The following is a 72,089-nucleotide window of genomic DNA, read 5'->3' on the forward strand; positions in this document are numbered from 1 at the left end:
GGTTCAGGACTAAATAGCACCATTTAGAGAGCAAATATTGAGCCAAAGAACTTCAAAGCTGCAACATTCACTTATTCAGCTTTCATGTATTTAAAATAGCAACTAAAATAAAACAAAAAGAAAACTAAATGAAAAAACATGATTTATTCATTTGAAAATAGGCTTTAATTAATATCCTCAAGTTTAGACTTATTTCTTCTGCTCTCTTCCAAAGTACAGCATAAAAAAAATTGCCAAACCTTTTTCAACTCTTGCCTTACTATACTGAGCTAATGCCCTCTGGAGCAGAAACTATTGGACTGTGTAAACCTGAAGTTTATTAGGGAATGCATTGCAACAGACAGTCATTGCTTTCCTCTCCTATAGAGTAAAAACTCTTTCTGCTGCCCTGGCCATAAAGATAGCTTTGCTGTAAGAATCACAGATATGAACAGTGAAACTATTTAACGGTCTCCCTGATATTTTCCCCTAATATTTTTGCAGAAAGGGAAGCGCTACATCTCACAGAAATAGAATAGAAAAGAACAAAGGTTTTGTGAAGACTCGGCCTCCTGTAGACACTTGGCCTGGCTATCAACTGACACAATGCTATGTGGAAACAGTTGCCTGAAGACACTGTGGAAAGTAGAGCGCAGATTGTAAATACACCAACCTTTGACGCCTAATATCTCATGTGTCTCTGGTGTAGTCACATAACTTTGGGGAAACTGTCTTTAAGATACTACCACTACTAGCACAGGTATGGAGACAACAAGACCTTCCATATGCTACTCTATCAAAACACAGATAAGAAGTTGAGTAAGTTGCAGTTCTCACCTTGGTGGACAAGACATTAATCTCCCAACTGTCTCAGGCAGGAACACAGAGCTCATTTTTGCTGTTGTGTTTTTTGGGGGCATTTCTGTGTTTGTTTTGTTTGTAGTGTGTGTTTTTTTTGTTTTGCCTTTGCAAAAGAAGTGGAAGATTCCCATGGCTATTTCCACACGTGCTTATCACCTGCCCCTCAAAGCCAAGTACATTCATTTAACTCCTCATGACAAAGAAAGTTTTTGGATCAAATTGTCCTGAATTCTTCAATTCTCAAGAGGAAATATTAGGTATCAGTTGTGATAACAAAGATGTCTGATGTGACCCATTTATGTAGAACTCATCTGGGAGAAAAATTTCATCGGTTCTTGTTATACTAACCCTGCCAAGGATACACTGATGGAGGTATCAATTTTTAACCACTAAATTGTTTTGAAGTCCAGGGATCAGAGAAATTCCTACCTCTTATTAACTGGTGATCAATGGTCCATGAGTAAGATAAATTACCCTCTCTCTCTTTCTGAAAAGAAAGCAAAGTAACTAAAATAAAAAAAATCAACTGTGCTAGATGTTACTCTGCCTATTTACATATACAGAAGTTTCCCCCATGCTACAGGGGATTATTCTATTTTAATGAAAGAGCATACAAAGCATACATCCCAACTTTAAAACAGAGAACAGAGAGACAGAACAATCAATCAATCTACCATTACAGGTAGATGAATTCGTGAACACAAGGAAAATCTCCCTGACTGAATTTCCCATTATAACAAAAGAAAGGCTGAAAACCCCCCAACTACTGCTAACATGTTAAAAAGTGAACAATGTTTCTTACTATTAACCTGTCAAAAAATAAATCTAGTGTAATTTCAAAACCTCTGCAAGACAAGCTTTATATTTTTATTTAGTCAAATACTTTAATAGGTTGACTCTCTTACTAGCTATTAGCCTTTATCACTGCCGCTCTTACACTAAATAAAAAAGAAACTTGCTACCCTCTCAGTATGCATCCACAGCAAGTATCATTGTTTTTCTTAATAGACTGCTGTTATCAAGAATGACAAAGGCAGCTTTAGACTGCTGCTTTCACCCATCAGCTTTTTAACAGCAGAACACAGAACATTTGAACAAATATTCTAACTCCTCAGTAAATGAATGACACCACATGACCGGTTGGTAGGTGCATCCTAGCACATATACCTCCTACTTGGCAATGGTTTGAGCATTTCCTTGGGAGAGGATCCAGTAGAATACACTTTTTTCTGTAGAAGGTTTACACTAGACAGGTCAAGCTCATGTTGCCTCTTTCAAATCATCATTTCCTCACTCTGGTAAGCTGTCACTACATGAAAAGAACAAGCTGGCTGAAACCTTTTTTTAAAAGGTGACAGTTTTCTGCCTAGATGGCCATGAAATTATTGATGGGTTTTCACAGCCACCAGCAGGAAAAATGCATTTGGAAGTCCACAATGTGTCGCAGCTGCTCTCTGCAGCAAAAATGCTTGTGTGTGCAGCAGGCAGCTCTGCGTTGACACAGGCCTCTGCTTCACAGCAAAACTCCAGTTCAATAGAGCAGCATTTCTCAGTCCAAATGACTGAGGAGCAACAGACACCTAAGCGTTTCTGAAAAAAAAAAAAATTAAAAAATAAAAAAATTCATAGAGCATGTTACATCTATCATTTCAGAGCAGTAAAGCAATAAACATCTTCAGCATAAACACACGAAAGCATTACAGAACACTAAGTCAAAATATTAATGACAAGAAAGGCCAACAAGTTTCAGTCATTGGGATCATGGATTATATATCAACAAAGGCACACAGAAGTCTTATTAAAATACCAAATGCTTGGGAAAACAGGCTGGTCTGCTGAACACAAAAACTGAACGTAGCACCTTTCTTTGCCTTATCACTTCAACAACTACTGTCCTTCCCCCCGCCCCGCCCCGTCTGAAGCTCAGGTGTTTATGAACTTAGCTGAACTGTTATTGAAAAGTGTTTTGGCTCCAATGGAAATTGTGAAGAAAAGAGCTCAAAATAGAAAATGGTCTATGAAAAACTACTCAGTCACTATGGATCTTATTTTTGTATCCTTCACTTCCCTGCCTTGTTTGTTGGTGCAAAATTCCAAAACACTGCAAAGCCTACTCCAGCTCCTCTCTGGCTTCTAGGTCTGTCTTTTTACTGTTCTGCATTACAGCTTAACTTTTAAATCCTGGTCTTTACTATAGTGTTTTGTCTAGTTAATTAAAATAAGATGTCTGTTGCTGACTCATCCTGCTATTAAAATGTCTAATCTTGGAGGGGTGCATTTGCAGAGGTATATTTTGAATTATACCATATCACAAGTAACAAGAAAATTGGAGTCACAAGGCCAACTACACTGTAAAAAGCAGTAAAACCACAACACACATGATGCCTTCTATTTCTGCCAGCAGCACGATGTATTAACCATCAACAGTTCAGTACTTAAAGTACCTTGCAGGTTTAAGAAAGTTACCTTGCTCCAAAGCTTGAACCAAAATAGTCATTTACATACTTCCTACCAACCCGTAGCATTAGAGAGAAGCAGTCAAAAGGGTGTCAAGAACTCAAACAATGTGCAGGTTAAAACACTTGTGTTGCATCCACATTACTTCAGGGTAGCACCAAGGATCTCTGTGGCACCACTGATATTACTGTATTTTGCAACCACTTTGTCTTCCAGTAGCTTTCAGGAGAAAAAAAACAAGGAGAAAGTAAATAGTATTAGTCCAATCTTACAACTACTCCAGGTACATTTGATGTAAAGAAAATCAGTAAAGAGATAAAGCAGCTGACAAAAAAAAGAAATAGGACATACTACTGTAATATTTAAAGCGGAGAACAACCCTGGTAGTAGCAAGGAGATAGGATGGAAAAAGTCTTTCTTTTACTTAATTTCTCTTCAGTCTTTCCTCCTGTGATTTTAATTCCTCCTTTCCTGTTATAGATGACAGACAGCCTTAGATGGAGTATTTTGTAGTAACATCAACAAACAAGTTTTCTGCCTACTTTCTAGCCACCTATTAAAAGAGAAAGCTGTGATGGGGTAAAGTACAGGTTTTGAAAGCTGTGCATTCAGGAAGGGCAGATAAAATGAGAGAATGGGAGCACGTGTCACAGGTCAGCTCTGGCATGTGAAGAACAAATGCAGCTGACAGAATGTGATCTTTAGAAACCACTCAGGGAGATTTTGACATTAATTTATAGTACATTTCACACACTGTACATCTCTGTAGATCTCACCTCTGACAGTAAAAAAACCTTCAATCCCAACCTCTGAGCTTTGCAAATTGGGAACAAGGGAATTCTCTTTTCCCCAAAGCAACCATCTGCTAAGTAAGTGCCAATTTCCTTTTTTTTTTTTTTTTTTTTAAACAGATAAAAGAGAATGGCCAATATATATTCAGCTGTTTATAGTGAGAACACAGCCTTAAAAGCACCTCCTTATTAAGTATACAGGCTATGCAGCTTTACTGCTGTAGGCTGGGTCTTGTTTCTTTCAAGTTATTGTTTAATATGGCTTTGTAAATATTTAAGTTTATAGCTATCTTCAGAAATTTCATTCATTTATAAGCTTCTGTTTTGTTCTTACATTTTAAACCTCTAAAACTAGAAATCGGTGTGCTTCCCATCTGCTTCACCTCTCTTTTTAAATACACTCTTCTGTGCTTTTGAGGTTATTGATACTGACTGCAAAACACACACACAAAAAACCCTTCAAGGTGTGTCAGGTCCTGAGAGATAATCCCTCAATCAGCTTACCGGCTAAGTGCACAAAAAAAGAAGGAATGAAATTACGTTTTCCTATTGAGAAGTGAAACACAGAGAGGTTTGTGCATAGTCACAAAACAAATCTGTAGCTGTTGTATTGATCCCAGTTCTAATGATACCTCATCTAATGCTTCAAAAACTTAACCATTTCCTGCCATATACTATTTATTCCTACCGTTCAGGAGTTGTCTACATGTAGATGTTGGTATCAGGTGTAGGACTAGCTTTTCACAGCAGTTTGTCAAAAGTATATTTAGGAAGTATCCTTCAGCACAACTGTTCTTATATAATAGATAAGAACACACAAACATTGGCTACATTTTTTATTTCAAAATAATGTAAAATACATTTCTGTTGTAGAAGGTAAAGTTACACCTTTGCTTTATGCAAAGGAGCAATGAAAGAAAACTCAGAAGCATTCTTGTTTTAGAAAGCTTCTTAAAGCACATGGAAGACAAAAAAAACCCCAAACAAATAAAATAGGTACGGGTAACAAGAATAAACTTCTGGAAAGACTTTTGGAACCTAAAATTAGAATTTACTTGCTCTTTCTAGAAGGCTACCATGTTATGATGGCCATAGCTCTTCCACTATAATGACCAATTACTGTTTAACAGTCTTTAACAATGGCAGCTATCCTCACTCTCCCCATGCTAAGAGACAGATACTGGGAAGTCTTCTGCTTTGCAGAAAATGAATTAGGTAATAACAACCCCATTCAGATATCTGTATTTATCTTAGTCCTAATTAAACATTTACAACTGCCCTGTGCTACAGTGGACTGTAGCATGAAACTCAACTAGGAGACACTACAAAAGTCTAGGGCATCATGCAGCTCTCCCAGGGATATCACCACTCTAAACACAAACCAAGTTGAATCATTACATAGAGACATACAAATACTCTTTTAAAGTTTGGTGGCTGCACTGAGAAGTTGGCCAAAAAAAAAAAGAAAAATTGTGTCAACCTGGAACATAGCTGTTGGCTTTCCACTGAAAATAAATAAAAAAGTGGGTGGTTTGGATTTTTTTGTCACAATATGCTTCCAATCTTAATAGGATACATTTCTTAATTAAGTGTATGCCAAAAAAAGAAAGAGGAAGTATAACTTCATTTCCATGAGAAGCTACATACTTTTCAGGACTTCCCACCTCCAGACACTTTTGAGGCAAAATAGTTAAACATTGCTCCAAATTCGAAAATGGTTTCTTTTACTTTGAAACAAAAGCTTTGGTAAACAAAAGCTTTGGTAAACAAACTGAAGCATCTTTTGAATATGCTGAAGAATTAATTTCAGTTAGAGGAAAACGATAAGGAACACATACAAAGGAATGTTTCAAAGCTAAATAATTTTATATATGTACCAAACTTGAGTTTATTGTAGGTCAAGAAATTATTTTTGAGATTGAGTTTTAGATCCTTCACATTTATGCTTAGCTTGAGACAAATGAAAGAAGTTTTCCTTTAATGAATTTTAAGTTTGATAGATGAATTGAGACATGAAGTCTATTGTGGTTTTGGCACACTGTCCTGCCTCTCAACTTTAATGGCCCTGAGATGAACCTCAGAGCATGAAAAGGAAAGCCTCTATTCTTAATTTTGAAAAGTTGCAAAATGATGTTGAAAACAAGAACTCACTGAAAAGTACAAAACCATCCTTTATTCTGTAGCAGCCTGCAGTATCCTGAAAACAGAGACATTCTCCATGACACAGGAGAATGGAGACATGCACACAGGTGCTTTCCAAATGCAATTTGAAGAGTGAAAACTCAAGAGATTCCAGGACTTCCATTTGAAGGAAGGCTCTCCAAATGAACATTAGATCACAATAGCAAGCAATGGTATCTAAATGCAACTTTTCCTAGTTTAAAATTATTAGAAACATTGTTTTGATTCCTAAAGGCAGGGAGAGAGGAGCGCTGCTCCCAGGAAAAAAATGCTCATTCACTTCCTGAGCAGGCAACACTATATGCTTTTGAAGCCTTTCAAGGCACTACATGACACAAAGTGCTTTCCAAAAAACTCATCTAGTAAGTTCATGGCATAACTTAGTTGAAAGCTGTCAGATTATGAATAAAACAAAAATATTTTGAGGAACAGCTTTCCTAATATAATTTTCTCAAAACTGAGAGAAACGATCAAGTGATGTAATTGAAAAAAAATGCTTTCTTGGGCCAACTTCCTTTTGGAAGGGAGATTAGAAATTCATTTCTTCCAAAATATCAGCCATAGACAAATATTAGGAAGAGTCTTTACATGTATAGATGAATTTGGTTAGCCAGTCACTGAGGAATGTGAAAGGAACTGCATTCTGAACTTTAGCTTGTATTTCCTCCTAAAGAAAAGCTGTCCATTAAAAAAAAACGAACAAAAAACCAATAAGATGAACACAGGAACTGAAGCACACACATCTGTGATGGCCAGTGGCAACTATTTGAACTGTTTTGGTATTTGATGAACATGCCCTTTTCTCCAATATTTGGCTGAAAGGTTATGCATACAGCATTAGAAGTCCCTGTTTTCAAAGTTTAGCACAGAAAAATGAAGGGTTTTTTTTAAGCTTTTTTCCATATTTATAGCTTTCCCACTTTGACACACCTGCACTTTTAAAGAAAAAATGTATATTTTAAAATAAATCATATGAAACAATTCAAGCAATTGGAGCTAAATGTCTCTTGACAAGCAGTTATAAAAGGAAGTTCTGACAAAGTCACCATAAAGATGCAACAAGAATAATGAATACACATTTCTGTATAACTTTATTTATACTTCAGCTGTGCTTTCTGTAAGTAATTATTTCAGTTTCTTTGATGAAGAAGAGAATAAATTACTTTAGTCTTCACAGGTAATGGGGAGGCACATCCCTCTATCTACAGACTGTCTCTTAGACTTTAACATGAGGAAGAGACCTTCAACATTATGCATTACCATTTAAGCAGGAAATGCAGAGAAGATGACCACAGAATTAATCAAACCCTCTTTTAAATGGATGTAATTAAGAAAAAAACACACACAGAAAAACAACTTCATATATTTAGTTCTCAAAGCAGCTTCCATTTCACATTTAAATCTTCTAAGTACCCGAACATTTCAATCACTGTACATGTGAGCTGGAGCTTAGATGCCTTCAAGGCAAAAAAAAAAAGTTGTAGCCAGAGATTAATAAAACACAGGAGTAGAAAGGGAAATAAAACTCTACATTCTCATATCGCACAATTCAAGTTTATTCCATTCATTCTTGCAACACAAACTTAAAAATACAGTATCATTTAGCATTCTGATGTCTATGAACCATGATAATGATGAACCCAACTGTGTCAAAACAGTTAACAATGGTGAAAAGAGGAAGTCAAATATCAAAATGCACAGAGCACTAATTTTCTTCCATCACTGCGTAGAAAGATGATTGTTTATCCATTTACAAAATATAATTAAGACAAGTTCATTTTGAAATTTTGCATGCAACACTGCAATTGCTTGGCCTAGGACACTCCATTCTTACCAGCCTCTTCTACAAATAATTCAATGTTGTGTTCAAGGATAAAGCTCCATTTAACTACCATTCTCCTTTTCCCATTTGCTCCCCCTCAAGAAAAAGAAACAGAAGGTACAAAATCCAAAATATACTTAAGGTTATAACTTATTCAACACAAATTTCAAAAGGAAAAGGTTTAACAAGAGTGGATTTCCAAGTATATGTGATTCCAGTCTGACAAAGTATGTAAATTCTGTTTACAGAATGTAAAATAAGTTACAGTTTGGTATTTTCACCTAGTTAGGACCTACTCAAAGATAGAGGCAGCCACCCATTATTTTTTTCCACAGTATAGCTAACAAGAAGGGTACAAATGCACTAGCCCAGTTTCTAGACAATTACAAAAGCTTAAGCTTTTATTATGACTTTTTTTTTTTAAATCCTGGGCAAAATGATCAGTCACCTCTTATGTAGTAAAAAAAGCAAAAAAGTATTTCTTCTTTATGAGCCAAACATTAAATGCCATCTTTTAACTATCTCGAAAGGCATCTCGGGTATATATTACAGCCAAATTGACACTTGTCTCACTGAAGTTTGTTTACGTTCCACCACCCCACCCCATCCCACCCCCCGCCTCAAGTGAAGTAAGAAAAAATAAGGTGTCCACGTAATTGTAGAAAAAGGGAGGCAAAATTGCCTCGGTGAATCACCAGAAGAGTTAGTACAAAGATGATATTTCTTTACTACAATAATGCTCACTTAAATGAGAGTTGAGGGGCAGGGCAGGAAAGAATACAGAGGAAAAAAAAACCCAAAACACAACTATGGCCAACTTGACACTAATCAACACAAAATACTTGAATAATCAAGTTTCCCACATAAAAACAGATTGCAGTTTTCTAGACTAGTATTTTAATAGCTAAGTATTTAATAGCATACTATGGAGGCAGATTTATGCCAAAGATGGTTACTTTCATAGCTGAATAAAGAGTTAAACCTATAGTCTGTGTTCACACTATTACAATGACATGACAATCCAGCACTGATCAGAGATAAAAGAGTTCTCTTTAAATAGTCATTAAAAGCACTGTTCAAACATACTTCTTTCATCAGCAGCTCACCAATTGATTTATCACTGATTTCCAACCCTTCTGTTCTTCCTTGCCACCCATCTCCAAGAAGCAAAGAGTAATTGCACTGTACAGTTTATGGCCAGAGTTGATTGTTTTCTCTATCGCTTTTCTTACAGGATGTATACACGTAAATCTGTTTCTGCCCTCATTTTACAGTCTAAATGCAAGGCCTTTTATAGCTGAGACATTCAATCATAACATGCAACATGATTCAAGTAAAACTAAGTCTCTGTTAAATAGGAGTGGTAGTCACCAGCCTACTTCTACATATCCTCTCAATTTCAACAGTGATACCAAAATAATATCAGCTACTTTCATGGAAGAATTCAGCATGAGACATTATATATATACACATTTGTTTTCTGTATTGTGTATGTTATCAGAAAGTTTGAAATCTGTATTCCAAAAAAGAGGAAGGTGTACAGTCTGCAGTATACACTTTTCTGTTATAAAACCTGTTCAGTTTTGGGTGAACCAGCAGTCTAATGAAAATTTTCAAGATGAAAGCCAAAAGCTCAGACATTCCTGAGGACCATAAGATGTGACAGGAATCCCTACATCATCATTAAATTCCTTCGCACAAATTATCAAGGCTGTCATAGTACTGTCACACTTACTGGTATAGCAAATCTTATCTAAAAGTCAAGGGTTAAATGTGGTATGGTTGCACTGGGAACTTTCAGAATAAGTCCCATGCCTTAGCAAAATTTAAGAGGTTCATTCAGCCAACAATGAAACACCAATTCAAAGATATGCACAATTAAAAGCTTTCCCCCCCCCCCCCCCTCCAGTAGTTAGAGCAAGTTAAGACTTCTACTTGTACATCTTCCTGGTCCTAACACCTGAACTTAGAAAGCTTACATGTATTTTAAAAATTTACCAGAAGAGTTTAGCAACAATATTCACCTGATATGAATGTCTAAATAATTACTGTTCGTTTTCCACATTTGACTTGATTATCCTTGCATACCAAACAGCCTGTAGCTTTTGCGTGTGTCTATAAATTTTATGCTGACATGGTGAGTAAAGAAATTCCATCTTACAATCCTTTTGGAAATAACTACAGTGACATTTTGAACTCTCTCAAAACCAGTTGCTTAAAATGTCTGTCCTGGACTAGAACAAACATGGGAAAGAAAAACCTCAAATTCAAGCATCCAAAAGTACCTTGGCAGATATTCTGGAGTGTAATGTCACCATGCCTCAACTGATCTTTCCTGGTTTACTCAAGAGTCAGAAAAACATTAGTGTGATATCCAATTAGTCAAGATAAAGAACAGCTCCAATAACTAGTATCAAAAGTCCTCAAAACTGCAACGTAAGCTTTAGGCAGAAGAAGAATAAAGCTACCCACTGAGAGAAAAGAGAGAAAAGCAACTCAGCCACCTACATAACTACACTTCAGATTATGGCAGATACTAATAGCATTGGACTATTGTCTCCTTCACAATTAGATTCAGGTACATAGCACAGTACTTCCATCTAAAGGAATCTTTCAACAAAAATCTTAGTACTAACCTAGGAGGTTTACAAGCCAAAAATTCAAGATCATGGTCTGTCTTCCTTCTTCCATTTTCACTAGAAATGGGAAGAGATTGTGCACTGAAAAGAAGTCCTAGAGGGAGACTGTTCATAATAGTTTTCAACGCTCTCCAGATTATCTTTGACACAAGCCCCTAACTAGTCTGATTCATAAAGAATTTCCCTCCCCCCCGAAGTATTTAGCTGAAGAAGCTGGAAGATGCAAAGAGTGACAGACAGGCAGCAGTGTGAGGCCACAGGAGAGACATATAAGATATCAGTCCATCCGTCACTGAAGAAGAGTTTTGATTGCCTGGTTGTCAGTGGCTTCAAAGGCAGTTAGTCCATCTGGGCCTTTCACAGTCTTATCAGCACCCTGTAAAGACATTGAGAAGGACTGTCAATTCATAAAGCCAGGCTGTATTAGTATTAAATATGTCACAACAGTTACTTATGTTGGATAATTACATTGATTACATACAACTTTAGTACAGTGCATTGTTTTCATTTAGAAACTGAACAGGCAAGATTTATGTACAAAACTATTAGGCACGTAGCTGATCTAAGTTTCAAACTTTATACTTTAGAACTAGAAAAAAAAGTCACATAACTTGTCACACAGCAAGCTGCAAGATCATCAAATTATCAATTAATCTTAGATAGAAACAGAAGGAATTTTTTCTTCTTAGTTTCCAGCAACTACTCTTATGAAAGCAAGAATTCAGTGTTACACACTTCTATGAAATCTATGGTGCAACAAGCTTTTTCACATGCTAAATTAGGTAATGTCTGGAAGAACTTACTAACAAATCATACTATTTTCTTTCTATATCATAAAAGACTACATCCATCTAGGATTGTGCTTCTCTCCCAGTTTGAAAAAATCCCAATTGCTACATAGAAGAAAAACCCACCACAAAATCATTCCAAGTCCAAAACTAATCAAGTTTGTTTACACCTAAAAGGCAACAAAGCAGAAAAGGGAGGCAACAGGAGGATAGAGGATAACAGAAATGCACCAACTAGACAAACTGCAGAATAGTAAGCACAAACACCGTGTCAGTGCCAGAATTATGGAAGGAGAGCAGAAGAGAAGCAAAGAGTGATTAACTAGTCATGTTTGCTTTAAGCACTGCGTAGTCATATACATAAAAGGGAAAACTCAGACTAAATTATAAATAGGGTAAAGGGATAAAAGTTATTAGAGAACACAGGACTGACTACAGTGATAGACATGTTTCTTGAAAATAAGATTAGATTCCAGAATAACTCTTCTTGAGAAGATATGCAAGTCTCACTTTAAAAATGTGTATTTGCTCCATCAAATGATAGGGAAAACACTATGGGTACAGACACACTTTGTCAAGAGCATGTTCTGCAGAGGTTTGTCTTTAGTTTATGTATAAACTCTCTGTAGATTAAGTACAAATCTCTTCTCAATTACAAGGAAGGAAGTGCACAGATTAATAATTACTATTAAGGACATACAATAGTTTTCTAAGAACATAATGAAGCTAGAATTTCCACAACTTCTTTACTGATAAAAGATTATACACATAAAACACCACTAAGCTTCCATACATAATACCATGTCTGTTCCCAAAACAACTCTCAGCCCACTAAACTTCCCATTATAACTATTTCTAACAATCTAATAAACTGGATCTCACATTACTATGATTTGCTGCCAATACCACTTTTCACAACATAGAGTATTTCCCTCTTTGAAACCTCTGCTCTCTTTACGTGTAAATATTCAATCTGCCATTCTAAACAGATGGTTTTACAGTGGTTTCCAAGGCAGCAGTGCCCATCTTGTGGTCCACTGGCCAAACTGATCTTGTTGGAGCTGTTCATCCTCTGTGCAGCCCCTAGGGACCCTCAGTGCAAGACATGAGCTGATCAGACCGTTTTGTTTGGTGGCAATAAGCTATGGGGCAGGGAGATGGTCTGCTGCTAATCAGAGAAAGAGCCTGGGAAAATAAAATCGTCTTGAGAACTCCAGTAAAGAATTCAGAGAGGAGTACTTATAATTGCAGCAAGCCCTTCCAGGCAGCTTATTTTCTCTAGTACCTTTCAGGTAGCAGAACACAGGCATACATTTTGTGCATATGCAATGAATTCACTCCAGTGACAGGAGCAATCATAACATTCACCTCTCTCCTGTCACGGAGTAACATCCTTGGCCCAAACAGTATGCTGTATGCTGCAGTATCACTGTTCTGTTAGGTATGAACATGAGCTGAATTGGTCTGTTCCCAAGAAGTGCAAGGTCATTGCAAACACACGCTTAGGCTGAAGACGCTGAAACCCATTGCTTGTGAAACATTTATTTTTCCCCTAAAAAAACCTGAGAGATTTAACAGGTATTCGACAGTTACAATCTTAGTTCTCCTGGGAGAAGAAAGGCAACATGAAAATAGCACTGGCTTCTTTTGCAGGTGTTGATTATTTCTACTGTTTAGATAGCACTTTCAGATTAGAATCCATGTGGAAATCAAAAGGGCTTCAAAGCTGTTATTTGATGTTAAACTCAGAAAACCTGAAGGAACCTAGACTTGAAGAAAAATGGAACTATGCAGTAACTGACTTGCCAGTATTCATCTTGAAATCAGAGTTTAAAGAACCTTAACTTATAAAACTCTCCACCAATGTATCAGCATTTAGGGTATAAAAGATATAACTGTTAACTGAAGTAACTTCAAAGAGAACTTTTACTTTAGACAAAGGACTGCTTTCCACCCTCACGCACATTTGTACTTCAGAAAGTTACAGATACGCAAGATCTGAGTTTCTAACACAGCTTTACTGAATGTAGGATAAGAGGGTCATGACTACCTAAGCAGGACACCGTTTAATAAACTCAGTGTTAATAAATGAGGAGAAGGGCCTCTTAGCTAGGCAGAAAGATTCCTGCCTGCATTCAATAGAACAAGAAGGAAATAATAAAGTTCAAGTCAAGATAACAGGGCCTGGAAGCAAGTTTAATGAAAACTTCATAAAAGTACAATGATTCCACAGTATTCTCTACTTCCCCAAAGTAAAAAGCTATTAACATTTTATGTTTGCATTATGTTCTTTTCTCAAAATACACACATATATTTATAAACTCTCTTTCTTTGGCAGGGTAATAACAAACAAGAACATGTGCCCTCTTAAGCCACTGGGCAAAGCACAGGTGTTAAAACATGCTCTGAAGGCAGCACAATAGCTACTAGGGTACAATCGCAGTTCAGAAAAAAAACAAGCCATGAAGGTAGAAGATAAAGGCAATGTAGAGCTGTCACCAAACACTGTGAAACCAGAATTAGGGGCACATAATGAAGCTGGTAGAAGACTGGCTTACACAGCAAGCAGCAAACTTCCAGAACGAGTTGCCGATGAAGTTAGAGGCAGATGTCAGCTTGTTCAAAAAGAATATTGATGAATTCACGGACAACAAATCTATAAACACTTCTTAAAGGCCAAGACGTGTGTACGTCTAAAACCCTCACTACAACAACTATGAATGAGGGGAATAAGTGAGCAGAAGGGGTCATACGACTCTTCCCAAATGGCATCCCTTTTGCCACTGTCAGAGGAGAAAAAAAGGGTGCTGAATTGTCTAACTCAATAGGATATTTCTTATAACATATTTTTAGTAGACAGCAGAAATCAAATTGCATTAGATATTTGCAGAAAGCAGAACTATTTTCAAAACTGAACAAACGGATGAGATTTGTCGCATCTTTCAAATAAATGTCATCCTCCATTAGAATCACTCAGAATGGTTTGATTGTCCATTATAAAAATGTGTGGAATATCATGTTACAATACTAAGAATTCCCCAAACTATTTCTAGGCTATATACTGTATAAGTAAGGTTTGATAGTTTAAAAAGGAAGGATTATAAAAAACAACAGTTTTGTAGAAATAGGCAAAATGAATTCTTCAAAACATATGTTTTAAGGATATAGTATTTTGATCTCTAGCCTGACCAAAAAAAGCATTTGTTAGAAAAACATTTTTCAACTCTGACCTAGAGTGTTTACACTACTTCTGGTAGCCATAACACCTTAAGATTTAACTCATTCTACTTTAGTAAATTCATCCATCCCTTGTGGAGGGCAGTAAAAACCATCTTCACCCACTGTGTATTTCAGTACTTGGAGTCTTTCAATTTTTGAGAATTAATATGGTATTTTATTATTACCTACTGGTAATAGTAGGTTAATTAAGCTTTTTTGGAGGCTGATCTAGCATACATATAGCAGCTGTTTGTTAATCTAAACATTAAAATCTTGCGCCCAAACGGAAGGTACAATCTTTTCTAACGTACAGAAAAGTTGCAAGTATGAAACTTCACATTTTGATTTTTTTCCCCACTTCAGTATGTTTTACAGTTTTATAACAAATTGGCAATTTCAGACCAACACTGGAGCTTTAATCGCCACAGGTTTGGAAGGATTGACTCTATTTGAACATTTTAAACATGTCAACAAAAACTCTGGTTTTGATCTTTAAGATTAAATTACTACATTATCAATGTTTTGGTTCATATTGGGCAGGCCTGAAGTATCAGAGATGACCACAGCCATGCTACAGTGAAAACCAGTTAATGAATCCAATCTGTCAAAATCATGACAGTAATTGATTATGGCTGATCACTATGATTAGCACAACAGCAGTGCTTGAAAACAATAATTTGTAATCTCAACTTTTTAAGTTTTCAAACTACATCTAAGTTTCTTATAGTGCAATAAATCAAACTGAGCATTGCCGAATCCAAAGTTAAAACATCTGAACAAGGCATCAGGAAGACCTCACTGAAAGGCTAACTTCAGAAGTGTGTAACAAAGGCCCTTTTGAGAAACTACCTTTGGAAAAGCATAATATATCTACTTTTAAATTATGTTAGGAGTTTATCAGTAATCCTATATGTGAACTGTGGTTAGGAGATCAAATCATATAACTACTTCACACTGTTTAAAACAATGCAAGTTGTTTTATTTATACAAAATAACAGTATGTTGGTTATATCTGGTTTTTTCATATTGGAAGAAATGTCTGAACTTGAATACCAACACAAATTATGGTAATATGTGAAGCTACAGTTCAGAGTACCTTAATCATAAAACCATAATTCAACAAAGTATTTTTTGCTATGCTTCATGAATAGAAAAAACCAAACAAATAAAATATTGGGGGTTAAATTCATGCAACCATTAAAATAGGTGAACTTGGGAAAAACCCCTAAAACCTAAAACATTGTCAACAACTTCAATACTGAACAAAGGATCTACCAAAAAGTAAAAGCAGCATTATAGAGCTGCTAGTTTTCTGAAGCTGCAAAATTACTGCTTAAACCTGATGGAGTACTTGGCTGCAACCACTAATGAATATTAAAATCACATTTAAAATACTTCCTGTAAAACCCACCAGGAAATTCCATCAAATTATTCCTCTTCACAGTACTTAATTCACCATTTTTTATGAATGTACTTTCCAAGGTCAAACCAAATGTTACGGGATTTACCTGCCTTTCACAGAAAAATCACATTTTAAATGCTTGCAGGGATTCCAAGAAGAAACTTGGAGCTAAATCACTTGGTTTAGGGAGCTCTTAATACCTCTCCAGAGGCAGCAGTTTGAAAAGCTAAAGTAAGTGTTATAACACAAACAAGATTAAGGAAGGAGTTCTCCTGCAGTTTTCATATCACTCCAGTTTTAATATGTAGCCAAATGCTACAGGATCACCAGATAGTTTAGAAAATGTTAACTATGTCATAATTTGGAACCATGGTTGACTCAAGACAGAATTTAATGCATTCTTAGGGGGATAGTGGGAGGGAAGAGGCAGGAAGTAAGAACTATGAAATCTAAACTTATCCAGAAGTAGTAAGTTCCAGTTCCCTGAAACTGCACAAGAGAGGTACCGGCATGGTATATACTCTTTCGGTGAGCATAATATTCTAGACTTTCATAAGTCTAACAGTGAACCCCTTTCTCACTCCACATGCAACTACAGCTCCTTCTTCAAGCATCTATTTCACTTCACTTCTTGCTGCCTCAAAGTCTCATCCCACCTACAATTATAGCTGAACGTCACTTTCCACACAAAGGTCAAAACCATTGTTATTAACCCAAATGGGTATTCAGATTTTGCCCAGCCCATTTCTTCATAACGATTTTTAATATTTTGATTTTCATTGCTAAAATGAAGCAATGAGAAGCTTTCTTTTCTTAGAAAATGCATATATTTAATTACAAATTGATTTCCCAGGCAATGAAACCATGCATCCAAACAACATGATTTCCTGTGATCAGGTACTTCCAAACAGAGGCCTCCCAACATAAACTCCTAGCCAAATTTAGATTTCCACAGATCTTAGACTGCACAGCTAAGGAATACAGACTTGCATGGAAACAAACAAAAAAAAGGAATACAGCTGTGGCAAAAGTTACACAAGGGCTAGATAACCTTTAACCTTGATCGTTTTTTTTCGTAGAAAAGAAGTTTTAAGGATGCATTAATTCTTCAGATATGACAATATCATAGGTAACTGCTGTCAAATGGCAATAGCTGGTGTTTCTTTAGCTTATCAAAACTAATAAAAATAGAACCAGGCTTTCAAAATGATGATGACAAATAGGCTTGTAAAAATATTTTCCCCATAGTTCTTCAAGAATAAACATGGGGGGGTGGGGGGGGGTGGGGAGGGGGGAAGAGAGAGAGACCACTCTTGCCTTTGCAACTAATAGTACAAGGTAACTGTGGGTATACAGGACACTACAGGGCTGGTTGAAGGGACTCCAGCTTCATCCCTCCCATCTATTCCATATGTCATTCTCAAATTTTACCTGAAATTCATCTGTCCCTACAAAAACAGCGCCACAAAGACACCCGAGCAATCATTTAGTACATGGCAACAAGCAAATACCACCTGCCATTTACAAAGGAACAACACAGAGACAAGGTGAGCAGTAGAACAGAGAAACTGGGTTCTATTGTACATCTCCAAAAACTGTAATCAAACCTGGGTGACTACCCTCGAACAGGTAGGTCACACTGCAAAAGCACTGAAAAAATTCCCAAGGCAGCAGCTGAAGTGAAACTGAAGGTACCTCAGCTCTGTCTCTTGATTTATCACCAGTGTTTCTCCAATTACATAAACTAACACAAGGAACTACATCCACAACAAAACTTTAACTTAGAAGCCTCAATTGGCAGGAAACTAACTACAGAAATTAATTTGCAACAGGGACAAATGAACAAGGTAAATGCCAGTCCTATTGCAAGGAAGCAGTAGGAATATGCAGGTAGGCATATTAAAACACTAAACAGAATCACCTGTTCTGCAGGCAACTAAGTTTTGCATCAGCTTAGCTGTAACATGGGACTGCAGCCTAATGTTGGTAGACAGCATGCTCGTCTCATACACTGAAGGCACAGTACGGCAAGAAAGACTGCATACAAGCACTCCTTAACTCTCACATGATTAAAACCGCTGCAGAACACCACAAATTAAAAGCCTGAAAACAACTCAAGTATCTGGCTGTATGTTAGAAAGCATCCAATGGCAATGCCTGCTTAATTGGGTCACCCCCCCATCTCCACAGACCCTTATCAATCCTGACAAGGCTACTGATGATGTTGGGTTTTGTAAAGTCTTCCTAGGTTTCTCACCCATTTCCAAATGCTGCCATACAAAATCCATCTTAGGGACTGGTGATAGCGTAGAGACTCCTTATACCATTGTATGTTTTGTTTTGTCAAACTACAGCCTTAAAAACTGCTTTAACACTAGAATATTTCAAATTGCCCAAGGAAGGAGCCATTTATAGATCACATAGCACACTTTTCCACCTTGTTTCATGAGAAAGCAGCATATTAAATTATATCTCCCTACTACAATTATGAATGCCCAAAACAAAGTTAAGCAAGTTAAGAGTTAAGGTTGCTAGCAAGATCTTCTGGATTTTCAGAAAGGAGCTTATTTATATAATTTTACATACCTTCAAGCCCCTGAGAGCCACAAGATTTAGATATATGGTATGCAAGCCAACACAATTCTCCTGGCCACAGTAATTTTATTCAGAAGCTGACTAATCCTAGCCACAGGTAATGCTTCCATAACAGTGGTGATACTATGACTTGACAAACAATGTACAGTTCTATTTCAGAGACTTGAACACCAACATGATGGAAAGTTGAATATATTAAGGAATGGCAGACACTGAAGTTGGCTGATGAAAAGCCTTTGAGAACAAGCCAGTCAGTCATCTACTACAACAGTGGCATTCTTAAAAATGACTTGAAGATAACCTCTTGGGGTCCCTTCCAGACTTTTTAAAAATTATTTAACCTGCATGTTAGATGTAGTCCAACCTGATTTATCTACAATTTTCCTCAACATATTCCTACAAATACTGTAGAAAAAAGTTCTGCTTTTGAGACAGAGGACTCGTCCAAGTTATCACCCTGCTGTGGTACTGTCAAACCAGACCGGTGCTTCAGGGAGCTCTTGAGAATTTGAAACATCTCTCCCTCCACTGCCTTCATGCAAAACTTCACATGTGGGCAGTTCTCAGAGGAACTTTCCTTCCTCAGCTCTTATACCATTTGATTCTGACACATTGCTAACCCCAGTGAAAAAGAACTGGTTAGCTGGTTTGGGCTGTTACAAGAATGGCTGGGAACACTACTTGAAAGTTGGAATTGGCTTTGTACTGCTTCTGAGAAGACATCAAAAGGACAAAGAGCTAGTAGTTTAGGTCTAAGAGCAACATCTTTAGTTTTGTTCTTCCTGTAGTCACTCCAAATATAGTTTAACAGTTAAGTTTTCCATAAAAAAGGAAAATAGTGTCACCTGCATGTCCAATAAATGCATATAATTGGCATGACAGTTCTTGCTTTAATATAAGAAAAATGCAAATGGGTCCATCAGATTTATAATTAATAACTGAGCTTCTGAGGAAAAAAGGAGCATCCTATTGCCAGACCAATGAAAGAGCTATTTTTTAGCTTGTCTTTACAGTGTCCATTCTGAACTCTTCTGCTGAAAAGGGTGATGGGGAACAGAATTAGAACTATTTTCAAGTCATCCTAGCACCGTATGCTAACCTTGGAAAATTTCCTCCAACTTAGCAGTAAAAAGGCAATGTATACGAAGGACAAAGTTTGACACATCACATCCAGTGCCTCAGCCAGATTTCAATGGATTATTAAAAGCTTTGTAGCCCAGATATCATAACTACACGCCTAAAAAATTCTAAGCCTCAACTCTTTCTTTTTATAACCTTAAATATTCCAGCACATTTCAAATGCAGATCTGTGTAAAGCCATCACAGGCACTGGAGCACAACCAAAGAAGGGCAATGAAGCTGATAAAGGGTCTAGAGCACAAGTACTATGAGAAGCAGCTGAGGCAACTGTGATTGGTCTGGAGAAAAGAAGGCTGAGGGGAGACCTTATCGCTCTCTACAACTACCTGAAAGGAGGTTGTAGCGAGGTGGGTGTCAGTCTTTCCCAAGGTAAGAAGTGATAGAACAAGAGGAAGAGGCCTCAAGTTGTGCCAGGGGAGGTTTAGATTGGATATTAAGAAAAATTTCTTCACTGAAAGGGTTGTCAAGCACAGGAACAGGCTGCCCAGGGAAGTGGTTGAGTCACCATCCCCCAGAGGCATTTAAAAGACGTGTAGACGTGGCACTTAGGGACATGGTTTAGTGGTGGACTTGGCAGCGTTAGGTTTACAGTTGGACTCAATGATCTTAAGGATCTTTTCCAACCTAAATGATTCTATGATTCTATCAGTTCAGCTGTATATGGGCTGCCAGTGATTCCCAGATAAACCACCAGGCTTCACTATTCCAAAAAGTAATTTCTGTTTTAGACACAGCATCCTCACAGCATGCAAGTTCCATGTGTGATAAGCATTAGTTAGCGAAGAACCCCAAAACACTCCTTGCTGAGGAATAAGAGTAACAACTGTGCTTTATCATAGGAAAGCCTTGTTGAAAGTTAGTTGAAATTCCATAAAACAAACTGCTATTGCTGCTTTTTAAGGGACAACAGTTGGTGTAATGGCTTTAACTATTAGTATCCTTTACAGAGAATTCTGTTAGTCATGTGACATGTACATCAAAAACTTTTATAAAGACTGAACTGATTAAGAGCCAGCATAGTTCCCCCAGTACTTTTCAAGTTAAGTTCTTGTGAGTGTAAACCATTTCTAATGTGAACTTAGAATAAGCTTGGCTGTGTCCCGCTTTGCAACTGCATGATCGCCAATATCAACATCAGAAAGCACAAGTTTGCAGCAGCCCAGGCTACTTCAGATTAAGATCGTGTGGGCACTCTAATCATTCTAGTCAGTTTAAGAGCTTAGAATCTCGATTCAGTGTCTCTACTATTTATATGTATTTATTATCCTCTGAAAGTGAATTATGCCCAAATACTATTAATGCTTTTACTGCTTTCAGTGGAAGATTGTTTAAAGAATGCTCTGCAGTCACATCACATGAAAGAATAACTGGCTTACTTCCAGCTGAGTAATTCTTCTGCAGTAACAGAAAGTTTACAAAAATCCTAGAGGTCACCTTGACTAAGCTAAACTTTTTCATATTTGGTACTTTAAGGTATTTTTTTTGCATTTTATGTCTGATTAATGTCTGAAACACTTGTTTGAATACCCCTCCTCTCAATAGCTCAACAGGCTCACATGGAAGATATACAAACATCCCCACAATTCATATACTGTAGAAGGCAGTACAGAACACTAGCTTAAAACAATTCAACTTCCAAATCAACAACTGTATCCAACATAGAATCATTTATATTAAATCTACCTTAGCAGGTGAGGAGGAAAAATCTTTTATTCATTACATAATTTTAACTTGATCAAACTGCCAATGTTTTTGTATTTCCTGTACGCAAACAGGCTAAGGAGATGTGCGTCACTGTTCATCGGTTCTGAAAACTTGTGAAAGTACGAAAAAAATTCATTATTTTTGTTTTCCTTTTTAAAAATATGTTAAGGAGGTTATTGACTTCTAGTCCAACAGCTTAAGTGATGTTCTATGACAGAGGCCACACTTGCAAGGGATCAACTAACAGGGTAAATGAAGGCAGCTGAAACGAGGTACATGTAAAATAATGAAGCTTCTTACAGGTAAGTAGAAGTGTAGTATTTACAAAAGCAACAAAGAACAGCTTTGAAGAAAAATCTTAAATATATTGGTCCATCATTTGCATCTGCAGTTCCACTATTTACATACACTAACATCAGACATTCAATATTTGTCCTGCAATTGGAGTAACAATAAAATACACCCCACTCCGAAAGTAACTGGGAAGAACATTAAACAGTCAAAGTTACAGTCAGTAATTTTTAGAACTTTCAATAAGGGTTGAACTACCTGATCTCCCAGGTATCTGCTATCAAAGAACATATGAAATCAGACTATGTTACAAACAAGTTGTGACCACAGATGTTCAAACAAGGGTCATAAGATAACTATATTAAGAGAAAGAACAACCTCTTAATATAAGATCTGCCTCAGAGTGAGCTGATGAGCAAAGTTCCAGTTCATAAATATTTCATCAGCTAGCCAATATGAATGGAAGCAAGCAGATGTGGTACAACATGTAGCTCTGCATGAAGAAATCTGAAAATAATACAAGCCTTCCCAAACTATCCAGTTGCAGTAACATTTTTCTAACCTCATCTCCTAGTCCAAGTTCACTTTCTTATAACATTCTGCACATCTTGTAAAATTGCCTCATCTTTATGACTGCTGAACTTAACCAATGCCATTCAAATTGTACCAAGTATAGAGATCAATACATTCTCACAAGCTGTGTGAAAAATAGCTGGTTCAGGAAGGACCTTAATGCCCTCGCTGACAGACATACAATGAATGCACAACCCTTACTAGTTGCCAGACAATTCATGTTTGAACTCAAGTTTTGAGGCATCTTATTTATTATTTGAGCAACTTATTTAGAATGCAAAACACTTCAAAACAGAAGTGGAAAAAAATACAACATGGGATAAAGGATACCTTTTTTGTAACATGTATATAATGATCCTAAATGAAGGCTGAGTCCTCACAACAAATTTAAGCAAGTTGGATGTACCATTTGAATCCTAAATTAACAGTCACAGCATTTCTTCACAGAAAGGCATAACTAACATTAGATAGGATCAGAGAAGTGAAATTCATGCAGCATTAAGGCAGTTAAGGAGAACTTTACCTCAGAGTGGCATATATGAAAATATTACATAGTATGAAATCCTTTGGCCAAATGATTTAAGTGGGTTCATATACTGAAAATGTAGTTAACCTCCTCTTTTCAAAGGAAGGAAGGTGTAACAAGAAGGAGCACATATGAATGGAGACAAAACATTGCTTGAATTAACTACTGCTTTGTAAAGTGGATCACATTTGTAATATGAATGAAAGGGAGAACAGAAACAGATTAAGCTTATTCTCCCCAGGACAAAATTTACAAGCTCTACAACAGAGAAAGCTTGTCTTCCTAGTTTTACTTGCTCTCAGTCTGCCAACCCAGATGGGTTTTCAGTCATCTGGCAAAAGCAAAGGAAAAACCACACCTCTGAGCAACTTCACAGTGGAGATTCCATCACATGAAACACTTAAGCAGCTGCCAAAGATAAGTCCCACTCCTCCCCATGTGCTGAAGGAATGAAATATTTTTTTTTCTTGCCTGATTTGCTGTTAACTGCTCTCTACCTGGATACTCTTTTAGTGGTCACTGTTACTGTTGCTACACTGCAGAAGTCCTGAACTTTCTCCTTCAACTATTTTCTCTGTAATCAGAGTATCCTCTCTGGTTTAGCAATATAAACAGCATGTTCTGAACTCCTCAAGCATCATAATCTTACTGAAAAAAAATATCATAGTGATATACTTTGCTAATGGATAGCTTGCTCTAAACATTTGTCTCTCACCTTTGACAGAAGCAATTTCACACAGGAAACATGGCCCTCATAGACTGCTGATAGGAGTGGTGTGATATTATGTTTGTCTGGAGCCTGTAAATTGAGACACAGTTATTTGAAGCACAATTTCACACAACATTAAAAGGTTTCACTTAACATTTTAATTTCGTTTTGTCAACAGTAGAGCGAAGGTAAGGATCTAAGAATATTATCCAGAAATGCATCTCCTCAGAATTTTTTACTCTCCTTTGCAAAAATAAAATTAATTGCTTAAAAAACAACCAAGTAACAGCAAAGTATTTCTCCATAAGACTTCTAGGTGTCCCCAAATTTGTCTGTTTTTTTCAGGTCAATGACAGAAATTGCAGGGTTTCAGCTGACAAATTTTGCCCCATTTAAAAACACTACTCTTAATTCTCGCATTTCTCAGCCAGCCTGACTTAAGAAACCAGTTTTGGCTGAAACATTGTTTGGGCTGTCTTCTCTCTAAACTATATTCCTGGAAAGAATAGGAAATGGAGCAACTGAAATGTTCTTATTTTTGCCTCCATATTTTCCTCCTCTCTAGTTAGGAGAGCTCCTGAGGAAGAGACAATCTTTCCAGACACCAAGGAAAAAATCCAAGCCATTTTGTTAAGGACGAAAACGAAGATGTCTTATACATTAACTTTCAGACAAGTATTCTAAAGCACAGTGTTTGGGGTGTATGGTTAAAGTATTTAGAAGCTTCACTTCATGGAGAACTAGACTATTCTGAAGTGCCAACCGAGCCCTGCCAAGTCTTTTCAGGACAAAGAGCCATGCATGTCAAGCTACAGCAAAATGACTAAGCTTGTACAAGTAAGAATGTCTCCAAAAAACCAGAAGCACACAAATTTAAACAGAGTTGATCCTGGCCTGGCCAAAGATGGATTGCACTTTCTTCTGAAGTCCCTTCCAACAAATGTAATATCTATTTCATGCAAACTTTATTTATATGTGATTACAGGATTTATTTTTCTAATCATGGTCAAATTAAATTTAAACTTCTTATAGCTACAAACAACTTTTCCTAGTGTGTTCAAAAATAATAAAAACATTTAATAAACGTAATTTTAAGCTTCTAACCTCTAAGAGACTGTCTCTCAAATATTTTTAAACACACAGAATTGTTTAGTTTGATCTAAGTCTTTCAGTAACCATTTAGGCACTTATATCAATCCCTTATGTGTGTGGGGGTGGGGTGGGAGGGTGGGGAAGACCCTAATATCTATTTGTAAATTGATGTACATACATTAATATCAGCTCCTTTCAACAGCAGAAATTCCAGAATCTCAAGCTGTCCACAGTCTGCTGCATAGTGAAGAGGCTTCCTCCCACCTTCAAGTGTCCGGTTGACATCTTCACCCTTCAATGTAAACATAATCTAATAAGCAAAATTTTAGAGCTAACATACCAAGAAGAGCTTGAAAAATAGCCAACACCTTCAAATATGCTGAAAAATGTTCCATCCAAATATTTAAGTCATTGCCCAAGAAAAACAAAAATTAAGTTTCTCAATTTCCTTTCCCTCATCTATGGATTTAAGACTGTAAGACAACCTTGGTCCCTTCTTCCACACTGCATCTCAAGCATAGTGAGTACTCAAGTGCACTTGGTGACTCATATGATTAAAAAAAAATAAATTAAAAAGTCATTAGAGCTTGTAAAAAATGCTCACATTGCCTCATTTGGCTTCTCCTTCCCCCCCAGCTGAGAACCTAGTTATCTGGCTAAGTTACTTTACCTACTTCTACACATTTTGAAGTTTTGTACACTGAGAAACCAGATGCAAAGAAATAAGTCACCATCATAACAGCTAGCAAGTGAGTACAGACCATCGATATTTAAAACCCAATTATGAAACTGTCCATTCTGTTTTATAAATAGCATCTGCCAATTCTACATGACACAAAAAAAGTCTGAAGACAGTCAACCAAATCAGGACACAAGAAGTGTATTCTAATGTCACTCATGCTAGTGGATTGAGACATCTCTTAAGGCGTAAACAAAATTTAATTTAGTGAGTGCCTAATCAGCTTTGTTTCTTCACCTTGGGTTGTGCAACTAAGGATAAACTGATTTGCTGCACTTCAGTAATGACGAGAAGTTGCTAGAAATCAAATACTGACAGGCTATGTGGTAAGTCACTTCTTGTTTGTATGTGCAAGTAGTGTTAGTATTTTAGGGATTGGCTAAATTTAGCATCATACCTCAAAAGCCCTGCGTCTCCACAGAAAAACAAAAGAATTTCAGCCGCAGCACCAATTTGTACTTCTCTACAGAGCCCCTGCAGTTCCCTCACTCCTGCCCCAAATCTCCCAAATGTTCACAGAATAGAGGGCTTGACATATATCTTCCAGACATTACTTCCCTTTTTAGAATGAAGGAGAAGATTGTCAGAAGGAAATCTTATTCTGCCTTTGATGTCCTATATTATCAGCATTTTATACTACTGGCCAAATAACAACACAACCTCAGAATTCTCCTCTCCTATCAATAGGACATTCAATTCTCCCCATAATATACCGTGCTGAAAGTCAAAGCAACACAACACTGTTTAACTTCAGGTGTTTAACTAAACCACTCTACATTCTGTGGTCTCAGAGGTCAGCACCTGCTTCCCACACTATTGAAGGTTCTGGTTTCAAAGCAGCATGAAGTAGCAGCAAGTAACACAACGAAAAATACTGCAACTGATGTTACTGATCCTGAAATAGGGCTATGGCTTCTGAAGCATGCTGGATATAAGGAAAAAGATAAGTTTTACTTTTATCTATTATTTTCAAAACAGCAACAAAGTAATTCTAAGCAAAGTCCGCCACAGCTTTAGCTATATGGACTATCAACACTGTACAATAGTTTATAACATAGAATTCCAATGTGACTAACTGAAGGTCTAACTGTTTACCAGCAAAGTTGTTGCAGATAGTCTTGTGATGTAACTTCTCTTTTGCTGAATTTCAGTACTAAACATTGGTGGGGATGTTAACAACTGTGTTCCAATTAAAAAAAAAATCATCCAGATCACAGTACACTAACAGCACACAAACAGACACATTGGCCTGAAAAGCATACAAGGAAGCAGCGTATACTTAGCTTTTCTAGAAAGTTAAGATGCACCCATATTCTTATTTGCACCTTTCCACTTGCCATCAATTTTAAAACAGCTGTCATTTAAATAACACATGATGTTTGCAGATACATTAAGGATTGGGATGCATAAGTTTAGGAAGACAAGCATGTAAAAGCCACACAATCACTACCCCAAAACAGGCTCTAAAAACTCCTGTAACGTCCGATGCATGACATGATAAGTAAAGGGATAAAGGAGGACAAGCAAGATAACTCCTGGGATAGCACACAGTAAAGCTACAAAGTTCACATTCAGAAAGAAATTTAGAATGATCATGTCTTAAGATTAGGACAGACCAGCAAAGCTCCCCCTTCCTTGAGCTTATAAATATGATTTGGCTCATTGGTTTACACTATAGGATTTTTTTTAATTTTTTATTTTTCCTTTTTAAAGAGTGTACCACAGATCCCTCTGTTCTCTCCTAAGCTGGTTGTGGAATAAATTGCTGCTGGACAATGAACTTTTGAAAGGAAAAAAACAACACCCGAACACTGAGTTTTCTAAGTTTCCCTTAAAGATGATGAAAGCTCATTTATACAGGAATACCTAGAAAAAGCCTGCAAAGATGTCCCAAACACAGATTACATGGATTTGAATACCAGCACTGAGAAAACGTATCAGCAGCAAAATCAAACATCAGAATGTTTTAGTCTGAATTAACAGAATCAAGATATCCTATAAGTGACAAAAATTTAAAAAAAAGCAAGTACTCCCTAGATTCTGCAATAAAGCCAAATATCCAGTTGTTTCATGGGTGTGAAAAGCCACTGTAAACCAGACCACTGAATGTTATAAAACTTCATTTGGCCTTTCCTACTCACAGTCCAAGACATATAGAAATAGGAAAGGAAGACAAATCAATCTATTTCACATACAGGGATCAAACCCTGGCACAAGCACCTGCTTTAAATGAAGTCTTTAACGCATGTACATGAGAAATCTTGCAGGACTCTTCATAGATAATTTCTCCCTGGCCTTTAGATCTCCTATTTATACTGCCTGGGGCACCTACCCATAGGAAGATCAGTGGTCTCCAAAGTGGGGTGTGAAAACCCAGAGAGGTGTGCAAGACAATCCATGGGGATGTGAGGAGAAAATTTTTTTTGTACTGTTAATGAAGTGTAAAAATAGTGTTTACTTCATCTATATCTCATCTTTAATTTCCATTTTGGGGTATGTTTTATAATGTGCATAATACAGTAGTACATGTATATAATTTAGAAATAAACATACAGATACTGGTGGTGCATGCTCAAATTTATTTTTTTACTGGTAGGTGCATGATCAGAAAGGTTTGGAGACCACTGGTCTAGAGCTCTATCCGTATCCATGGAAACAATAAATGTATTCTTTTTCAGAGGGAGTTTCAAGCTGGAAGACAAACAGTTTCAGTGGATATTTTATAGGTCAACTAAAAAACCCCTAAACCCTGCCCTTCCCCCCCCCCCCCCCCCCAGTCATTCAGATTAAATACCAGTTGTTATAAAACTCACAAAAATATCCTTATAGTTAGACTTTTGCAACGAGAAAGTGCCTTTAGACATGAAAATATCGACTTTATATCTTTAATTGAAATTCTATTAAAAATTTCAATCTTTATCTACACCAGCTGCCATTTATGAGCTTAAATAAGTCTCCAAGATACAAGTTTCATATAAAATCACCTATAAAATGGGAAAGTCAGAAAACTGCTTGAAACCTCATGATCCAAATTGGTAGTACACTGGTGCCAAAGACAGTAGTTGCCACAGCTGCAACAATAAACCTTTTGCTTGGCTAGACAGTGATATGAAACACATCTAACATCCTAGATAAAGTTGTCAAAGATCATCTAAACAAGCTGCTCTTCTCCTTTAAGCTTAGGATGTCTAGTCTTGTGAGTGTTGATTTTTGCCTTCACTGGATGAGCACTCCAAGTTGGATTCTCCCGCTCTTCCACTTGAAGTATTCTGTTCAGCTAAGCTAGGGAGAGATGTTGATGCATTGTCAACAGTTTTATAGACTGCCCAGACATGACAGACAACATTTTGTATAGGAAACACATTTTCTCTATATGGAGACATCTAAAAAGTGATTGACTAAGCACTAGAGAATTCAAGGATTTACATTAGCATAGAAATTATATATTGTAACTATAGCGACAAGCTCCAAATGCCAATTCACATCTTCATATGATAAAAGAAAATCTAAGCATAAGGTCAAGATTTGAGCCCCCTCTCATAATACAGCAGCTCAGGTGAAAGTATGGCTAATTATGCCAACAGAATGAGACAAAGTGGTCTCTCAAGGCCTGTAACAGGCTGAGGCAGGAACAGCACAGGAAGATTTCAAAGAAAGGAGTTCTCTCTATGTAAAGTTTTCTGAAATTACTGTGGTTTTGAATAATATTTGCCAAAGACATCATACTGAATGTTATGAACTTCGGTATCAGCAATCTTTATCAGGTGACAATTCTCAGTACTGACCTCTGAGACAGCAAAGTAACCAGTATTTTGGTAGGCTGAAACTAAAACTGTACTAAATAGCTGCTAAAGGTTTTCTTTAAAAAAAGACCATACCCTCCACAAGCATATGGTTCAGAACCCACATGAACTGCCAAAGAGCAGCAAGATTTTTTCTTTACACCCGCAGGAACAAAATGTTATGTTTATTAGGCAAAAAGTGACAGAACAATTCTCCCAGGAAGTTTTATGTGACTTTTGCCATCTTCTAGAGTCTAACAGAGCAGCAACAAGGTTAAGAATTGTGAAAGTGCTGCAGTGGTACAGACCCCCTGGTCCACATTGCGATGCCAGGACCAGCCAACATTGTGTTCTTATTTTGGCTACAAGTGCAGCGAGTTGGGACAATCTGGTCCTTTCTTGTCCTGGTTATGGTACAGTAAGTTAGGACGATTAGGCACTCCCCAACCATACCTGAAATTCCTGCTGCCTGGATCGTGGCCTGCCCTGGAAGGTGCCAGAATTACCTGACAAGAATTGTGGCCAGAATGGAAATATACTGACCAAAGTCTATCATCTTAGGATTGCTATTTACAGGATCACAAGTGAGACCCTTTGAGCTCTCCAGGATCACAGCAGGCTGTGACCCAGTATCTGGGATGCCTCTCAGGGTAGAGTTCACAAGGATTTCCAAGACTGTGTACTGAGAGATGCCTATGAAGAAGAAGGGGTCAAAGATCATCTCCTGACAAATGCTGACAAAGGACAGTAGTGAGTGATTCATTACAATTAGATTTCATGAAGTTTCAAATATCTTTTGGTACCAATAATTTACTACAATTGGCAGACAGAAATCTTGAAAATGGGTTAACCTCAATATCTCTGTGTGTGTGTGTGTGTGTGTGAGAGAGAGATTCGATTCAGGAAGCTTTGCAGTGTTGATTATAGCAAGTTTTATTAAATCACTTTGATAATTGGTTGATGATTAAGTATTGTTAAAAATCATATGACCTAATCTTGTGATTTACCATAATAGTGCTAATAAATCTTAAATGGCTGCTACCTCAAAGTTGTGTAGGATCCATAATCGCTCATTCCCCGACAAACTGGCATAGTAACTCAACAGGAGGTTTTCCTTACCCTTTATATTAATTCCCTTACCCTTTATATTAATTCCATTAGACTTAAACCATCAACCAAGTCTGGGACTAAGTCTGGATCCAGCTGCACCTAGACTCCTTCCTGAGAAGGAGTTCAGAAAACAAGGAGGTCCACTCCGAATCTCATAACTCAACAGGAGGGTTTCCATTGCCTTTTCTTCTCCGGTCTCTGTGTAAGTAATTCTAAATCAATTCTAACTCCATTTTCCTTTGTATGATTCTTCCATGCAGTTAATAGAGTAAACCTTGCCATCGAACCTTGTTAAGTCACACTTTTACAACATCATATTAAAATCACTTTTGCTACTACCTGACAGTGATTAAGTGATAAAAATCATTCACTCATGACAGGTACTTTGAAGCAGACGTAATTAAGCCAGAATCAAAGAATCATATCAACTTCAAAATAAAATATACCTTCAAAGGCCACACCTATCCTGTAAGAAGATTATTTATTATCACTTTCTAGACTAGACCTACAGATTTGCTAACAATTGTACAAATGTTTATGCAAAGCCTCAGAAGACAATTTGACCTTGCAAAAGGAAAGATATGATCACCTCTTTAATGACCTTCCAGGACACATTGAGTTTACTAAGTTAGACATTTACAGCTAAGTCTGGCATAAGCCGTATCAGTAATATTTTTCATTGCAGATCAAAGACCTAGGGTGTCAGCTATGCAATAACATTAAAAACCAGTACAACACAAACATCAGAAACAGCTGTTAGCAGGTGTCTGCTTTAATGCCCTCTATTAAAATCTGATTACAGGTAAAGAAAAGCCTCTCTATGAATCTCCAATTACCAGACAGCATGAAAGAAGATTTTTATAACACACTGATCTTATGTTCTACTTAGAAAAGTCACATATATGGATAACAGCAGAATATTCAATTAGAGGGACTGAGTTCAGCTTCAGTTGAAAGCTGGCTATCAACTTTTCACTGAAGGACAGGAAAATAAAAACTTCAAGCTCAGTTCTAAATACTTTCAAAACTCTGCATTTTAAAGAACTAATAGTATGATTCATTATAGTGTCCTGTGAATGCAACTATCACCCACTTTCCATAACAGAGTAATTCAATCCATAAAAAAGATCTGTTCTAATTTCTTAAGTGAGTACTGTCAAAATTAGTTACTCTTGAACTTAATTCTTCCACCATCCTCTATCTCATACATTTTCCTTGCTCTACATTTTCTTGCCAATATAACTACACAAAAACCTAGGTTGTATCTCATGTCCTTTTCCAGTTTAACTCCAGTCAAGCTTTGGCTTTTTTAGTTACATCGCTGCACATCCTGGGAAAGCGCCTACATTCTTCTTGGGCACCCACCCCAAACTGCACTTCTCATGGTCGCCCTCTTTGCACCTGAGCTCAGAGAGGAGTTCCCTGACAGCCAAGCTGCCCTCCTGTCACAGCTGCTGGATATCCCAGAGTAATCTGGAAGGATCTGCACCTTAACAGTTGCCTTGAATAAGTTCTGCCAAATTTAATTCCTTATTCTTTTGCAGCCCTAATTAAGAGAATTAATCAGATTTCACTGCCTTTTGTCCCTAGTGCACATTATGACATCAGCTCATTGAAAATGTTGAATGAACAAGTTTAGTCATAAATTACAAGCTCTAAAGCTCACTATTTTCCAGGCAGATTATTTGACCACACCAAACTGACACTGTCCTTGAACAGCCCTCACCTTTTCTGTAGGCTCTATTACACAGATTGTATTCTCTTGGTCTAACTTTACCTGCTAACTTCCTCCTCTCCCAGTTCCTGCCAGTTTCAAAGGCATCAACACTTAAAGCCAAATGAGCTAAACTAAACTCATCTTGTGCCACTCTAGCATCTCTACAGCATATTCCATGTGCTTCAGTCACAGGCTTACTTTGCAGTGGCACACCAACTGAAACAGAATCTGAGCCAGCTATTCACTCGGTTACTGTAATTTGCCAGCAGTGTTGCTCTAGAACATTACTGCCACGCTATTAATGTCACAGCTCACCCATCAGTTTAGCACCAATTTTCTCCTGTGTAGCAGTTACAGTATCACTACTGGTAGCCACAGTTCGATCCTTCCCACCCCTGCATCAGAATTAGTGGCTGAATGATGAATCCAATAAGGGAACTAGTCAGTCTGAGAATTAACTTGATCATATTCTTCTTTCCAGCTGAATCTGTTCCTTCATCTGATTCACCACTTGGCACCTGAACACACCAGAAATAAGTAGCTGGGACTTACATTGTGACCTCATTAAATCCTATTGCATAGGTTAACTGTATTAGTAGAGCAGTAACTGTAATACTGATGGCATTAAAATGCTCTTTCGGATTTAGAAACAACTCCATATCCCCATCTGTACTTATCCTGCCATGCAGAAATAACTTCATCTCCCCATTTCATGCACTCCCTTCATTCCGGTTTTAATGAAGGAAAGCAGATTCCATGCAGTCAGATATCCTTAGAGCACAGGGAAGCATCCTACAGGAGCTACACTACTGGGTAATTCCTGTCTCCATTATTGTGAAAAAAGATGAACTCAATGTACAGTCTGTTGCATTACTTCCATCTCTTTGCATACAAAGGATGGCCATTCTTATAGAGTATTAGATAACTGTCATTTTAAATATAGCAATAACTTTATTGTTGTTGTCTGAGTGGGAAAGAGGAAGAGTGAAAAATCCTCTTTCTATAAAGAAAAATTTAAGTCCTATGGATGAGATATTTGGAATATCTTACTGCATATTGAGAATACTACTTCTGAACATTTCATATTTTACTATCTTTCCCTCAGGCCTTTGATCACACTGGTTGTATTTGTTTTTAAAAATTCAACAAAGAGATTAAGTGAGATAGTTCATCAGACAAATTTCCAACCAATCTTATTGTACAGGTCCATAGCAAAAGTTGTTAAGGATTCAACTTGTGGAACGCAGAAATGTCTCAGGTTTTGAGCAGTTGTATTCCTCAGGCATAGGAACAATAGGCAAATACATGCAGATGAAAGAGGAAAGTAAAATTCAAGTATTGTATGTTTTTGTTTCTTTGTCGCATCACAGTGCATGGCTTCATATCAGAAGGGTCACATGTGTAACATTCCTTTATGCAGTGTTAGCAACATTCTTCACTTTAAAGTGCATAGTATAACAACAAAAATCATCCTCCTAGGATTTTATGGCAAAAGAAACATTTGAAAACAAACAGATGAAATTCAGTGCAGAATCTGCTTTCTATGTTCATCTTCATGACAACTCTTAAAAAAAATAAATTCCTAGTAGATAGCTAGGTAAGCTTTGACACACCCAAAAGCAATGACAGAGGCATAACTGAAATGTAAAAATCTTTCTTACATTGTCATATTCTGAATCCAGAGATTCCCCCTGATTGAAAATACCAGTCAGGTGTCCCGATTTAATTTTAACTTTGTAAAATGAAACTGGCAGAAGTAAACTGTAATTTATGCTGTTGGATACAATCTGAAGACCTATTTTGCCACAACAGAAACTATATTGGTATCCACTGAATGAAATCTTTCCTTCCAATCTAACCATTTTTATTTTTATTTTTTTACACCTAACTAATGGCCTGAAAGAGTAAGTTTTAAGGGTTTAAGTGGAACATAGATAACTTCAGCTTTGAAATCACTTAAGAGAAACGTATTCCTTCTCCCTTCTGAAGGGAGAGGAAGCTTGGACAAACCACAGCTTGAGAAAAATTATTAGCTATATACTAAAACTGGGTTTAGCAGACAATCTTGCACTTCCACAATGGGGATGTGGGAGGTATGGAGGAACTAATGTGTATTAATAATCCCCTAATACTCTCCTCCCTTTTCTCAAAGTTTTGAGTCAGCTCACACCCCTGCAATCATTCTCCAGTATTAACTTTTTCCAGATTCATTCATCTCTGGAAAGACTTCTTTTAAAAAAACCCAAAACATAAGTACTCTGAAGATAAAAATACATGCAGCTATCTCTGTCATTCTACTTATATTCTCAAAATGGTTGTATTTTAAGTATCTAAGCCAAAGTTCACTGCCTAACCTGTGTTGCAGTTCTATGTTCATGTATTTTTCAACTGTTTACTGCTGTATCATGTCAGCTCTGGGGCTCATCTAAATGTTACCTCTTTAGCACTGTATATCTAAACACCTTGATTGAGAATCCTTAAAAACAATACAGCAGAAAGTGAAAAAAGCCCCTACTTTCTACGTACTTTGTTCTTAAAGGTCAATCATTCTATGATTTCTAAAATAATTGTGAGCTTAAGAATACTTTAAGTCAAACAAAAACTTCTGCCCTTATTCTACTTGCTCTAACAGTAAAAACATAAGATGTTGTTTTTATGTAACTAATCCATGGGTCATAAACACTGGTAGTAATGAGGGAAAGCTCAAATACCATGCTTCCTGAGACCTGACTAAATCTAAAAATACAAGGGCAGTTTAATTCTACAAGCTTCTAAGTCTACCAACTCATGGAATCACAGTCTATTTAAGACTGAAAGGGAACCCTGAAGGTTATCTAGTCCAACATCTGCTCAAAGTAGGTCTAATCAGATCAGGCTGTTCTGGACATTGCCCAACTCAGTTCCATACACCTCTGAGGATGGAGGATTCCACAAGCTCTCTGGGCAAAAGCCCTTCCTAGGGCTTAACTATCCTCACAGTGAAATATTTTGCTCTTATACCTAACCGGAATTTCTCGCATTCCAACTGGAACTGTTGCCTCTTACACTTTCACTGTGCACCTCTAAGCAACCTTCTCTATATCCTGCCTTTGGTACAGAAAGACAGCAATAAAATCTTCCTTTTATCTTCTACAGGAAAAAAACCCAAATCAAAACAAACAAAAACCCCCAAATCACCACAATTCTAACAGCATCTCTTTGTGTGTCCTCAGCAATTCTGATGGTCCCCAAGCTCGACTCTGAACATATTCCAATATGTCAACGCCTTTCTTGTACTAGGAAGCTCAGAACTGGACACAGTACTCGCATGCTGCCTCAGAAGCGGTAAGAAAGGAAAAAATTTTTTCAGCTCACTGGCTGTTTTCTTGCTAATATAGCCAAGTATGCTGCTGGCCTTCAATAATGCAAGGGCACACTGCAGACTCATCTGCAGCTTGATGGCCACCAGGACACTGAAGTCCTTTTCTATAAAGCTCCTACCTAGCCAATTAGTCCTCAGCTTGTACAGGTACATGGGTTTACTTCTTTCTATTGTCTTGACTGGTAAAGACAACCCATTGTCTAGGTCACCAATAAAAATATTAAGTAATACTACCAATACCAACCCCTGATAGATGCCACTGGTAACCAGGCACGACGTAGAAGTGATGGTGCTGATAGCAACCCTTTGAGTCTAACAGCCTAGACTATTTTCCACCAACCTTAACCATCCACTTACCCAGTCCACGTACCACAAACTTCAACTTTGTCCCTCACTGCAGCCTTACAGTGTCAAATGTGTTCTAAAAGGATGAGGAGAATTTGCTTCACAGCCTTCCCAGAGACTAAGGCTAAGCTGACCTACCTACAGTTCCCTAGATCTTCCTTCTCACCACTCTTGAACATGAGTGTGACATTTGCCTTCTCAGATTCATCGGGTACATTCCTCTTTCTTCCTCTGCCTTCCTTTCATTATCAGTGCACTAGCCCCTTCTACTGCCCTTGAGATTCCTTGCTAGTTTCAACTTCAGCTGAACTTTGGATGTCATACCTCCACCCCTCCACATTTGTGCAATGTTTCTACATTCCTTCCAGTGGACCACTTTGCTTTCACCTTCTGTGTAACTCTGTGTATTGGTTACAGATTCCTCAAAACATGTGACCAAGGACATAAGTTGTACGTCCAAGTAATAGCCTTGAACAGCACTCCCTCAATTCAACATTTCTCATGCTGTCATGATCGAGATCCAGAATGCAAAGAAAGGCCCCTGAAGTACCATAACCTTCTTTACTTTAGACAGGCAGCACTATCATCTCATCTATATTCAAATAATACCAAAAAAAGGCAATCTGATCTTCCATCATAGAAACAGGATTTTATAGCTTGCCCCCCCCCGACTTCTTCCACCAATCAGTTGCTTAAGCACAGAATCAGAGCCTCAAATACCCTGGTTTTCAATTAACTTTAAAGACTTGAGAAGAACTAAAACTGAACACTACAAGTTCAAACACAAAAACGCTCTCATTTTTTACTTTTGCCAGCACAGAATCTGAGTTTTACCACTGAAAAGCCAAGTGCTACTGCATCAGTTTTCTTACTACTGAAATTTTCTCGCCATTGAAACATTCCTAGGGCTTATGTGCAGAGAACCCAGATTCCTCATATGACCTGATGGGGAATGCTTTCATCCTCCTCAGTCTGCCTCTGGAGTGGTTCCATATTTATTCTGTTCTGTAACCCTAGTTCTCAACTTATGACTGCCAAAGAGCTGATTCACATACTGCTAAGCTTAACTCAAAGTTGGATTTGTAGGTGTCTTGTTTCAATATATGTATTTCTGTAAAATACATTGAAGCAATCTGACAGCATTATAGAACATCAGTTCTTAACAGAGCTCACTATATAAATGTATTCAACTGGTCTGCACTTCAGGCCTTCAGTTCAATCATCTCACAACATTTCAGTTTTTTGAAGTTGTGTTGTAGTCCAGCTGAGTTTTCTACCCCCCTATAGAATAGTCTCAGGGTCTAAAAAGCAGCATTGACTTTGAAAACATAGTTTTCATTCCTGTCAAGATATAAACTGATTCAGCCAACTGAAATCCACACTAGCACTTTCACAGATCCTTGGAGATTACTGATAGAAACACCCTTAAAATGAATTCAGGCCTAATGGCTTTTCCTAAAAAATTGATTTCTAGTTTTCAAGCATTACATACCTTCAAGTGGTAGGGACAATAAATTAATCTCTTCTTCCAAGCTGGTTATACAGTTTTCTCTAGAAACTTTGTCATGGTAACTGAAATGGAACACTAGCCTTGAAGGAGTTTCTGCTGGGTAGAGCAGAAAGATTAAATATCCTCGCATCAGCTGTCTTAATACAAACCTGAAGATAACTGAACCACTAGTCTAGTACTTTAGACAAGGAAACCATTTTTGTAAGCTTCTGGGTATTTCATCATAACCCTAGACTAACATGCCATTTTCAGATTCCTGACCATCTTTACTAATTAGAAACAAGAACAATTCAAATGACCAGCTTGAAACACAAGTCAGTACAGCACATTATTTAAATTTTTGTATTTTTTTTTTTCCTGTAAGAGGAAAAAACTCTTGACATATGATGCTTCAGGGATTGCAGAACTAAGGACTGGGCAGAGCAGATGAAAAAGATAAATTCCACATTTCCACTCAACCCGATGCATTGAAAAAACTACTCAAACAATGCAAGAGGCCTAAGGCGAAGCAACAGTTTTCTATACATTCTGCTCAGCAAGATTACCGAGACTCAAGTTTTCTTGTCTCTATCTTCTGATTCACAAGAATGACCCTTTTGCCCATGGTCAAGGGGAACAAGAGTAGAACATGGTGAAGTAACTAATAACTCAAAAGGCTGAGTTAAGTCCAAAGAGCAGAAAGGGAAGGAAAAAGATTAAGTGTTGTAACTTGTGAATTGTTGATGATTTTGAAGCAGATTTCTTCAGTTAAAAACCAGAAAAAGTTCCTGCCAAAGCTGAGAAATCAACTCATTTGTAACTGCAAGTAGGCAGTTTCCCATGGCAACTGTAAAAATTTTGTGCAGGATCCAAGTTTTCATTTAAATCCTCTATATTTTCAAAAATTACTTGCCTGCCACAGAGAAACTACTGCTGCTGTTGCTCAGTGGTTCAGCAAATTCTGACCATTCCAGTAGTTTTCCAACTGCAGGCTGAGTGGACCACAGTTGTCTGTGGACAACTGAACAGAAGCAAATGACCTAGATTTATTGTATGGAATAACTACTTTCCACTTAGAGATCTAGAATTTCTTTGGGTTTTGTTTAACAGCTGAGAGCAATGCATTCGCTAAGCCTTTCTGCTAATTATCTTTGTGTCACGGTAAGAGATATTTAATAATGTCTTTTTGACACTGTTGGCTTTTTTATTCCCCGTCCTCTAAATTTCATAGTGTGGAGCAACAAGGAATTTTCTCCCAGCTGTCTTCTCTCTACCCTGTATGCTTTGGGGAATATTTGGGACAAGCTGTCTTTACACCTTCCTCTCACTGCATCTTACTGAAACAAACAGAAATAGCAAAAACACCCATAAGAAATCCTGTAGATAATGATCAAAAAGCAAAATCAAGTTAACAGACGTTGACAAGGGAACTTCTTGAATACGGGAAGTAAATCTCTGTGGAAGAGGCTGCAGACAGCAGCAGCAAGTTTTCATTGCTATTCTGGATCCACATCTAGTCTTTGCTATTAGTTTTGCTTGCCACATCCATCTGAGCTTCTGTATTTAAAAAGCTGAAAAAAGGATACTCAAAGAATTTCAGCATAACATTCCTGCTAAAAGGCCCTCATTGGTTTATCAAAAAGAGGTATCCATCCTGATGATAGCATAAGTCTCTCCAGTTGGGATTTTGCAGCAAGTTCTACAATCAGAACAGACAGATGTAGATGTCCATCGATGTTTAAAATGGGCACCTACTTTGCAATTCTCTACTTTGATAGAAGCCTCACCCGCTAGTGGTAACACCAATATTTGGTCTACACAAGTTAAGAAAATCAATTATGAACCTGATGGTGGATTTTGCCTGTCTTGATATGGCATTTAAAGTACTCTGAAAAGCTTTTATAAGCACCCCTACACTTATTCTGGCTTAAGCCAAAAAATGGTACATCAATAAAATGTGAAAAGTATGCTTGTTTTTAGTGGTAAACAAGTATCTAGCTTATCCACCATAATCAAATGCAATCTGAAGTCCTTTGTCTCAGTCAAAAGAAAACGATTCCAGAAACAACTGCTAAATAAACTGAACTACTGAGCCATCTGTGCTTCAGTTGTTGTATCAGCATTTTTAGAGACAAACAAACCTGGCACACAAGTTGTTCTGTAGAACAGTAATGAACCTATTGTTTCCTAGCTACTGCTTCTAGAAACACGTGCTACAATCCCAGCTTCAGAGATGTGTCAAATATGTGCATTATTGAATGACTGTATACCTTAATTTGACATAAACTAACGTTCACTCTAAAGAAATGCGTTAAGTACTGTATCTGTTGAACACAGCACACAGTGTCCATTTTCACAGGTAACACTGAGCTGCCTAAAAGGGTTTTACTTCCAGAAGTGATTGGCCAGACTCCATGTTTTAACACTGCTGCATTTTGATTTGGTTTGGATGATACCCACTTTAAGGGTATACAAAGCACAGAAAATTCCAGCCCACATGGGTGCCAGATACACTGCTAAACAGCAGACATCAACTATACTTAAACCAGAAATCAGATGAGATCTTCAGTAATTCAGTACTATACCATCAGCAGACTGACAACAGATGACACTGTCAAAACAGAATAATCTACAAAACACCTGTCCATGTAGTTTCACACAAACTCTAGCTTAATATGTCTGAAAGCAAGTTTGGACAGATAAAAATACACTTTACCTTGCTTCACTTCCTTGGTGCCACTAAGTTTGTATTAGAGTAAGATATTAAGTTCAAGGATAAAGCAATCCAAAGGTTTAGTAATAGCATTCAGGCTATTTCCATCACTAGATCATTGCTCCAAAAGTTAACTGGCAGAGGAAAGAATAAAAGCTATTACCATCCAATCTGCACTTAGTTGCTAGCTCTGAATTAAAGCATTTTCATTTACTGTAAGAGCCCCAACATCAACATCTGTATTAAAACCTTCAGTACATGCTGTCCAAAGAATGCACAGGAAGTGTCCATTTTCCTTCTAGGAGAACAGTAGGCACCAGCTATTGGGTTTCAGTTTCAGTAGATGCCAGCTTGATATTTTGACTTCTATGTGTGACCTAAAAACTAACAATAATGAAAAAAACCCCACACAATAATAAATACAAGTTCTCGAAGTTAAGGTAGTGCTCCATCACGAAGATATGAGAGGATAAACGGGAAGACAAGTATATCTTCCAAAAATTACTGCTATAGTTTAAAAAAATACTGAATTTAAATATTATAATTGGGGTTTAGCATCATAAGCACGACTTCTCTAGAATCTGAACAAAGGATATGTCCAAGGCAAGATCAACTGTTCCATCAAACCCAAAGCATTGAAGCTTAGCTTCTAAATAAGTTTTCATGTAAGATTAACAGGCATTCTTTTCCTGTGCACATTGAGTTTACATTTTCTTCACACAGCAATGCATAAAAAGATATGAAATATCAAAAGCAGTATTAATGAATTCTAGAAGTTTTGTTGACATGCTGAAGCAGTTGATAATTGGAATCATGGAGAAACAAAACATGGAAGTAAAAGACTTGAGCAGAAAAGCTATTTTTAAATCCATAAAATAAATGCTGCTTTCGAAGCAGTATATACTTAAAAAACCATATGCATTAACATGCACAGAATGGCCCTGTAAACCAATTATATACACTTGGAGTATTCAGCTTCACTGTAATACTTCCATTAAAACTTACCAATATTGAAATTGCACTCTTATGATTTAAATAATCCATCTACAAAAGCTAAGCTATTTTTTCCAGATTTCACCAGGAATTACTGTTGAAAATGCTTTAGTAAATACAGTCTACTAGCCTGTCACAAGAATGGAACTAAAGACTGTATTTCATGTTATACTCTAATTAAAGGAACCATACTTTGCAATGAAATGTATTTACTGTTGAGTTACTATCTCCAAGATAAATTTAAGTAACAGATAATTAATGCTTTATTACAGGCCAAATCCAAGTTTTTTAAACCATACTAAATATCCATCCCTTTAGCCAATCAGAGTCAATACTATTATTGAAGTTATTGAGAAGTCTGCAATCCAAGAAATAAAGATTCTCTCAAATGCCTCACTTGAATACAAAGGATCCTGCAAATTTTTTTATACAGGGCAAACATAGAAATGCAGATCTCACCCCACATGAACTCTCCCGACCCATCGCTTTTATATAAGGACTTGAAACCTCCTCCTCCCAATTGCATTACCTGAATCAAGTACTGGAACTGGTTTTGAGCAAACACAGAAATCCTTTTTAAACGTTTATTGCCTATGGTATTTGCATTAATAGCATCATTAACAAATCAGCTTAGAAGAGATGTTGATGATAACTGTTCTATGGACAGCTTTATCTTTTGTCTCAAATGGCCTTCCAGCTCATCTTTCCTCCTTGAAGCTAATAACTAATTTATAAGCTGCAAGTGTATTAAAAAGCAAGTTCATAAATTACTAGAGTTTGGGGGAAGAAAGTATCAGTCATTCAACAATAATTATCAAGACTTGATCTTAGCTCATAAACTTTGAACACACAATTCTGTTTTATAAACTGACTCCATAATTAGATACAATTTAGAATATTCTTTGAACTTTGGCTGGAAGTATGACAGGCAAATCTCCAGAATACCTTTCTAGTGATGTTTTGGTCTGTTCAGCTTATTAGCCACTGCATGCAATTACTCCATTTGATTTTCAAAGTGTAGCTGAAGGCTAAGTAAAATGATTTCACCGTTTCCCTCTTGGCCTGTACCCTGTAAGGAAGGCAGCAATGTATATACGCAAAGACACAAATCTAGACTCTAATTCTTGTTGCAGCAAGAAAGTTACAAAAATTCTTTCTTTGGAGAAATGTAATAACCCTTGGCATATTACATATCTGTACTGAACTACAGAATTACACTGTATACAAAAGACTAACAAAGACTGTAAAAACAGGCAACGTGCTAAAAAGCACCAAAACCCAAGTCCCCCAACCTACTTCAAAAGCCATATTCACGTGCATATACATTATGTGTTTATAAAACCATAATTCTCCTTCTCTTCCTACTCTCCCTCATCAGGATTTCAACTGCTTTCAGGATAACATCAAGTTATTTGCTGTCCTTTTTTTTTATTAAAAAAAAAACAACCAAAAAACCAACCCATGCACAAGTGCATTACAGTCAAACAGAACTAAGACAAGGACTGTAGCTTGTTCAATGGGACTTATTAATACCGATTGCTTTCTAAGTCAGAGAGCTACAGAACTTCACCGTGTGAAAGCGTAACACAGGCACTAGTCCCTTAAACATTTAAAGGAAACTATTGTTTCCCTCCCCTCCCTGGCATGTGACTGCAGAATTTGCCATTGGTGGTTGCAATCAACATAGGGTTTAGCATCTATCTGCAGTAAAAAGAGCCAATAGCATATCCAGCATCCAGTAAAGATTTCAAACTTTGAGTTGTGCTCATTTGTACCTACTCCTCCTCATAATGAGCCAAAGCAGAAAAAACATCTAATTGTTCAAAACTGCTGAAACTGCAACTTGTAAGAAAAACAATTGTTGTATAACCAACTGGTCAGTTATCGGCAGTTATTAATTCCAGCTAATGCTTTTGTCCTAGTAATAGGAAATCTGTCTACACAGATGACAACCGCCTCTTTCTACATAATTGTATAGGCTGGTAAATAGAACATTCAAGGTGGAGCTTTTGCTAGGGAGGGAAGAAAAATTAAGAATAACTTAATACAAACTTTCAACTTCCTAAGTGTGCAAATTAGGTACAAAGAAGTAATTTTGTTCACACTTTTGTCTGGATGCATATTAAGAAGTTCAAACAAGCATAAACATAAAGCCATAAAATACCTGCTAAGAACACTTGGCTGGGTATGCACAAAAAAACCCCAAATACGTGACTTAAGCAATACAATTATATACATCTGCTGGCTTTCTGTATCCTTCCTAAATTTTCTCTTCCAAGCTTCAGTCTACACCCTTACAGTGCTTTTCAGTCTCATAAAAATTCTTGGACTTGAGAATCTTGTGTTTGAGTCCACTGTGTTCTGCTTAAACTTGGGTAGAATATTTGACCTTCAAGTCCTGATATCTTAACAGCTAAGCATATGTTCCTTCAGAGTAAGCATACAGAAATTGTTTGGTCTATTGTGAATTGTCCAGGGGATTCCTTATTTACACACTTTGATACTGCCGCAAGATCCATTCATTCACTATTTTTACTTACGTGGCCTGCATGACTCACCAATTCCACAGTACCCAAGTCAACATTCAATGCATAACCTTCACAACTAACACAACTTTCCACATATTATTCCAAATGGAGACAGAATACAAACCACTGCAGAACTGTTCTCTTGGACTTTTAGATAGCTTAGCTCATCTTCCATATGCCCTTCTGTTGAAATCAAAATTAACTAACTAAATTGGAAGGCAAGAGCTAGGCTTGAAAACCAAGGATTTAGTAAAGATAAAAGTGATACAAGAGGGAAAACTGAGGTTAGAATAAGAAAGGACGAAAAGAAAAGAAGCAGTACTATAAGTGAAAATTTTCCACACACCACTGAATTCTCTGCTTGTTATTCATAACCTATTCCTAACTTTGTAGTGTCATACTTAGTAATGCATATACTAATGACCACAAACTCGGACAAAACAGGATATGTTCACATAGATAAAATTTGCTTTCAATTTAGGGAATGGAATACAGTAATAAAACTTTCAGCAACAAAAATTTAAATTCAATGTCTTATTAAAATCTGATTTTGATCACTCTCTCTACTTTTTGCAACAAACACCAATAAGCCCAAACAGAAACAAATAAGGAAGTACTTGATTTTTTTATTTGAGCACACAAAAGTCAAACACGAGTCAAATACTTGGGCAATCTCTTAAATCCACCAAGAGCTTCAGAGCACAGAAGCCAGCTGAATGAACAAAATTATCATAGGCCTGACATCAACATCTCAGTAAGATACTACCACATTTAGCAATTCCAGGTTTGTGATCAGTCTTATAACGAACTCCATTTACATTTCCGATGAAAATGGCTTCTGAATCAGTTATATCTGTACCTTCACAAAAAGGACAGATTTGAGAATTCTGGGATGTTCATTCAGTCACCAAGTCATACATCCCACCACAATGACAGGTTTACAGGTGAGTGTCCTGGTTTCAGCTGGGATAGAGTTACTCCATGCTGTTCCTATAAACTACTTAAAGAACTGATGCACAAGCTATTAATATTTGTGAGCAATTCTTTGCCACATGTCCTCAGGCTCTTTTGGATCAGACTGCGAAAATTAATTAGCCATCCTGAAAAGGTGTTTTTCATCAAGTTAATATGTCTTCTTGTACCCCCCGCTAAAAAGTAGCTTGCCATGCTGTGTTATTCTGAAAGTTCTTCTAGTATATTCATGGCACTTTAGTTAAGAGTAACTCTACCATAAATATGGAACCTGCTAACAGCAGGTTACAGCAGCAACTGTCTTGTTTCATAAAATAAAGGTTTAGGTCATCATGCTCAAATTTGCAAAATCTAAATTGAACACCAAGTTTAAGTAGAACTAAGCAATAAAACAAAACTGTATCTTTAGCTATCACGCTCAACAGTAATCAAAAGGAAAAAAACAGAAGGCCTAGAACACTCCAGATAAAGAAAAACCCAGATACTACAAGTGTTGGCATAACACTGAGGAGTTACAATAAGGAGATATCTAAGAGGCTCCACAGGGGATAAACTCAGTCCAGCAGCTCCCAGGTCAGTGCAAGCCCTCATAGGCTCCTGGAAACACTACTGAAGTATACTCACACTGCACTGTAATCCAGCCAGGCTTTCAGGCTCCCTGTCACTTAAGAGCAAGAAAACTGCTTCCAAACCAGAGGCAATCCACATACCAATGTACTCATAATAATGAGGTGCACTTCAGCATTCAACATAGGGAGACAAGGTGAATTTCAATGTATCCACGGCAAGGTTAATCTGTAACTCAAATAATCCACCCATATATAATGACCATTTAAGTATTCATTTTCATTTATGTTGTTCCTGAAGGAACAGAATTCATTTCAATGGACACTCAAAAGAATAGAGGTTAACCCTCAGAAGGTAAAAGCTATTTATTTCTCCATTGTAATCATTCTTCTTGCAGACATATTTAAGTCTCGTCTCTTTTTCGCAACACTTAAGACCTTAACTATACCCTGACAGCTACCTCTATTTCAGAAAGGTATTTCTAAACAATGTTTTTGTTTTAGTCTCTCCAGTTAGTTTTGCAGTAGTCAAGTTTTCCGCATTTCTCCAGACTTGTATTCAAACATCATTATATCCCAAAGAACCGCAAGACTGTTTGAAGTACCAAAATTTTGTGAAGGATACACAGGTAGACACTGTTTTCTAGCTGAGTTATTGAAGGTTCTCTAGGGATTTGGTTTTGTTTGTTTTGGTGGTTTGTTTTGTTATTTAAAAAACAAGACTCCACAACAGAAATGCCTCCTAGGCAAGCACAGCATATACGTACTTTCTAAAAACATTCATTTCACAGCCTACCATCACTTCAGCCTCCCAGTCCGCCCAGCAGTAAAAATCCAGTGCTTCCAGTTTTGTTGACTGTCCTACCTTCTTATAGTATTAGGTTAGTTGATTTACCAAACGTAACTATAAGCAGTGGTAATTTTAGGAAGCAACCATGCAGGGGATTACAGCAGCTCATGAAGTAAGGAATTCTCAGTGAAGCTATGGGAGATGAAATTACTTAAGAACAAACATTTATTGAAACTTCTTTCTTACAAATCTAAGTTTATCTTGCCAAAAACTTTGTGCCTGGTGACTGAACAGGAATTATACTTAGCCTGAGAAATCCACTGCTGATTAGAAACATTACATGTACATGTTGATAAAGAAGTCTTTTTAAGTAACTGTACAGCTTATCAGAAGGATAAAGAAAAGGAAAAAGTGCAAACACCATTCACATTAAGAAGTTCTGCAAGCTTAATATACCCTGCTCTTAGTCTAACTAGTACTTTTAAACCCATTCCCTCCCTTGAGGGAACCAAATTTCTCTAATCTGCGTGGGTCCTCCTCACCCATTTAATTGCTTGATTCATCTGTTCCCATGAAACCGTCTGCTTTCTTGGGGAATTTAAAAAATTTGAGTGGATGTACGTGGGAAGAGTGCAGAATTCCTTCAATCCCTTCAACTCCTGCAAAGACACCTCTGAAACCAACATATGCCGGCTATATTCAAAAGAAAGACATCAAAGAAAGCAAACAGTAAAAACTTCTTTTTAATTTATTCATCATAAAAATAGATGACACCATACTTAACCGCTAGCATAACACACTAACTACAGTACTTTAGTAGAAATTAACATTTACCATAAAGAAGTTGACACAATTACAAGTCAAGAAAGGTAGAGACTAATAAAATGTTTCTTACAAAAAAAGAAATACGTCCTGTAGGACTATTCAAACTATACAAATAACCTTTCAAGTTTTTATCAAGTAGAAGCCAACAATGTCTTCCAAATGCACAAACTGGCAACACTAAGATCCCTTTTGCTAAGGAACAAAGCAGTATCATTTGGCATTTGTCTGTTTCACTGCCACACCTCAGAACTACTGTTTCTGTGAGAGATTCTTTCTGAAGAAAGTATCTTTAGGAGAATGCAAGATCTCTTTACATAGAAATACATAAAATGGAAATGGAGACTCTTCCTCCTGCCTCTGTATCCTTTCTTTGTCCAAGAACTGTTGAAGCGGCAGAAACTTCCACTACTTAAAGAGAATAAGCTATGTTATTGAAAAGGAAGGTTTTTACATTATACCTTAAGTTTCACCTGCTCAAAGTCTGAGAGCCATTAAGCCATCTTCCTCTTGGCACCTACTAACCAAATCTGAGATCACAAAACGAGATAATGACTCCAAAGACAGAACCTCCACAGCTTATTACACACAAGTGAAGAAAAGCCATGGATGATTACCAGAGTTCAACTCTTATAGCCTCACTGATGCAATCCATTTATACTATTAAAGTGCCCAGGGTCATCTAGTTAGCATTTCAAGCCCTGCCATTCAGATATGAAACAAAATCAGAGGTCAAACGCTTTATGTTGTAATTGGCAGCGAAACTGCAAGATTATCATTAAAAGCTGTATTGTTTCCAATCAACTAACAATGAAACAAGACTAGAAGAAGAAACAAAACAAATGAGAAGTTGAAAAACAAAAGTTTCAGGAAGACAGACAACAAAAAATTTTATGAAGATGCAGACTGCAAGACTTATGAGTACCTCACACACTACAGGGAGAGGAAATGTCTACTACTGCAAAGTTTATATAAGTAAAATTCCTGAACATTAAATCATACTTAGAACAGGAAAGCAGCAGGGAGCAGAAGCCATATAACTGATAAGGAAGACAGTCAAAAGAGAACATGCAGCACAGAACAGATACTTTTCTGAAAACTGTAACTATCAAAGCATGATTTGCCCTCGCATATTTCATTAATTTAGGTAACAAAAATGTGAAGTTCCAACTGAGGTTTCTCCTACAGTCAGAGGATTTATAGGGTTATCTTGCCCCTCCTCAACGCACATTTCCTGTTGTGCAGTAAAACATAAGCTCCTTCTTGTACTCTTTTCTTCCCTCAAGGTACCTCCCTCTACTCCATTTAGTTTCATAAATGTACCTCCCTCTACTTAATTTAGTTTCATAAACCCCCCAGTATCTATCTGTACCCCTGTAAAACTTATCAAAAGTAGCCAAAAAAATAACAATTAGGAAGGAAGGGGGTCAGTCACAACTTGCTCATATAAGCTTTGTTTCCACAGGAAACCAGGCTAAAAATTTAATAGCCCACAATCTGTCAGGAAAGCATAATGAACTGAAAAGAAAACATTAGACTTCTTGCGTTACTGGCAAGTAGGATGCTTAACAGCTGATGGCAGAAAGCAATTTGCAAGAGGGGCAAAAGAATGAACAAGTTTAGGTGACAAATAAGCAGAAAATTCCCATAGTTTATTCACCTTCTACAATGAAACAGAAACAGTTCTAAAATGCTCGAGGATTGTAGGCTTCTTTTACTGTTATCATCTAACAACAGACAGTATCTGTCTTTCAAGGATTTCTACCTCATTAGTGGAGTTAGGTGATGCCCTTCAGCCTCTTTACTATAGCATCATCCAGGCTGGCTCACACCTCTTTCAGTAGCAGATGGAACTAAGTATTTGACTTTGTGCTGAAGTGGATGAAGAGCAATCACATAAATCCATTTGCTACACGAGTTGCAGTGCCACTCAGGAAGAGTGGGAATATTAAAAAAGCTTTGCAATTAGTACTGCAGTGATCTTGTAGATATAAACTGCCTCCAGATGGTTACTGCCAAAGTTTCTGCTGCAGCCATAGATACACAAGGATCCGTGTGCAGCGACTTCTCTAGATATACATGGAATTCCTGTAAAAGCTGTAGCAAGAATCCAAATCTGCTGCTGAAACACTCTGGAGGCCCCCAAAGCTGAGAAGAAATAAGACACATCAATGTAGTATCCACCTTTATCACACACACATAGGTACACAACCCAACAAACAACTGAAGTGGGATGATTGAATTACTCCCAGTTATTACCTCTGGCACTTTGCAGACAGAGCAGAGCATGTGAGCGCACAGCCACTTTGATGCAAAGTCCAGTAGCTTAGCTGAAACTGTCAGAGAAGACTATTCAAGCTAAGCCGTTGGACTTTGTACTAAAGCAGCTGGAAGTACTTGCACACATTTCTTTTTGCCAAGAGCACTACAGGTTTGGGTAACTTTCAACCAAAGTTGACAACTGGAGCAGGAAGAACTTAAGTCATCACAGCAAGATATGTCAACATGTGTCAAGCTCCCAAAGACAACGATTAACTTGTTCAGAGATCTAAGTAATTACAGCTAAATTACACGTAAACCTCTGCTCTGACGCAACAGTTTCTAGACAATATTCCCGAACACTACGGATTCACCGAAGCAGAATCTTGCCCTCGTGTATACGCACTTTTCCCACAAACCTCACTGATAACCGAAGGCAAACGTGGACAGAAATCCAGCCTCCAAATACTGCAATGTACCTGCAGGCTTCTCACCCACTACACAGGTGCCTACTGCTCCTGTAGCACTCACCCTAACTAGATATCAAAACACTTCACAGAAGGTTAATGAATTAAGCCTCAACACACCCGGCAGCTCAGCATCACCCTATTAAGGATGAGCCCTGCGGCACGGAGAGGAAGGGTAACCAAACCGAGGCCACACATAAGCACGTACACCCAAGATCGGCGAGGCAGGGCTCGGCTATCGGCCGTCGAGGCAGAAAGTTTCAGGTACTGACACCCGGTAACTTCACCGGCACGCAGGAGGCTGGCCCGGGGGGGGGGGGGGGGGGGGGGCAGGAGGGGCGCAGGCCGGCGGGTGAGGAAGGAGGAAGCCCCGGAGACGAGCGGGCCGCGAGGAGGGGGAAGGGAAGCGCGCCCTCCCGCCGGGACCCTCACCGCCGCGGAAAGCCCACGGTCCGGCCCCAGGCCCGGCCCCATCCGGCCGAGCCCCGAACGGAGGGGGCCCGCTGCACATCCCCCCCCTCTCCCCAGCGCCGCCTCGCCCACCCCAGGCCCTCGCCGCCGCCTCCTACCTTGGCCACATAGTCCTTCACCTCATCCAGGTCTCCGTTTTTGAGGGCCCACATGAATTCCTTGTCAGACATCGCGGCCGCCGAGCAGGGACGCGGGCGGGCGAGGCGGCGAGGGGCCGGCAGCACCTCCACGGAGCGAGGGCGGCGGCGCGGAGGGCAGGAGCCCCTCCCCCGGCTGGCGGCCGCTCGCTCTCCGCTCGCTCGCCCTCCCTCCCTCTCCCTCTCCCTCTCGCTGCCGGCGGCGGGGCGGGGCGGGGCGGCGGCAGTCGGCGCGGCGCGGAGCGAGGCCGGGCACGCGGGCAGCGGGAAGCACCGGACAATCCGCCTGACTGAAGGGAAAAGCGGTTTACTTGCGCGCGGCGCTTCCGCTTCCGGTTTCCATTCCGCTCCCCTCCCCCCGCCCCCCCTCCCGCGGTCCACCTCCCCACCCCACCGAGACACCCACGCGGGAAAGCGAGGAGGGGTGGGGGTGCCGCGGGGCGCATGCGCAAAGTGGCGGTCTGCGGTAGGCGCATGCGCCCACCGTAAGCGTCCCCGTGTTCCCGCAGCTACCGCGGGCTGACGGCGCATGCGCTCTAAGCTCCCCCGGCCTCGCCCCGCCGGCGGCCCCGCCCCCGGTTGCCCGGGGGTTGCCATGGCACCGCGGCCTGCGCTGGGCCCCGCCGACCGTCTCGCCGTCTCGCCGGCGGGGCCGCTGAGCCCGCCGCGGGCTGGGAGGTGAGCCCTGAGAAACTCAGCCTTACGCTTACCTCACGCGGTGCCCGGCACCCTGCGGAGGATGTGCGTGGGGCGTTGTGACTCTGCCCGGGAGGCTGCGGCAGGCCGCGCTGGGCTGCCGGCGGGGGAGGGCGACGGGCCTCTGCCTCCAAACCGTCTGAGGGAACTGCGTGTTTAAGGATCTGTTCCCGCTGAGGGAACTGAGTGTCTAGATAGCTGTTCTGCAAAACCCGAGGCACCGAACACGCTGTGCGTAATTATCATAATGCTTCCAAAACATGAGTGGGGAGACATAAAAGGAAGTATGTGGTAATTAATTAATATGTTGGCCCTGGGTGGTTGCATCTGCTTTTCGAAACCGCGTGTTTTGCGTATGGAACATGCAGCCTGTTGTGTGAGTCATGCTCGTGTTGACTGCTAGCAGGCAGCCGCTCTTCCTGAGCCCCTCTGGAAAGCATCATCCTGAACACCCCTGGAGCTAGAGCTGCTCTGCCGTGACCGTACCCAGTCTGGCACCAGTATGAAAATGTGCAGATAGTGGTTAAGGGCAGCAATGCTCTTCTTACCGAGAAGGAGGGGGCACTCCACCATACAGCCAAAGAAAATTTGTAAGGGGGGTGGGGGGGTGGCGGTGGTGCCATACAGCTCGTGATTTTTCAGTGTTTTCTTTGTATTTCTGAACCACAGAAATGTTAAATATGTAGGGCTTTGCAGATTTTTGTCAGGGATTAGATGGTATTTAATTGAAATAGCTAGAATGTTACTTGCAAGGAAATAAAAATCTATAACCTTTCAAGCTGGATTAATTGCTCATTTCACTTACAAACAGAAGTTTTGAAACACGTGATTTTGTCCTTGTTCCTTTTCCTAATGCCATTAAAGAAAAAGAAAAAAAAAAAGCTGTGAAAAACAAACTTTCCAGTGCCTTCACATTGTTTTGTAAATGCTCCCGGTACATGCATAAATATGAATTTTCAGGGCTTAATTTTCAGTCTGCAGAAATGAAAAGTCAATTTGGATTTTTTTAATAAGCTAAGTCCAATTTCTTCCTTTTTTAGGGAGACTAAATAATCCTGAGTTAATAAGTCTGGTGAAAACATATTTCACATTCTGGATACTTACTTAGATATTTGAATATGCATCAAGGAGCCAAGTTGTGACCATATTTTTTAAAATGTTGCTGGACACTTCTGTTACCATATTTGTAGTCACTAGCCTGTGAATCCAATCTTTCAATTTTATCAACAGTTTGCCTGTGTTATCCTTACTCCTGTCTCATCACTGAAGCAGAAAAACTTTCAGACTTCCCTCTTTCTCTACAAGTTCTGTTACCTAAAGTACATGGTTTAGTCGGACATTTCTCCCCTTCTACCTGATACATGCCTTTTCTAGAGGTACATTCATTGGTTAGCTTCAGGCCCAAATTCTAAATGGCTTTTGTCTGCTTAGTAACTAATACTGGATCTCTCAGGCATGCACCCAGAAATAAAAACCCATACCTGATACCATTTTCTAACTTTGGGATGCTATCATATATGCCTTAAAAGCTGCATGCACTGCCTTAGCCCTCTTTCTTTTCCTTTTACTTTTCTCGAGCTTAGTTCCAACTCCTAGAAGTCTGTTTACACATAAGAACTTTGGTTCTTAGACATATTAATCAGAAAAAAAAAAGCGAAAGAAATGCAGTGAATAAACTTTTAGCAAAGGAATTTCTTAAACAGAATTTTTTCTCTTGAAAGCACTATAAAGTTACAGGTATTTGAAAAGAAATGCAGTACTAAACATACAAAGGCTGTGAGACCTGGGCTTGATTATAATCATTAAACTAGGAACTGCTTTTACGTAGCTCTGCTTAACTTGTCTGTCTTGTAAGCAGAGTAGAATCACTTTCCATTTGTGGAAGGGATTTCCTTTTTGTACTGTCTTTAACTGTAGTAGCCAAAACTCTAGGCTGGTTGCAATTCCACTGTTTGGAGTATTAGTTCGTCGTTAAGAAGGAGTCCTAATTGTTAACCATAAAGTTTACACTGGCTTCTCGGATATAAGCCTTCACCTGGTGATGTTCCCCACTTCAAAAAAGAATTTTAGTCTCAACAGCACTAGATTCAACACAACATGCAAGTCATGTTCCAGAAGAGTTACAGTATAAAGAAGACCCCCCTAAAAAAAATGCCATTTGTACTTTGATAGAGATATAAGCCAAATGTATTACAAGCAAGAATGGACATTATCCGAATCAGCATAGCATATCTTTGTATGTTCTCTATGAATCTGTGCTTCATTTTCTGATTAAAAACTGGTTATTTCTATTCTGCATCCTCCAGAAAATTTGAGAAGAAGCACAAGGTGCATTGGCCCGTCATTTGAATGGCTGGAGGAGACAGTGAGTGATAATGAGCTAAGGTCTAGGAAGACTGCTAGATCAACACACTGTGCCTTCTCTACCCCAGTTATTCCTGTTGAGATAAAATTAATCTATCTGCTTACTGGCTAAGCCCTGTTTTGAAGGCCTACATAACTGCTAAAGTGTCCCATCGACTCATCATGGTCTGCTGACCAGAGCTTCACTTCTGTAAGTGAATCTCATGGAATATAAACATCGTTATGTTTTGCATGTATATTTGTATATTTGCCCATATACTTTTGCATATAAATGTAGTTTTGCATTATGTTTCAACAAAGAAATTATAATTCATTGTTGTATTCAGTTTACAATGTTACTATTATAAAATGCATATGCTTGTATAAATCATAAATGCAGTACACAAATAGTCTAGAATAGAAGACAATCCAATGAATATAGCTATCTGAATTAAAAAAAAAGAGCAACATAAAAACCCAAGAAGGAGACTTCAATACATACTGGTACCTTGCAGGTTTTATTTAAAAACGCATGCTTGATCTCATACCTACTATATTCCCTTTGTGTAATGCCAAATAACTCTTGCACAACAGCTGTTAGTTCAGCAACAATAGCCAAGCAGTAATATAAAATATCATCATATAGAATGCATTCTGTTGAGGAGAAAATAAAGAAGTTAACAGCAGACTAGATAAAGTTACGGAACTGACGCAAGAGCTCTAGGAACAACAGGTGAAAATTGGACAATTGATTGGCTTTCTGTTTATTAGTTGGTCATATTTATACTATTTGATGCAGTTTGTCTGCCGTGGAGGTTACCAGAGAAGAAGCACTGCTATTTTCCCCTTCCTTTTTGAATCCAGCAACAATTTTACTTCATCTTAGCCAAACCAGTTGTGGGTTTTGGCCCATGCTTCTCAAACCTTATTGTACAGAATATGACAGGCAAGTATCTCCTGTTTCCCAGAGTTCTTCCTTTAGCTGTGTGAATCTTTGGTGAAATAGTTTAGTATGTGCTTGTGCTGAGATGACTGCAAAGAAATTTCTTCCTAACCTTTAGAAAATCTGTGCAAATATTTGAAAAGCAAATATATATATACGGCCAGGTTTTGCTTTGCCTGTCTGTGATACGAAGTGTCTGAAGGAAGAGGGAGTGGAAAGGAAAGGGAAATAAGGGTTATTTTTGACCTCCTGAGGTCAAGCAAAGCTTGCAGACAGGGAAACCCAGCAATTGTTGAATGTATTCATTGTGGTACTTGAAATAACAGGGGAAGCAAAGTCAGACATGTAGCTCCAGTTCTTTGGAACCTGTTCATGAATCCCAGTGAGGCTGGACCTTGAAAAGTAATGCAGTAACTTGGGTGCCAGCCTTTGGTAGCGAGGAAGGGTGTCATTCTATGGAAATGCATCTTCCCTTGGAGTGGAACTGCCTTTTCCTTGTACACTATTTAGTAAACATGATGGAGCAGTCAGGTTAGCAATTGCTAAACAAGGGGCTGGCTCTGAAAACTGCAGCAAGGAGTGTATCAGTGTTGGCAAATACTCTCAGCAAGATCAGAAGGCAAATAATGGTTTGGAGATTTGACCCATAAATAACCAGGCTGGACTTATTTATTCACACAGAGTACAAATCTCCTTTTGATTGTAGGCTTTCTCTCTTTCAGCATCATTTGTAGATGCCAGTAGGCTTTTATAGGTTTCTTTATTTCATGTTTAAGTGCTCTATCTTCCCTTCTTTTATTTCCAAGAGTATAGATATAAGTCATTATTACTGTCTCCATGACTAAACCGAACTAAAATCTTTGTGCCTTCACGCAAGAGAAGATACCTTTTTTTCTATAACCTTATTTCTCTTTTCAGGAGCAGTTCACAGGAAATGGAAGTTTAAGAAATTATCTCTTGATAATCTCAGTTAATTCTCTAAAATTAAAATCATAAAATTATAGAAATGCAGAATAATTTAGGTTGCAAGGAACCTCTGGAGGTCATCTGATCTATTCCCTGCTCAAAGCGGGGCTAACTTAGGTGAGGTTGCTCAGGGCCTTTTCTGGTGAAGTTCTGAATATCTCAAAGTGTGATGAAGCCACAACTTTTCCTGGCAACATGTTCCGATGTTTGACTGCTTTCACAAAACAAACAAACAAAAAATCCTTATATCTAATCAAAATTTCCCTGATGTAAGTTTATATTTGTTACCTCTTATCCTATACCTACCTCTTAAAGAAGAGTTTCGCTCTGTCTTCTCTCTATATTCTCATGAGGTAGTTGAAGACAGCAGTAAGGTCCCTCTCCCCCAGATTTAACCTTGTCATCTCAGGGCTGAACAAGCCAATTTCTTTCAGCTTTTTGTCATATGTCGTTTGCTTAAGTCAGCTTATCGTCTTGGTCATCTTCTAACAGACTGACTCCAGTATGTCAATGTCTTTTTTACTCTGGGGAACCAGAAACTGGAAGCAGTACTTCATCTGCAGCCTCACAAGTGATGACTAGAAAGGATCAATCACTGATTACTGATTATTCCTTTGAAGGCTGAAATTGCCTTCAAGCGAATTGTTGCAATGAAGGGTTAAACACTGGAGAGTTCATGCTGGTGTGAGTGACAGCTCAGTCTCTGCTCCAAAGCAAGGGACTGTTCAGTATAGCTGAGCATCACGACCAGGAGAACTTAGCCCAAAGCTTTGCTGATGGTGCAAGAGTCTGAATAGGTTGCAGTTTGCTTTTTCACAACAGTATGGGCTTTGCCGTGCTGACAAAGGTGAAATCTTTTGCTAGTAAGCAAATAAGAGCTGAGTGCATTAGAGACTGATACTAACAAAGAGGAAACACAAGCAACATCATTTTTCTCACAGTACTCCTTGTTAAAGCAATAAACAGCTGACTACTAAAAGTGATACCAATGTGATTTTCTAGTTAAATGAAAATAAATGATTACTGAACTTGCTTAGCTGCACAGGGATAATTCTAAGTTATAATACTGTAGGTGAAATTCAAGGATTTTAGGAGAAGTTAGAAAACTGAAATTGCCCGGCTGTATAGGGAAGAATTGCAGATAGCGGAATTCTGCCTCTTGTAGAAATGACAGCCACTGAGAAAAAAATGACATCTATTCATGCATTTTTACCCTAATTCAGAGAGGGTGTCTGTGTGAAAGTTACAGTTTGGAAAGTGAGTGTAAATTGGTGTAACTGACATGTTGGGTGAATGAAAGTCTGGGGAGGTTGCATAATACCAGAAGTAGAAAAAAAAAAACAAAACAAACAAACAAAAAATGTTTAAAAGTTTCAAGATAAGCCAGAATAAAGTATTTTATACTTAAACCTTTCTTTGTTGCCATTTGCATTCCCATCCAGATAAGTGCCTTGAGATAACAGACAGTTGTATGCAATCTTCCAGGTTTTTATTTAGAGAATAGTCATAAGTCTGCTTTTAGTAGGAAACAGCTCTGCCTGAAAAAACCTACAAAGATGCTGCTGAACCCTTCTGAGTTTCTTCACAGCAGAGAAAGCTGCCTCTGGAGCCTTTGCTTGTTAGATCTGCAATTTTCCACTCATGGACTGTGTACTTCAGCATGCGTTAGGGTTTCCTTACCCTTACTAAGCTGAGAATTTCCTGAGACCCCCTTTTTTTCATGGTAGCAATATTTTGCAACCGGGAGAGACATTGACTGCTGGCTTCCAAATCTTGTTCATTTTGGAACAGTCTCATCATTTGTTTAGTGCTTCAAGCACTGTCTGAAACCCTCCACTTTCAACACAAATCAGGAAATGAACCACTTTAGTTCAGCATCCCAAGTTACAAAATGAAACTTAAACATGAGCATTTATATCACACACATAAAAAAAGCTGAAATATGCTGTATTTCTGCTCTTTGGATGTTTTATGGAACAGTATTTATGGATCTAGCTGTAAGCAGCAGAAGCACATGCAACTGCCTGAGTATTGTACACAGATTTTACAGTGTATTTTACTGTGTGTTTATAGGAAGCTATCACTGTTCTAGGAAGTACCTAGGTTGCGATTATGAAGCGTAGAATAAATCTTCTTTAATCAAACCCACAGTTTTCAAGTTTAGAATGTCCAAATGAATCATATAGATTATATATGGGGAATTTTGTATTTGAACATTTGAAGACACTGATGAAGCATGTATGTTAATATTCCATTCAGTACCATAATAAAATTGGGACCACTGGTTCCACCCTGAGATGTACCATTTCAGACCAGTATGGTCCTGGCCTTATGTAGGTTGTTCACAGATACTCTGGTTGTTCTGTGAGCATCAGAGGATAAACAAAAGACCTTCAATATAATATAGCAAAACTCATTCAGTTATGTATGTTTGTGCTGATTTAAATACTCTAATACTTTGAGGAATATTTTATATATTCTGATGTGTTTGATAAAGCGAGTCTCTGCTTATAAATGTAAGGGCAAGGACAATAACTTCCTTATTTTCTTGGGTTTTGCATTGTTCACTAGTGATGTTTAATAAACAACAAGCAATAACAGTAACAGTTATGGTGCCACAGGGAGACACTGTTGTCCAAACCATCATTTCCTATGCCTTCATTTTCTCATCCACAATCCAATACTTTTCTACAATTGTGAAGACTCTTGAGAATCTCAGATGAAGGATGCTATATCAGTGAAAAAGTATTATAAATATATGGTTGATGGGGTTGTTCCTGACAGTCATACGCCAAGGTGCAGGATAGATAAGTGTAAGGAATCAGTTATGATTGTTACGACTCGTCTCTGGAGAAGAATTAAAAAAAAAAAAGAGTTAGGATGCTTTGTTGAAAAGTAGATTTCTTCACAAAAAATGGAACATATCCTGCTTTTGCAGGCTGTTTTTGTAAAAAAAATAAGTGTTTGGAAATAGATGTAAGAAAGGCCTTAGCTGCACTACAGATACTTGTTGCTGGTACAGCACTGAAAAAGTTTGGGTTTCTACATTAACAAGAATGTTCTTCTTTCGCAACAATTTTCCATATTCTTACACCATTTATATTGCAATCATGTCTCCATTTGTGTCTTTCTTGTAAAAATATGGACAGGATACATCAACTAAAAATGCTGTGTTTGTGGTCTCTTTTCAGTGTTTTTCAGATACCCATGTGACTTGGTGTTCAGTTTTAATTGGCAACCTTTTCCTTAGTTTGAAGGGAAAACTTGGTTTTTTAGCTTTGTCCTTTTCACTCTTGATTTCTTTCTTTCTTTCCATATTTTTCTCTTTCTCTTGTCCATTTGCTATTTAATACATGGACTATCCCTTCATATTAACAGAGGCAGAGCTGTGGTAATGCTCTTACCATAATCTATTTATGTAACAGTTTGGGCTAGATTCTCCTTCTTTTGCAAAAGGGAATAGCTTCCTTGAGTGGGTGCATATCTTTTCTTGTTACACGGATTGTATGGATTCTGAAACATTTTGCTCTCAATTTGGTGAGGATCTCCGGTACAGTACAGTCTGGAGCGGTGGTGTGTAGCAATGATGCCCCTTCCATCCTCCCCAGGTATGTTTTTGCCTTATTCTCCATGGTCTTAGCAGGTGAGTGGAGGAATAAATGGCATCCTAACAGCTTAAAATTATATCTTTCACCTTAATAGTGCAGTTACTGAAGGCCCTGGCAAACCTGTAACATGTATTGTTCCAACATTGTGGGTGGGAATACTGCAGGAGCCTTACAATAGTCTCAACAGGATAGCAAAGTGATGGTCAGTGTATTCTGTCAGATTGCTTATGTCCTGTATACGTCACACTTCGGAAACATAGCTGCTAATGTTTGTGATGATAGGTACAGTGACATAGTATGCAGCCATCATTACTCGTAACAGACTCTAACTCTTCCATTACCCATATACACTTTACACATAAACATCTGCATTGCTCTTTCTCATCCTAGGAGATGCTCTGCTGGAGCAGCGGAGCCAGCTCAGGTGCCAGTGCCTCCCAAACTTTCTGCATTACCTCGATAATGGAAAAGACTGCATGTATTGTAGCCCCTCCCGATTCTGCCACTTACAGTTTATTTGTGCTTTTAATTAACCGTGCATGTGTTAATGAACACCTTTGTTTAATTTCTTAGCAGATTCATGAGAATATAAAGTTTCAACACAGAAAAGGAGACGGAGAGTCCTATGCCCAGAGTATTTCTGCAGCTATAGTTGTTTATAAAGCTTTGTGCTCATCCACCACGAGTTTGCATAGCTGCTTGTTATCCGTGCTTTGCTCCATTCAGTCAATACGCTCAGGAGCTTTGTCACTACTCTTGTGAAGATACGTACTCTGTTTCTGCCAAAGGGGATGGAGTATAGCGGCAGCGTGTCAATACAGCCTCTCTGGATAAATCGACACATACTGACCACGTACTGTGTATACCTCATTCCATATCTGTCCTCTGCTTCTGGTGTGGTCTTTGTTAACTTGCAGAATCACTAATAGCACCTTATGGAGTATTTAAAGTGTTTTCTCTTACAATTCCCATTTGAAAGGCGATTGCAGATTACATTGTGTATGTGCTAATAATAAAGCTTGTACTGTCCTATGCACAGAGCTGTGACATTTATTTCTCTCTCCATCCACCAGGTGTTACTCTCCAATTTCTAACTGCTATGTGATGTGAAATTTGAAGCTTTGCAGTGGAGGCAGAAATAAAAACAAGAGACAAACAGTGAATTTTCCTGTGTCTTTATATTTCCTTGTTCCTCTCCATGGAAACTGATGAGCGCTTGGCCCTCTCTTTTTATGTTTTTTTTTGACCAATCTAAGGAAACTGAAGGATACATAAGTATTTGTCTATGCATATGGTATAGACTTATTAAAACAGCAATGTCACAGATATAAAACATATAGGGACACAGGAATCAGAACAGACTTTCATGCCACCTTTCAGTTTACTTTTGTAGTCCCTATTCATAGTAATAAGAGGTAGATCACTCCTACTATAAATAAGCAAGTCAGTATGAGCCACCGTTGCAGAAACAAGTTTGCACCATTACAAGTAGCAATTAGACATTAATTTTTGTTTAGCTGTTCAGATACAAATCCAGAGCAGAAGGGTTCCTAGTTTTTCCCGCTTTGTGTGAGGCCAGTCCTGACACTGAAGCAGCTGCATAGAAGATGTAGGACTTAGTTTTTAATATCTGTTACAGATGATATCGGCTGTTGTAGGAAGAAAAGGTTTATCAGAAATCAACAAGTATTGAAAGATTAGCAGATTCTCTTTTAACTAGTAATACATATTACACAAGTCTTTCCTTCTTTATTTCCTATCATACTGTGGCAAGTACGTCTAAATTTTTTGTATCTGTTTTTGCCTAATACCACTAAGGACTTACATACTTAACACAAGTATCTCACAGTCCAGTAGATGGCAAGTACCTATACAGATTGTGGCTAACCTGAATAAAGTGATAGCTCTGGTAGATGTGCTGGTTTTGACAGAGCTATCAGAGACAGGTATCTCTAGGTATACATTTACAAACCTATACCAAATTAGGAATGTAGGAGATACAGTTAGATGTGAAGCTTCGTAAATGTTACAGAATTTTCAATCTTTTCTTCTGTTCAGTCTGGGTATGGTATCTGATAAACATAGCTATTTGCAAGTGAGTAAGCAAACCAAAACCACTGTAGCCTTTTTTTTTGGATAACTGAGCCTACTTCAATGTCAGTGTTGGTGGAATTACTTTAAATGCTTCCAAGAAAATGAGCTTCTAGGAAATACAGAAGTGCTGTCAGAGCACTCAGCTGCAAATCAGGCAGGATAATGAGCACACCAGGCAGTGAAGTGGTATATGGGAAAAAGAAACAATTATTTGAGGAAGTTCTCTAAAACATACTCTGTGAAGTACAAATTGGTACCTAACCTTTGAGGTTATAGCCCCATATGGGCTGCAAGGGAATATGAGCCTGTATATTGGAGGGGAGGGGCATTTTGATCAGAAATAGCACTTTTGTGGACAGGAAAAGCCTGTGAGGCAAAGGAGGCCCTGGCAGCTGCAGATCAGCTCTCCCACCGAGGGGTGCAATGGGTTTCGTGACAAGAAGTGGTCGTCTGTGCACCCACTGAGCTTAACTCATCTATTTCCACTGAAGGGATAGGTGTCCCTGAGGAGCTCACCAAAACAGTGACAACTGAGTGGGTGGTTCAGGGCAGGAGCTGCTGAACTATTTTGAGTATTTCAGTATGATATTCTGCATGTCTTCCAAGGCTGGGACTGCATTTCTCATTCAGCCAAGAAAAAGAGAGTATTCTAGTGGTTTTCTACTTCATATTCTCCTCCCCACACACACCTTTGTATAATGAAAGCAATGTGGAAAAACTGCTTCAGGTGACAACTGAAGATCCAGTAATGAAGTAAACTTTGGGTAGATTTGAACACTTGCTGAGTGAGATGTTTACTGTGACCAACTTCTGTTTATATAGAATGTCCCGTATTTAACTGCACACCTGTTTTCTATCTAATAAAACTATTTCCTCACCATTGCCTTCATGCCAGTGCATGTGATCTGCCTTGAAGATATTAGTTTCCAAGAGCACAGTTTTGCTTTCTGGCATGAAAAGTAGCGAATATTAAAATCTTCTTATGTAAGTGTCCCTCTGGTCACTCATTCCTTTTGCTAAAGGCACTCTTGGAAAAACCTCCCGTCTCTCTGTGGCCATAAATTATATTATATCCTGCCTGACCTCTAGTGGTTATCTTCGGGAATTGAGTCTCCTCCCGCGACCGGAGGGATTTCAATTCACTTCTTAACGTTTGGCAGCCAGGAAAGAGGTGAGCAGAGATTTAAGACTACCTCAGGTTTAAGAGAGTGCAGCACAAAGAGGAACTAAATGGGATTTCAGGGCCAGATCTCAGTTAGGGTTGTTGCATGAAGGATGGCATGATTAGTTGCTTGTGGTGAAATACTTTAAGCTCACTGCATGAGTTTAGGTCTATCTTCTACACATCTGTATGTTGAAATAATACCGAGCCATCTTTATAAAGCGCTTTGAGATCTATGGATAAGTTTTTCATTAATTCAGGTAGACTTGATCTGCCAGTGGTGAAGAGGTCAGGATGCTATCCTGACCTGACGTTATAAAGCAGCAATGACATCTTCTGGATCTATGGAAGGCTATGTGTACTCTCAGTGCGTTGTTCTGTATGTTCATCATAACCCAGTGCCTATATACTCAAAGGTTATCTCTACTGCTTGCAAAATCAAATGAAGACGTCATTGTAGTTATATATCTTACTTCTTTGCAGGTAACTATGAAGAATGCCTATATGCATGCGTGTACAGAGAGATTGTGCAGATATGTGTGTCTACATAGTTCTGCATGCTGAATCTGCATGCAGATTTCCGTAGGCTGTAGTCCTGTTTCAGTGGGTGCAAAACCAATCTGATGTCCCCAAACCTGTTTTTCCATTGAGCATTAGTCATGTTCCTGTTCTGTGCATTTAAACATTTCATAACTGTCCGCTTACTTAACAATTGCTATAACAAACTATGGATGAAGCATAAATAATTCATAATCACCCAAACAGACATGGAAATAACCAACAGTTACCTGAGAAATGAATGGGCTTATATTCATACTGCTGTTCCAGTGACTTGTATTTCAGCAGATCGGCTCCACCAAATTCCCAGATGCTGCTGCAGTTTTCCATCCAGAATCTTTTTGGCTACATTTGCTATGCTAACAGAAAAACAATCTTGCTGTTAAATGTGCATCTAATTCTAAAAAAATGATCGACCCTATATAGCTGTTCTCCTAGAAGAATGAATGTGGCTTTAGAATGTTTAATGTCAGTGCATACTCCAATTTCTCTCGGTAATGATTTTAAACGTAAGCAGTTCTGCTTCAAAGTGTTGACATTACAGACTTTATTTTAGCCTGATATTAATGTTTCCTGTCTATATCACAGATACTAAAATTGGTAGGAGAAGTATTCCTGTATTTGAGAAGAGGTTTCTGCTTGAAAGACCAACCAGATGGGGTAATGATATAAAATCTCAGTGCACAAATGTCTGAACACCTAAGAGGAATATAAGGTTTCCTGTGCAAGTGGCAAATAAGAGAAAGTGTGGGAATGTACTCTGAGTAACAGTAAACAGATTTTTTTTTTTTCTTTTCTCTGAAGCCTTTTACTCTTGTACCTAACTACTGCTTTAATAGATTGAATTTTAAATTAAATTTGCTGTTGTTGTACCTTGTGTGGTCAATGACCCAGCCATGGTACTTGAAGCATTAACTTAGTAAACTGCAGTTTAGAGCTAAACTGAAAGCCCTGTGTAATATTCCACACTACCATCAGTGAGTAATTCTTCCATTTGGTTAGGGGAATTTTACTCTGTGATCATCACATAAAAATAAGAGCAGTAACTAGTATTTCAAGTCAGTATTATAGAATATAGAGAGAATACAATCTGAATTAAAACTCTCTTTAATAAGCAATATTAGTGGATTAATCATGAGATTGGAGGCAAGAAACTTCTGTAATCCATTGGCAGTTTTGGTATTATCTACTTTTATAGCCTTGGGCTAGTAATTTTAAACATATTCTGTCAAGATTTTCTGCATCAGGGAATTATGTAATTTAAGTATATAGTATCTGTGCAGAGTTTTGACCATGATAAGTAGGCTTTACCTGCTCAAGATCATTATTAATGAAAGTAGATTAAGATTGCAAGGTCAAGCACTTCTAAATTAGGATGTACCAGACTGATTATTGTCCACTTTAACATTATTAACCAGTGGCTAAAACTTAGCAAAATTAAGAGGAAGTGGGATGATGGGCAGGCAGCCTTAATTAAAATCACCATTCACAGCTCCTCTGAGAAAAATAATTAGATATGGGAAAAGGGTCAACGCAGTTTTAGCCTTGCTAGCGGAGATAGGTATCCAAACAGTTGGGTTTGATGGTACTGTAGATTGTACTGGATTTAATCTGCACTGATGTTTTGAAATGATTGCTTATTTTACTAGTGAACTTCCAATAAAATGTGCTAGTCCTGGCCCGTGATTCATGTTGTATCTAAAAAGATACAGGGCAATTTATTTGGGAATCATGTTTTTCACTGCTGTCCTTAATCGAGCTATCCCAACTGAAACAAACAGAAAGAGTTAATTTATAGATGTCGGCACGGCACAGCACCTGTAATGGAATGCCGATGGAAAGTTTGTGCTGGTAACCTGCCAGCAAACTGCCTGTACCTTCTTCAAATAGGTAGAGCCAGTATTGCCTTCCCATCAGAGTGCATGAGGGCAGCAGTTAGCTCGTGGTCCCATCCTTAATGCAATATTAAAGCGTTAATTTTGGAGGAGCCGTCACTGGGAGGAATGCTTGGAGATATTTTGGGGGAGTGGAATAGCGGGTTTGTACCTTTTTCAATGAGATGATCTTAGACCGAGTTCAGCTGGAAGCTGTTCTGCACTGGAGCGGGGAGGTGAGGGAAGATGGGGATGGTGCAGGGTCTTGTCTAGACCTCAGTAAGAAAGACCCAACAACAAATGGGTTGCACTTTTAGGTAAAGGCAAGGCCAGGCGGGTGGTGCCAGAACCAAGTGAGATCTGCCTGCAGGCTCCTTGGCTGCAACGACCTGGCTGAGATTATCCTGTGGCCAAGGTCGTTGTGCAGCACAAGAGACCTGAGGGCCACGCGGGATGTGGAGCACAGCACAGCACGGGCTTGTGCCTACACAGGTTAGCTGCCAGGTGGATCGCTGACTCCTAACCAGGCAGCGGTGTCTTGGTCAAGATCGCTACAGAAGAGGGGAAAACAGTAGGTTGCATCTCTCGGTGCCATACCTTCTTTTCTAACTTGCATCCCTCTGCAGGCACCACAGACAAATTAACATGGCTTTGTGCAGAGTTTTTGCTAGCACACAGACTGAGTAACTAGCCCCAAAGGATTCTCATTTCCTTCCCTGTTTTTCTCCTGGCATTCCAGTAAGCAAATTTTCATTTACTTCACATATAAATGCACATTTCCTCCTGTTGCCTGGCTTTGCTTTATTAGTATTTTCTGTGTAAACTGTGTCTATAACATGTTTTCCTGACTGAGCCTTTCAGATGCAGGAGACAGTGCTGGGATCCATAGAAATGATGCACTTGCATTAAGTCCTTTAGATCTGCCAAGCTATAGGATATTTCATGCTGTTTTGTATACAGTTTTAGTATTTGTTACTTCCAGATCAGAAGCTAGGATTTCACTCCATGCGTTACAAACAAACTGTAACAAAACTTCAAGCATAAGCTTTTGAATGGATAGGACATTTAAAAGTTTCTCTGTAATATACTCGCGTCCAAGGAGTTGATTAGCCTGAAAAATTAAGTGAAAAAGTGACATATGACATTTTAAAAAGTCTATTAAAATAATGCTAGGTTTTCAAATAAACTGTGTGCAAATTTGACAGTTGAACATCCCCAAGATGTTCGGGGATGCAACATCCCTCCTTCAGTTTCCACAATTTCAAAGTGACATTTCAATTCTTACTATAGGAATGGAAGGAGATCAAATAGCCAGCAGTGACAAGGCACATTATGAAATCCACAATAATGGGCAAATTTTTGTTAAAAGGCAGACTTCTGCTCTCTAGAAAAATACGTATTTTCTGTCAGGTTCAAAAAGAGGAACGTTGTGCGTGAAGGGACTGGATTTGCTAAAACTAGCTGGGGAAAATGAAAATACCACCTTGTGTTGTCACTGTCACTTTTGTGGACTGCAAAGAATTGACGTGCAGGGTGGGTATGAAGGGTTATCAACACCACCGTTCATTTTGTCCCCAGAGCAGGAGCGATGAGTACATCTACGTATCTGTCGAGTCTCGGCCGCTCCGCCTGAGCTTCGTTCATCTGGCTCGTCCTTCGCTCCTCCCCACAGCAAGGGCTTGCGTCTCTCATATTGACAAGGCTTTGACATACCAACCCGATACCCCTATCAAGGGCAACTGTGAAGGAGAAGCCTCTGAGGTCACGGGCTGAGGTCAGAAAACGGAGAAGAACCAGACACCGTGTTGCTGCCAAGGAGCGGGTGACCGGTCGGACCTGGCGTGTAACGTCGTCCCACTGAGCGGCACAATCTGCAGCCACAGCCCAGAGCTGTGGCTTTTCCCAGCCGCACGACCTGAAGCACCAGAAATGCCTCTCGCCTGGTGGGAAGAGGCAGCACTCTCTTTTCTGCCTCAGAAGAAGAAATCTGAGAGGTCTGCGTGTGCTCAGCAGCAGAATGGCTGAAGGCATTTACTGAACCGGGCTTCTAGCATGAACTTGCTTAACAAAAGCATTTGTTTGTGCTTCCAAACTGGGATCTCATTTTAGATGTCCTCAGAATCTGAAAGGATTCACATCTCGCTCCTGGGCTGTGGTTGGAGCCATCTCTAATCTCTATAGATCTTTAATCTGCGGGGATTTTTTTCCCCGAGGGTTATAGCTATGTGACATGATAGCTGTTAAAGTTCAAGATAGAAAATGAAGCTCAGTTTACAAATAAGAAGAGCTGTGAAAAGGTTATAAAATATATAATGCTATTTTGTGAATAAATTTCTCATTTAATACAATGTTTTATATACTGACTAGCTTCCTTTGATCTATATTTATTATCTGCCACTTGCCTTGAAATGAGAAATGTAACTACTTTGATAAATGAATTTGAAAAGTTATCTAGTTTCGTGGTAGCTTCTCTAAGTTACCATTACATGCTTTGCTGAAATGGTATTTGGTAACTTTATGAAGGAATAGTTCAGTGCTCTGGGGTAGCGATAGCGCTCTCTTTTTCACTGTATGGAGATACGGGAGAGGACATCTGAGAGGCAGGAACTGTTTCACTTTCCTCTATGCAGATAGTCATTAAAATAGTCCGGTGCTCTCTTCACTGGCACGTGGAGGTCACTCGTTTAAAACCCTTCTTCAGACCTTTAAAAACCACCCTAATTAATTTTTTTCTTAAATTTGAAATGATCCATGACATTTAGTTTTATCTTGAGCTGAACTTCTCAAACAAAAGATAAACTTGCATGCTTGCCGAGTTGCTTATTACACGATATACTTCAGGGGTTTTAAAAATAGTAATCCTTTTTACTTAGAAAAGAAATGTTCCTTTATAGCGGATCATTAGCTCGGCAACAGAATTTGTTGCAGCTGATATTACGGAACGATTCGGTGAAGGTTTTTCAGTCTCCGTATTTATACTTGTTAGAGAACCAGCTACCACGGAGGGCTCACCCCAGAGATGACGAGGACTCGCAGGGCCAGTGCTGCGCTGAGGAAGGGCAAGCCAGCTGAAGGACAGTCTGTCCGTGGGATTCTTCCTCACTGCACCTAGTGAGGACTGTCCCCTTGTCTCCAGCAGCTGCAGACTCATGCTCTACGACCAGAACCGAAGGCCCGTACGTCAATGGTAGTCTCACATGCAACTTGGGATGAAACAGCCTGAGAAGATTCCAGATGCAGGATATGACCCTGGTTACATCTTGATGTATCCAGAGACTTGCGCCTGTCTATTTTTTTATAAGAGAGCTCTCTTGCTCCCTAAGGGCTGTTAACTCCTTCAGCCTACTCCCCGTCAGGAGATAGAGAGCTGGGAAAAGTAAGATACTTATCTGGGCAAACAGTCCCAAAAAGCAATGCTTTCGGGTTTTCAGGTACTTTCTGTACTTTCGTTTCAGCCCAAGACACACTGTCTTCTTGCTGCCCGGTAAGAAAGGGCTGTCCTGTTTTTCACTATTGCAAATGACATTCTGTAATGTTGACCCAATATTTATCTGATGCAGATAATTGGCATTTATATATATATTGCAATTTTTGTCAGCACAGTTTATTCTTCACTGGTTTTTGGATCTCTTTTTCTTCCTCCCTTTTCACCAACAGCTCTTGTACAATCACTGGCTAAGCCACCTATCTCTATTAATCACAGTTAGATGTGCAGGTTTATAGTGCATCAGCTGTACACTGTTTTATGGTACCTGCTTTATGTTTGAATCATCCATCTCAAGACAAAGGACTGAAGCAGAACAAAATAAAAATATAAGTACCACTCTAATCACTCTGCAACTTAAAATAATCCCTTTTCAAAAATGCTGAAGGAGATTGGCAAGGATATGGCAATGAAATATAAGTTCATTATTCATCATAATAGAGTGAGCTAGGAGGGGAAAAGAACTGCCTTGTGTGGGTGTATTCATATATAACAGGCAGGAGAGGAAGCCAGACTTCTTAAACTGAAAAAATAAGCCATTTTTTTTCTGAAAGGGTCAAGCAGAGAAGAAGGTTCACATTTTGGACGTAAGTTTTTCAAGTGAATGTATTGTAGGCATTCCCTATAATTTTTTTACTGCTTCTCTACATTTTCTTTCTAGTAGTAAGGTTAGTCTCTCTAGTCTTCTGTTTTGCTTGCCTACAATATTTTTTTGAAGGCTACTTCTCGTCCATCTCCTTATGCAATGCCAAATATTTATATGTGAGGAGAAAGGACTGCACTCTGGTGGGCTGCTCGGTTATTGCAGCTGGAAGGGCTGCAATAACGGGGCCTTTGTCAGACCTTGGCTCTGCTTAGATTAACTGACAAAAATAGTTGCCTTTGGAATGTTAAGTTCCGACTAGCTAGAAAACGTGTCAGTGTGCCAGTTCAGGAGGGGAAATAAGTGCGACCTTCACCATACATTCTTTCTTCGTTTTTTTTAAGATCTTTCTTCAGCCTTGCTTAACTACAGGCAGAGAAGTTGAAATCTGCTGAATCAGGGTCTGTACGTGAAAGGTAAGGTTATAATATGAATATGGAGGAAGGTAATTTAAAAACAGGAGGAAAAGGTAAAAAAATCCTTTTGTTACTGTTATATTGCTAACTGCCATACAAAGCCCTTTTTGCCAAGAACAGTGAATGTGATGCAGCTCCCGAAAAGCAAATCTGATGACAAGGAGTTGCAGGTTTCCATTGTATTTGCCTGAAAGAGTAGCAATTTAGACCCAAGTGAATAATTCACAGCAAACAATTTATCTGATGAATTTGGCATTTTTCTTAGATCATGAAATATCCATGAGCAAATTGTAGCTTCCTTACATGTACCCGTTTTTTCAGTTAGATGAGTGCATTTTTGAATTTTTCTTTTTCAAGCTTGTGATTGACAGAAGTGCTTTAAATACAGACTGTATTGTAATTCATCATGTAAAAGTCAGGCATTTTTGTGTTTTCTGACTCTTTGGGATGCTCTTTTGCCTCCATTGTCTCATTCTAAATGTGATGGGGACACTCGGCGGGCCTAGAGCTTCAGGATTTCTCCCCCACAATTCCTTCTTCATCCCCTCCCTTTTTAAACTAAATAGACTAAATGTGATTATTGGTGTATGTATATGAAGAAAACGTGAAAAAAACCATGAAGAGAAATTATGTAGGTAGGAAAATTACCAGAGGGATGAGTGAGACAATTGTCGAGAGAAGGCTGATTTGAATTTCTGGGTATCCTATCCCCCTGCCTGGTAGGTTGTATTTAATTGTCCTGCTTTGAAGATATCTTTTCTGTCTGTCAATCTCTTTTTTAAACTGGCTTGCTAAAGTCCTTCTGAAACACAAAACCAAGAAGAGGCACAAACATTACTGAAGTGAATTTCATTAAAATTATGAATGAACATCAGTGGATATTTTTCTTTCATTCATTTGTTCAGTTCTTGTGGTAACATAAAAGAGCTGCATATGTGTGACAGCTGAGGAAGACGTGGAAAGATGCTCACTTATTAAAAGCTTTTGCTGTAAAAAGATATTCCATCGTAGCGCTAGCAAGCTCCTGTTATAGTTTTCTGTGTCAGCTAATCCTTGGAGATAGAATGATGAAGCTTTTCTACAAAAGGAAGAAACCACCAGCTAGGGAAGCAAGAAAAGGAGCAGAAGAAAAAGAAAGCAAGAAAATTATTATGCCAGATGCTAACTTGCAGCTGATTGATTATATAGAGTCATTCTAACGCAATGTATTAACTTGTCCATCTCGGTATGTGCCTGCCTAATAGGACAGCATTTCTGTTAACAGGAAAGAGGTCCTGGGCTTGAGGGTTCAAATAAGGATTCAGAAATCTAGGGCTTAGTCCCTAGTTCTGGCTGAGACACCTGTCCTATTTTAGACAAGTCTTTTATCATCCCATATTTGTCTTCTGTGTGTGTAAAATGGGTGTCGATCCCTTTTTCTTACCCGCTGTCATACCTATATTGTCTGCAGTCCTCACGGGTAGAAACTATTTCTAGCGCAAGCTGCTCCTTTTACCAGTCAGAGCTGTGGGTAAAGTTAATTAGTTAGTAGCACACATCAGGTCTTATATGCAAAGCCTGGCTGTCAGCAGTGCCAGCTGAAAAGCGCCCTTAGCCACCTTCGGTTCAAGAAGGGCACAACCTTCCCCACCCTACTGCCTCTGGCTTCTCACCGTCACCTGGTTCTGCACGGGACCAGGTTTATCCCCGACCCTCAGACCAGATCGAGCCTTCACTCCCCAGGGCACACTGTGAGTTTTCTGGCAAGCAGAGATCCTGGCGCTCATTGTCCGTCTGGGGCAATAGCTGTAACTCATACAGCGGCTGAGCGCTCTCCTAAAAGCCATAGAATTTTTACTCAGAATAAAATGTTTTCAAGGAAAGTGCACCACAAAACCAGTAAACCCCAAATGTGTGTATACTCGCTCTTTTTCTAAGTCTTAACTTTTCCTGGATCCGAGAAGGCTGAATATCCTTAGGCTCCCTCCACAGACTCTGCCTGTCAGCCTGGTGGCAATTCCGATAATTGACCTTCCTTCCCTTCTTCAGAAGTGCTTTAAATGAAGTTACGGTTCTTTTGATCTGCAGCCTGCCGACTTTGTTAGGAGAGTGATTGCTATCTGCTGGAGCTGGGATGCTTGAAGCTAACAGCCTGCCTGCCACGTTCTCACTGGAGAGTGTGCTGTGTGTCTCCTGTCTGCTATACGTTGTGTAGCTTTTCTGCACGCACTCCCAAAACCCCAAATCAGTTTTTAATCAGTAAGTTCCTGTAAGGCACAGTAATACCTCACTATAAGCATACAGCGACTAACCACCTGGGCAATATTCCTGCTGTAACCTGCAATATTTATGCTATGACTGCATATGGGTAGTCCTATATTATTACCCAGAGGTTCCATATATATGAGGCTATAAGGACCTGAGAAATGTCCTACTAACTCAGTCTAATGGTCTATAAAGCCCAACGTTGTGTTTCAGACAGTGGCACTAGGAGATGTTGTTTGGAGAGTGTATGTCAGTCTTGATGCTTTCTTCAGTATGTTTCCCTCTGTGCTCCACCCATCCAGAATTATGGTACTAGGGTTGTTAGAGGTATCTGCTTAGAGACCTGGTGTCCATGACTTTGTCTCACCATTTTTTAACCTGCTGATACACTCTCTACATCCACAGTTTGCTTTGATGATAAATTCCAGATGTTCATTATACTCTGTGTTAAGAATTACTTTCTTTTATCCATTTTAAATTGATTTCTGAATAGTTTTTTGGGGTATCCTCTAGCTCCTGTGTTGTGGTATGGTGAATAACATTTCTTCATTCACTTTATCCACTGCTTTAATTGTTTTGTAAATCTTTATCTCACCTTCCAACACACTTTTCTTCTCTGAGTTGAAGACTTCCAGTCTTTTCAGTGTCTTCTCATAAAGTAGCTGCTGCATCACCATAATCATCTTAGCTTCCCTCCTCTCTACCTTCTCTAACTCTACTACATACTTCTTGAGTTGCAGGGACCGGAACCTTACACAGGACTCAAGATGTGGGCAAACAAAGGTTTTAAACAGCAATAAAATAATGCCCTTTGTCTTGTTCTCAGTACCTTTCCAAATGATGTCAAACATTTTTTTGGATTTGCTGGCAACTGTTGCATATTGAACTGATGGTCTCAGCTGTTTCTGGGATCCTTTAGGTGAACTATGTCTGGCAGTTCTGAGTTTGGTATCTTGTAACCATGCTTCAGGTTACTCTTTTCCTAGGTTCATTGCCTTACCTTTGTTGCAAAATATGTTTCTGCTCTC

At 38.7% G+C, this 72,089-nt stretch overlaps 1 protein-coding gene across 1 annotated transcript; it reads right to left on the bottom strand.

The window, feature by feature from the left end:
* Window positions 1–7,801: 7,801 nt before the first annotated feature.
* MTPN (myotrophin) lies at window positions 7,802–50,204 on the bottom strand. Its single transcript, XM_049821968.1, has 4 exons — window positions 49,992–50,204; window positions 24,948–25,061; window positions 23,684–23,767; window positions 7,802–11,106 (listed from the first exon to the last, which is right to left on the bottom strand). The coding sequence occupies exons 1-4, from the start codon at window positions 50,061–50,063 to the stop codon at window positions 11,020–11,022; spliced, it is 357 nt and encodes a 118-aa protein (XP_049677925.1). The 5' UTR covers window positions 50,064–50,204; the 3' UTR covers window positions 7,802–11,019.
* Window positions 50,205–72,089: the final 21,885 nt, after the last annotated feature.

The sequence above is a fragment of the Accipiter gentilis genome, chromosome 18 (assembly GCF_929443795.1).
Source record: "Accipiter gentilis chromosome 18, bAccGen1.1, whole genome shotgun sequence".
Taxonomy (NCBI): Eukaryota; Metazoa; Chordata; class Aves; order Accipitriformes; family Accipitridae; genus Astur; species Astur gentilis.

Bases quoted from the DNA above. Each gene is read 5' to 3' on its own strand.
- MTPN (XM_049821968.1), bottom strand. From the start codon at position 50,063: ATGTCTGACAAGGAATTCATGTGGGCCCTCAAAAACGGAGACCTGGAT. The intron at 25,062-49,991 runs GTAGGAGGCGGC...TTTACATTGAAG, and splicing joins TGAAGGACTATGTGGCCAAG to GGTGAAGATGTCAACCGGAC. The intron at 11,107-23,683 runs GTGAGAGACAAA...ATGTCTTTACAG, and splicing joins TGAAATTGCTTCTGTCAAAG to GGTGCTGATAAGACTGTGAA.